The 72089-nt window shown below is 40.1% G+C and overlaps 1 protein-coding gene across 1 annotated transcript; it reads left to right on the plus strand.

The window, feature by feature from the left end:
• The first annotated feature begins 18697 nt into the window (after nucleotides 1-18697).
• bpnt2 (3'(2'), 5'-bisphosphate nucleotidase 2) lies at nucleotides 18698-45268 on the plus strand. Its single transcript, XM_073849706.1, has 5 exons — nucleotides 18698-19383; nucleotides 19725-19884; nucleotides 20091-20186; nucleotides 20542-20703; nucleotides 44032-45268. The coding sequence occupies exons 1-5, from the start codon at nucleotides 19045-19047 to the stop codon at nucleotides 44301-44303; spliced, it is 1029 nt and encodes a 342-aa protein (XP_073705807.1). The 5' UTR covers nucleotides 18698-19044; the 3' UTR covers nucleotides 44304-45268.
• Nucleotides 45269-72089: the final 26821 nt, after the last annotated feature.

Here is a 72089-nt window from a genome sequence, read left to right on the forward strand (position 1 = left end):
GTTTTTCCCATTGTCTTCCCCCGCTAATCTGTCTGCTTTGGTTTAGTCCTTGCTATCTGTATCACCTGTCTTTGTAATTAGTCACCCTTTATAAGTCTGTCTTTGAGTTCAGTTTAATGTCGGTCTTTATGTTATCGCTACGTGTGTGGAAAGTTTTCATGTTCCTGATCAGTCTGCTCCTTGGATTTTATATAAAGACTTTGTTTGTTTGTCAACTTGTGTCTCGTCTTGTCAATCCAGCACTCAACTGTAACACTATTAGATACTAGTACTAATAGATACTCTGGGGTCTGAGGGTGTTTTGGGGCGCTGCAGAACTTTTGACATGCCCTGACATTTGTGTTTTTTTCAGTATCTTAAAAACATTTTAATGGTTAAATTTAGATTACATTGTAATCAGCACAAATTGGGCTACAATAATATGCAAGCAATATTAATGTGCATGTTTGTGTTTTTGAGAAAACTACATTTATGCGTGGTTATTGAAAATCTAAAGTTTTGAAGTCACTGAAATAAGGCAATGAAGCACATACAGAACATTTGTCATCAAGACTGTTGAGAATTGGATGTGGCAGGCTAGATTTTTTTCAACCAAATGATGTGAAAATCATCTCGTTCACTCGTTCAGAGAAAACAATATATTGATGTAAATTTTCTAAAACATGTTTTGTGATCGAAAGGGATTATTCATAGGTGTGGCAATGATCCATGAATATTTAACAATTCACACCCGAGAGACAAAAGAGCCCTCCCTAATGGCCCCATCAATGTGAGAAGACTCAAAGAATGGAGTTTTAGATTACTTGTATCTTATTTACAACACTGTATAATCAAAACATACATAATGAAGGTCAAAGATACATTATTGAGCTCCCTGATCTAACCACACAGATGTGCACAGACTTTGTGGCATTTCTGAAAACTTTTTCTGAATTCTGTTCAACAAATGAAACAAGTAAATCTTACCTGCTATTTTGCGTGCACTTAAAAAAAATACAAAAAATAGTCAAAAACTTTTTTACACTAGAATATCAGTGTAGTTGAACATCTGAAGTTTGTAGTGCTCTCAGAGGAAAACAGTTTCAAGGGACTCAAGGGAAAGAGGGCAGGATTCATCTTTTGAGCAGGTTTGAGATCACTACAAAAACGACAAAAATCATATCAGGAGCATATGTCAGTATACAGTCATAGACTCTAGCATTTGTACTAATGTAAAAAGGACATGTAATATCTGAGAAACTAATAATTATCGTTTAGCACTATATTACTAATAAACATGATGTAAACATACATTCAGTGTAAGCACTCATATTACTTTTACACCATACTCTTATACAATAAAATAAATAAATAAATAAATATGATACAGTCATAAACATATCGTCATAGATGCATCTTACCGTCATAAACGCATCGTTTCTAGAACATTAAAAATATCCTGGCATCGTGACAGATGCAATGCTATCAAACGTACTTCATAATGTTTCATTTGATATAGTCAGGAATTATAGTTCAGAATAAGTCTAACAAGTAAAATGTGTACATGTTTTGTCACAGTAAATAACAGCGAAAGCTAGTAGACAAATATGTAAATGTCTCCTGCTGGGTTTGCGTTGCATCGCGTCCTTCTTCTGATCGAGGTAAATATAAGTCTTATTCCTCACAGCACGTCGTCATTCAGAAACAAACTGTAACCAAGATGAACTTGAAGTCATGTTGCTTTTTTGCGGTGATGTGGGAGTTTCCGCGTGTACAGATACTCGGTCCTTGCCACTCTTGTACCACATGGCTAATTTGAATACCAAAGAAATTTCGCTAGTGGGCGTGGTCACATTAAAATAATTAGTTACAACTGGAAAGACTAGACATCTCCTTGGTTTCATATAGATTACTTTATCACAGAATATTTGTTTTCGTTTAAAAGCATAAATCTCAAGCTTTCTGTAGATACCACTTTTCTGTTTGTGTGCTGAGTATTCACCGAGTTTTAATGATTTAAGTGACGCATTTCTAAAAGCAGTTCGCGGAGACAGAGAAAACAGAAATCACCCTGTTCGTTTTCTTTATTCTAAAAAAAGCACAACGTTCTGTTGTTCTTGTGAGGGTGCACAAATAAAAATACACACTTTACAGTTTCCAATGATGTATATCTCTAATTTGTATGACTGAAACCGACAGAGCATTTTTAGTGTCTTTTGCGCTGATCTTAAAAAAAATGAGCTGGTATCGCTGGCGATACAGCCGACCTCAGGGAGTTAAAAGACAATGTTAATCGACATAGCCTTTATCACTGTATAATATAAGGTGACATGCTTTCATAATGCTTTTTTATTTTATTTTTATTTTATAAGGCTTCATTCTGTTTAATTAATCCATATCAGATCACAAAAGGAAGTTACTTCAAACGCTCGACTGAATTTGGACTAAAAACAATTTACCTTTGTTGGGCAACAGGTTTGGTATCTTTCCTTGTGTTTTCATGGTAACCAGTTAGCAAAGTAGGCTACCCTGATAGCACATGGACATCTCGGAGACATCTATTTGACGTCTGCATTTACATCTGAAAGACATCTGCAAGACGTAGTTTGCTCATCTGCAATACATCTATTGGACGTTTCCTATCAGATGTCAAATAGACATCTATTAGATGTCTTTAAGATGTTAATGAATTAGAATGAATGTAAAACTGACATACGTCTGCCAGATGTTTGTACACCACAGACGTTTTCCAGATCAAGAGATATTTAACAGACATCTTGCAGACGTATGTGTGCAAAGCCATGTAGCCCTACTTAACAATCAAATTAATTCAGCATATTCATGTATTGTATTACCATGTGGAGTCTGATTGGACGGTGGAGAGGAACTCATGTTTATGTAATGATCTGTTTAAATGATATCTCCAAATACATTCTCACTAGCTCTTTATGAGGTTAAAGATATCTCCAAATGAACAGGGAAGGGTAGTTATTCTTTTTTTGATATCATCTTTTAATTTCGGACTAGTAGTTATTGCAATAGTGACTAGTATCTATTTAGATATTACTAGTAAGCAGACATTAGATACTAGTATTTATTATACTGGTACTAATTCATTAGATACTAACTATTAAATAGATACTAGTAGTTATTCATTAGATACTAGTACTTATTTATTAGACACTAGTATATTTTATAATTATTACTAGTAACAATTCTTATTTCACTAGTCAGATCTGTTTTTTTACTCGTCTTATGCTATGACTAATCCAAATGGAACCAATCCAGTGGACTAATCCAGTAGAGTTCAATTAAACATTTTACTAGTAAAATAAAAAATCTTACTAGTAACATTTCAAATAAGTACTAGTATCTAATAAATGTGTACTAGTATCTTTTAAATGTATTTAATAAGTACTAGTATCTATTAAATAGATACTAGTATCTAATGAATAAGTACTAGTATATAATAAATAAGTACTAGTGTCTATTTAATAGATACTAGTATCTATTAATTAAGTACTAGTATCTAATAAATAGGTACTAGTATCTATTAATTAAGTACCGGTATCTAATTAATAAGTACTAGTACCTAATGATTAACTACTAGTGCATAAAAATTATGTACTAGTCACAACTGAAATACATACTAGTCAAAACTGAATAGTTGATATCTCAATGACAGATCCCTATAGAAATCAATGGAAAAATAATTTGTTACTAGTAACAACAGAATAGTTACTAGGCACTATTAAAATAAGTACTAGTACCTAATAAATAAGAACTAGTATCTAGTGAATAAGTACTAGTATCTGTCAGGGTTTGACGTGCAGGACTTACGAGACGGGACACGAGATAACAGAAAACGATATTTAATATAAATCTTCAGGTTGAAAATGGAACGCAGCTGGAAGAAAACAAAACTAGAGGTTTTCCGTACAGCCTGGCGTGAATGTAACATATCCTATAGAAAAGCACTAAAATCTGCTAGATCAGACTATTTTTCATCTTTCTTAGAAGAAAACAAACATAACCCTAGGTATTTATTCAATACAGTGGCTAAATTAACGAAGAATAAAGCACCAACAGACGTTGAATTTTCCCAACAGCACAGCAGTAACGACTTTATGAACTACTTTACTACCAAGATAGATAGTATTAGAGATAAAATTGTAACTATGCAGCCATCCGCTACAGTATCACATCAGATATGCTATAGATCTCCTGAGGAAAAATTCCATGCATTTTCAACTATAGGAGAGGAAGAGCTGTGTAAACTTATTAAATCATCTAAACCGACAACATGTATGTTAGACCCTATTCCATCTAAGTTACTAAAAGAGGTGCTTCCAGAAGTCATGGATCCTCTTCTGAATATTATTAATTCGTCATTATCATTAGGATATGTCCCCAAAACCTTCAAACTGGCTGTTATTAAGCCTTTAATTAAAAAACCTCAACTTGATCCCAATGAATTAAACAATTACAGACCAATTTCCAATCTCCCTTTTCTGTCAAAGATACTAGAAAAGGTAGTGTCCTCACAATTGTGTTCTTTCTTAGAGAAAAATGGTATCTGTGAGGATTTCCAGTCAGGTTTTAGACCGTATCATAGCACTGAGACTGCTTTTATTAGAGTTACTAATGACCTTCTCCTGTCTTCTGATCGTGGATGCATCTCTCTATTAGTGCTACTAGATCTAAGTGCTGCATTTGATACTATTGACCACAATATTCTTTTAAATAGACTTGAAAATTATGTTGGCGTTAGTGGTAGTGCACTGGCTTGGTTCAAATCGTACTTATCTGGCCGGCATCAATTCGTAGCAGTAAATGACGAGGTATCATATCAGTCACAAGTGCAGTATGGAGTACCTCAAGGCTCAGTATTAGGGCCATTACTTTTTACACTTTATATGTTACCCTTGGGAGATATCATCAGGAAACATGGTGTTAGCTTTCATTGTTACGCTGATGATACGCAGCTCTATATTTCTTCGCGGCCCGGTGAAACATACCAATTTGGAAAACTAACAGAATGCATAGTTGAAATAAAAAATTGGATGGCGAGAAATTTCTTACTGCTAAATTCTGAAAAAACAGAGGTGTTAATGTCACGAATGAGAGAAGGAGGAGATCTGGGTCCAAATGCAGGTGAGTATTTTTAATGAAATGAAAACAAACTAAACAAACAAAAAGGCCAACACGGCACAACTAGACATAAACTGAAATATAAAATAAACAATATCAGGAACAAAATCAAAGGTCAAGAAACTCGGAACACAGAATACAAACAGGACTAGAGACAGGATACAGGATACAATGCAACCAGACAGAGTGTAGGGAGAGTGGAGACTATAAAGACTGTGCTAATGGGGAACAGCTGTGGTGCTAATGAGTGTGACAGGTGTGTGTGACAAGACAGGTGTACCCAATTAGCGGAATGGGGTGCGGGAGGATGGGAGACAGTGACCTCTGGTGGGGAAGGGAGACACCACAGCTCAGACACGTGACAGGACCCCTCCTCTACGAAACGGCTCCCAGACGTTCCACAAGGCCGAACAAAAGTCTGGAGGGAGGAGGAACGGGGGACTGGTGAACCAGGGGGAGGGATGGTGGGCCAGGCCCGTGCAGCGGAGGAACGCGAGTTGGCTTCGCCGCCAGAGGAACGCAAGCCGGCCTCGCCGCCAGAGGAACGCCAGCGGCCAGAGGAACGTGAGCTGGCATAGCTGCCAGAGGAACGTCAGTCGCCAGAGGAACGTGAGCTGGCATAGCTGCCAGAGGAACGTCAGTCGCCAGAGGAACGTGAGCTGGCATGGCTGCCAGAGGAACGTCAGCGGGCACCGCTGCTAGAGGAACGCGAGCCGGCATAGCCGCCAGAGGAACGCGAGCCGGCATAGCCGCCAGAGGAACGTGAGCCGGCATAGCCGCCAGAGGAACGTGAGCTGGCATAGCCGCCAGAGGAACGCCAGCAGAGAGAGCGGTCACCGCCGCGTCCGGAACAGAGAGCGCGGTCACCGCCGCGTCCGGAACAGAGAGAGCGGTCACCGCCGCGTCCGGAACAGAGAGAGCGGTCACCGCCGCGTCCGGAACAGAGAGCGCGGTCACCGCCGCGTCCAGAACAGAGAGAGCGGTCACCGCCGCGTCCGGAACAGAGAGCGCGGTCACCGCCGCGTCCGGAACAGAGAGAGCGGTCACCGCCGCGTCCGGAACAGAGAGCGCGGTCACCGCCACGTCCGGAACAGAGAGAGCGGTCACCGCCGCGTCCGGAACAGAGAGAGCGGTCACCGCCGCGTCCGGAACAGAGAGCGCGGTCACCGCCGCGTCCGGAACAGAGAGAGCGGTCACCGCCGCGTCCGGAACAGAGAGAGCGGACGCCCTCCCTCGAAAAAACGCCTCTGCCCTCGCCATAAAGTAGGGGCGCGTCCGCGCCGCCTCAGCACTAAGGGCGTCCATCGCCGCCAAACAGGCGTAGATGGTCTCGAAGCGAGCGGCTGACGCCGCCTCGAAAGACCTCTCACCCGCTGGACCCACTGTTGCTGGTTGCATTCTGTCACGAATGAGAGAAGGAGGAGATCTGGGTCCAAATGCAGGTGAGTATTTTTAATGAAATGAAAACAAACTAAACAAACAAAAAGGCCAACACGGCACAACTAGACATAAACTGAAATATAAAATAAACAATATCAGGAACAAAATCAAAGGTCAAGAAACTCGGAACACAGAATACAAACAGGACTAGAGACAGGATACAATGCAACCAGACAGAGTGTAGGGAGAGTGGAGACTATAAAGACTGTGCTAATGGGGAACAGCTGTGGTGCTAATGAGTGTGACAGGTGTGTGTGACAAGACAGGTGTACCCAATTAGCGGAATGGGGTGCGGGAGGATGGGAGACAGTGACCTCTGGTGGGGAAGGGAGACACCACAGCTCAGACACGTGACAGTTAATTATTGGACCTAAAACCTCTACAAGTAATAACCTAAAACACAGTCTAATACTAGATGGCTGCTCTGTAAATTCTTCATCATCAGTCAGGAACTTAGGTGTCCTATTCGATAGCAATCTCTCCTTCGAAAGCCACATTTCTAGCATTTGCAAAACCACATTTTTTCATCTAAAAAATATATCTAAATTACGACCTATGCTCTCGATGTCAAATGCAGAAACGTTAATCCATGCGTTCATGACCTCAAGATTAGATTATTGTAATGCTTTATTGGGTGGTTGTTCTGCACGCTTAATAAACAAACTCCAGCTGGTCCAAAATGCAGCAGCTAGAGTTCTTACTAGAACCAGAAAGTATGACCATATTAGCCCGGTTCTGTCAACACTGCACTGGCTCCCTATTAAACATCGTATAGACTTTAAAATCTTGCTAATTACTTATAAAGCCCTGAATGGTTTAGCTCCTAAGTACTTGAGCGAGCTCTTATCATATTATAGTCCTTCACGTCCGCTGCGTTCTCAAAACTCCGGCAATTTGATAGTACCTAGAATATCAAAATCAACTGCGGGCGGCAGGTCCTTTTCACATTTAGCGCCCAAACTCTGGAACAATTTACCTAACACTGTTCGGGAGGCAGACACAATCTGTCAGTTTAAATCTAGATTAAAGACCCATCTCTTTAACCTGGGCTACACTTAATAAATTTTTCAATCCAAATCCGTTAAAGGATTGTTAGGCTGCATTATTTAGGTCAACCGGAACCAGGGACACTTCCCAAACCACCGACGCAAGACTGCGAAAACCAGATGAGTCCTCTCCAATCTGATTTTGTGGGAACTTGGAACTCTTGCATCTACATTAATATTAGTCTGTTTGTTTCTTATTCCCAGGTCACCATAGCCACCAGATCCAGTCCGTATCCAGATCAGATGGTCACTGCAGTCCCCCGGATCCAGTCCGTACCAAGAGGTGGATCAACACCTACAGCCGAATGTCAGCGGATACCGTGTCAACTAGAGGAGCCCCAGAGACAGATCATCAGAAAGAACTCCTACCCTAAACAGCCACCGGCATAAGGCCACGGGAACCAGATGAGTCCTCTCCAATTTGACTTTGCTGCAATATGGAACTTTTGCACTTTTATTGACATTTTATCTTATTATTTTAATACTGTAAGGTTGCTTTGACACAACTTGTATTGTAAAAAGCGCTGTATAAATAAACTTGACTTGACTTGACTTGACTTGACAAGCAGGAACATCCACACACGAAGAAACATCAAAACAATATAAAGACCGACAGGGAACTCAAGACAAAGACAGACTTATAAAGGCAGATAATTAATTAAACACAGGTGATGGGGATGACAGGCTGATGAGGGCAAAACCAACGAAGACAAAATGACAGGGGAAGACAATGGGAGAAACCAAGTGAAATGAACAGACAGGACTGTGACATTACGCCCCCCTCCGAAAAGGCGCGTCCTCGCACCGTAGGAAAAAAAAAAAAAAAAAGGGGGCGAAAAAACAGAGTCCATGTGGGAGGAGGCTTTGGTGGAGGATGGCACCCCTGGAGGGGGACAACAAACAAAGTCCAAGGGGGCGACGAAGGTGGGAGGAGCCAGGGAGGAACAGACCCAGGCCACAGCCATGAAGACCCACGGTGGAGCCGACGGAGGGAGGAGCCATGGTGGAGGACGGGCTGATGACTCCAGGGGTCCGACCGACAGAGGCAGAGCAGGTGGAGGAGGAGCCCGAGGCGGAAACGGAGAGCCGAAGATCCTGGGCGACACCGAGGATCCGGAGGGCCAAGGCGGAGCCAGAGGCTCTGGCGACCAAGGCGGAGGCGGAGATCCGGAGGGCCGCGGTGGAGCCGGAGCGACAGAGGACTGAGGTGGAGCCGGGGGGAGGGAGGAGCCCAACGGAGCCGATGGGATGGAGCGACGAGGCGTAGCCAGAGGAGTAGAGTCCGTAGGCGATGACGGGACGACAACCGACCAAGGCGGAGCCGGAGGGACGAGGAAGCCCGGTGGAGCTGGTGGGCCGACGGGCGACGCTGAAGATGAGGGAGCTGAGAGCCGTGGTGGAGCCGCAGGGTCGGAGGGCCGAGGCGGAGTTCTGGACTCTGAGGCTGGAGGTGGAGATGAGTGATCCTCCAGCCGAGATGCCGATGGAAGCTGGCAGACCTGCTGCGAGCCCACTGCACAGATGGAGGACTGAGGGTGAGCAAGGGGACTGACAGAAGACAGCGGGGTTTCTGGAAGGCTGGATGGAACCAGCGGAGATTCAGGACGGCTGGACGGAACCAGCGGAGATTCAGGACGGCTGGACGGAACCAGCGGAGATTCAGGACGGCTGGACGGAACCAGCGGAGATTCAGGACGGCTGGACGGAACCAGCGGAGATTCAGGATGGCTGGACGAAACCAGCAGAGATCCAGGCATAGGCAGAAGAGGGCGGGTGGGTGGGAAGTTCAGGCAGGCCAGTGTTTCTGTGAAAAAGTCTATTAAGTCCCCAGAGTGTTGCTCATGCTCACCCCCAGTGGTAGTGCAGTGGGCAGGGCTCTCTACCGCCCTCTCTTGCTCCACGAAGCACTCCACCATTGTCGATGTAGAGGCCGGCTCTCGCACTTGGTCGGAGGTTATGATCCCATTGGCACTCCATACTATGGTCGCTCCGAGCTCAGGCTCTCCGTCTGCCTCAAGACAAAGACAGACTTATAAAGGCAGATAATTAATTAAACACAGGTGATGGGGATGACAGGCTGATGAGGGCAAAACCAACGAAGACAAAATGACAGGGGAAGACAATGGGAGAAACCAAGTGAAATGAACAGACAGGACTGTGACAGTATCTAATAAACAAGTACTAGTATCTATTTAATAGGTACTAGTATCTAATGAATGAGTATCTAATAAAAAGAACTAGTGTCTAATGATTAAGCACTAGTATCTTTTAAAAAAGTACTAGTATCTAAAGAATGGGCAGTAGTATCTAATGAATAAGCACTAGTATCGAATGAATAAGTACTAGTACTTAATGGAAAATATACTAGTATCTAATGAATAAGTAGCTACTAGTACTTAATGGAAAAGATACTAGTATCTAAAAAATATGTACTAGTAACAAATAGATACTAGTACGGCTTATTGATTAAATGTCGAAACGGCTTGCCATACTATATGACTCAACGTTTAAATATAATATTTTTTTCCTCTAGATTTGTGGAAATGTACGTTTCTGGTAGAATGTCCCATAAGGTATAAGCATGGGCGATGGAACCATTGTACGTGGGTGGGACAGGACCAACCCACTTTTGAAGACCAATGATATTGGACCCACCCACTTTTACCGTCTCAGCGAGTATGTCTTTGCACTTTTCAGAGCGCTGTCAGACTGAGTCAAATGAGGTAGGCTATGCCTTAATAAATTAAACTCCATTTAGCTACAGCCTTAAAATTACATGCTGTGGTTTCCTCAAATTCATTCCACTTGGCTTATTCTGTCACGATGAAAGATGAGGTCAGGTTCCAAATGCAAGAAAGGTGTATTTTAATGACACGGCACAACACGACATGACAAGACTCCAGAGCACAAACTGAAAACAATGCAACCAGACAGAGGCTGCGTTCGAAACCGCATACTTCCATACTATATAGTAGGCAAAAAGCAGTAGGCGAGCAAAAAAGTATGTTTGAATGTTCAGTATTCATAAAAGAGTAGGCGAGAATTAGTAGGCGAGTGCACTAATTCTCGCGAGATTCGGACGAACGTCTACTTAAAGTGCGTTCGAATATGCCTACTTACCTATTATATAGTAGGAAAAAAGAGTACGTGAAGAAAGAAGTACGTTCGAAACCTCAGTATTCATAAAAGAGTAGGCGAGAAATCCCCGGATGTCCTACTGCTTCAGCCCAGATTCTGAAGTGTTCATCTGATGCACACTTTTCAATCCCAGGAGGCCACAGGAGGCCAAAACGTCATCATCGAACGTTATTGGGAACCGCAACGAGAGTGTTTACAAATGTATTACAAACCAAAACACGGTTCCCTGTCTTAAAAATCGTATTTGTTGAGCTACTGTATCGTAAACTGCTGATTTGCATTAGGTGTCAATACGTGTAGTGTTAAAGTATATTTGAGATTGCGCTGTAAAACACGTTTTATTACGTATAGCGACCATAGCATCTTAAAGATGATTACTAAATGTTTAACAACTGACAGGAACATGTTCTGAGAGAATTAAATGAGCACATCACAACACCAAACAGACATCTAATGAGTGATGGACGTTATGTGAGTTTATGTAGAATTCTCTGTTGTCAACACTGCTTTAGATGAATGTAATGTAAATAAACACATGTACATATAGTATCTAAACATGAGTTATCTATTTCATTTGTCTAATAGTACTGTTTATAAATTCAGGAGCATTTGTATTGGATAAAAAGCCAATTAACACAACAGCTACCTCATAAATGTAGTATTGAGCACACGAATCAGAGGGAACTGAATCTTGTGTGGATGTTACAGGGACAGATGAGACAAGTATGCTTGTCTGGTGAAGAGTGACTGATGAAGCAGTGCTGCCATCAAAGGCTTTGAGTGAGTACACTACAGACAAAACCTTAAGTTGCAGTTTATTAATAATAAAAAAAAACTTTAAGCACTTTTCTGATTCTAGATTTCTGTGCCTTTGTTGCAGATATTTTGCGGTGGAGCAGGACCTGAAAGGAAAGGTGACAGCAGCATTTGTGGGGAAAAAAGTAAAATCTGTAACTTAATATAAAGTTAGGTAATTTTGTTACTTCTAATACAGAGATCTAATGAAATTGTGCTGTTAAAATGACAACTTTTGTATTGTATTTGTGCATCTTTGTATGATCTGAAATGTCTACGGCAGACTGGTGTGTGCAGTGTGAAAAGAGAAATCCACAGCAGCATCCTGGAAATGGTCAAGTGCTATCGATGAGACCCTCCATCACTCCACCTGCTCTTTGTCTCATCTGGACCAGATGTTGCTGTGGTCTCTTCATCCTCAGAGACCAAAGAGCCAGCGAGAGCATCTAGAGAAAGACTAAAATACCAATATGTCTGAATAAAGCTTTGTTCCATGTGTCTTTATTTATGTTCATGGTTACTTTATTATTTTACTCATATATCCATGTTGTTATCAGTAAATAAAATATAAGTTTCATTAACATATGCATTAATTAATTACTTGATTAAAAAAAAAACATGCTTGTTTTACTAAAAAATATAATTAATTATAGGTCAGCATTTATCATTATTATTGATCAGTGCATTCTGAGGTAATCTTAATTTCTAAGTAGTAATACTTACATTTTTTGAGTGTAAAATCCTCAAAAAACACCTCTAAACACAAGATCTTCAAGCAGCTGATCCACGTCTCCTTTGTGCAGATATTGCAAACATGGAGGAAGATGTGCTAGGTAGGGTTGTTGTGTTACTGATGCTATGAGGTGTTTGAGCACCTGTTGTGCTTATTTTCTTTTTATTACTAATACTACCTAACTTACAATTACAGGCTCAGGGAAAGATGGTATTTATCTTTAACAATGAACAATCATAATGAGAAAAACTAAAAACATAACTATTAGGCTTGCTTACATCATAGTATGCAATTATATACACGGGGAAATATGATTAAATATCTCTGAATAATCAAAATGTTCACATAATCGTTTATCAAAAATTGGATTTGTTTTTGTTATTGATAAGCCTCAGGGATGAAAAGAGAAATTCAACAAGAATGTAAGCTAGCTTTGCGTGTGGATAAACAATTTTGAATATTTAAAGAAAAATAAAGAATTTGGGTTTTCCTGACAAAAATTATTTCTTTAAGAATTAAAAAATACAAAAACCTAAATGAACCCAAAACGTATCTGTTATACTACAATCACAATAAAAGAACAGCTGTTTCTTCAACATGACCACAAAATGAACAAATTTCATCAATATCAAAATATTTATAGAAAGATGAATTAAACCTGTCGCTATATGTTAAGTTGTTGCACTTGTTATAACGTCGTTGGTCACATGATAACGTCAACATGGCGGAAGACGTGCAGATCACATCCATACTCAACGAGATTTGGCTGTAGAGTACGTACTCTTTTAGCGCTCGTTAAGTAAGTACTTATTGAAATTAAGTACCTACTCATTGAGTATGCGGTTTCGAACGCAGCCAGAGTGTTTGGAGAGGGGAGACTATATAGTCCGTGGTAATGGGGAACAGCTGTGGGTGTAAAGTGTGTGACGAGTGTGTGCAACAAGAAAGGCGTGATCAATTTAGTGGAGTGGGGTGCGGGAGGAAGGGAGACAGTGACCTCTGGTGGGGAAGGGAAAACACCGCAGCCCAGACTCGTGACATATTCAGAGAGAGTCCATATCAATTAAACTCATTCCGGGTTTTCACTAGTCGGTCGTGCCTGCAGCACTCCAGAGACACAGCAAAGTAAACAAAGCAGCGTAACTTCTGCTCAGATACACCTCACCCTGATACTTTATTTGGTAACACTTTAGAATAATGGGCCGTTGTTAACAAGTAACTATGCAGGAAGTAATAGGTAGTTCTACATTAACACTTAATTTAATACTATTAACTAATATAGAAGCAAGATTAACTAAGCAGTAGGTAAGTGATAATTTTGGACTAAGGTAGTCCCTTATTAGGTATTTGATAATTACTAAAGAAAAAATTGTCATTGAGAACTACTTGTGAACTGTGACCAATTCATAAAGAATAACTAATTAACTATCACAACAGTAAGATTTATAAAATCAACAATTAGGTTATTTGTGCAAACTAATTTATGAACACCACCACCATCACCGGTTGAAATTGTGACTCTTACCAAAATATGACTGGATGTGTTCTCTGTTCATTTCAAACAAACATATAATATAATTTCTTTAATTAGGATGTAATGCCAGCAATGATTTGATGCTCATGATTGGATTATTTCACTATTATGAGCTGCATTTAGTTCAATGTTCAATGTTTTTTTTAGTATTAGTATTAATAGTATTCTGGGGCAGGCTTCTCTTTAGTGTGATAGTAAATAATTATGTTCTTTTACTTCCGTAATGAAGACATTAACTGCATTTATTTTGTAAAGTACAAAAACATTTTTCACAGTACAATGTCTGAATATCACTAGTGCTTCAGTGCAAGTTTACTGTAAATTACTTGTAAAATCCATCTTAACCCCTCAAGAATAACTCAAGTGTTACCTTGTCAGTCTGTATGAACTACTAGTGTGATCTGGCCCATTATTTTAAAGTGAAAAACATCTTAACCCTTCACTAATAACTCAAGTGTTACCTTGCTTGTGGCTAGGTATATTTACTGTGCCAAATTTATTTTAAGAGTTTAATTTTACTTTAATTTTAAAATGTCCCCCAAACATAAACCTACCAATTTTATAGCAAATATGCAAATTTATCATTTCATTAATAAGCGATTTAGATAGCCCCCTTAACCTACCCCCAAACCTAAACCATTTTACAGCAAATATGCATTTTTTCATTATATTAATAAGTGATTTAAAATGTAATATATAAAACGTAACGTTAACTGACCAAAATATGTAGGAAAATTCTCATTTTGATAACAATATAGCATAAAAAAAATCATAGTCACTAATCACACTCCTACCTCTAAACCTAACGTTAACCATAACTCTATCTGTACAGTAATAAAGAAAAACATGAAAGATGGAAACGAGCAATCGCAATCATTTATTCATTGCAAAAATGTCAACAGCCGTACCAAAAAGTAATCCAAATGACTATGCTTTTGCAGCCGCAGTCGTCTCTGGCGGAATACAGACAGTAGGTTTCTTTGAGGTACAGAGTAGGATTTAGGTTGCTGATGGCTGAAGATATTATCCTGATCCTCTCCGTGATGGCGCCTGCGCATCGTTCAAACAAATCTCACCAGAAACATGGCATGTTGTAATCTGTAGCGAATGCTGGCAAGAGCCAATGAACGTTCGATTTTCCTGCCGTAAAGCCTGTAGTTTTCTGGTGCGTTTGTATTTGAATTGTTAAATGCACTCACTGCAGCGCGGGGGTTTATTGCTGTTGCTGCTGGAGTCGCTGCTCGGGATGGAGATGTAACGATCGTCATATAAAGGCTTGAATTTGGGTCTGTTCCTCGCAATCGTATGAATTCTGAAGATCTGGATTACAGCGTACAAATAAAATTGTTTGATTTTATGATTATGATGCGTGTTCGGTGCATTTTATGGTTGTATTGTTAGTCACAGCATGTCGGAGAAAACGCCTTTTGTGTCCCACCACGGCAAACGATTGCAGAAATGTCATTTATTTTAATGGTTTAAAGTGTAGTCTTGTTTAACATTGTAAGATTCTATAACATCCTGTGTCCTTTGTAATATGTCTCTTAACATTGTAACCTGTATTCTCTATTGTATTTGGAATATAGACAATGATGTAATGGAAGATCATGAGACTGTCTGTTGTCCTTTGGGGACAATCTGTACCCTTTTCCATCTTTCTGCTGACAGTCAGATTTCACTTCCCTATATTCCACTTTATAACCTGGTGTAGCATCCTCAATAAACCAGTCTTGAATGAAATGCACTATTGCTGTGTCTGTCATTCTTGGCTCCGGGATCCCGTACCTGTGCTGTGTGGCTCAACTCAGATCGAATCTTAATTCTCGGCGATTATAGAATATACATTTATTCTAACAGTTGGGGGCTCGTCCGGGATTGTAAATGCATGAAAAAATGGTTTAGACCCAGGAGCTTTTACCTCCAAGGAGGAGTTATGGGACATTCAATGTCAGTTCCTGGAATACCCATAGAGTTAATTATTTGAGGTTAACCATGCACTATCAATGTAAAGTAGATTTTCATCATTTGGTCCATCATTATCCAAATAGGTAAGTGTTATCCATTTTGAATTGACATCACTCTGTAGGTCTCCCTATTGTCAGGTAATTGGATAATCTGTGCTTCTCTGCTGTGGGTAAAACTTCCTCTTATTTTGCTCTCTCTGCATCTGACCTTTCAATAACCAGCAGTTTCACTTAACATGACTGAGACCCGCAGTGATAGCATACTATTCTTGGCTTTTTTGGCTGAGCCAAGTGTGGTTTCACTTCTGCTTTCTGGTCATGTTGGTTATTCTGAGGCTTCTGCCCAGTGAACATAGCCGTCTCTGTTTTAACTACAAATCCCCCAGATGAATCTAGTTCCCTAATTCGCTTCCCCAATTCATCTGTGCTCATATTAAGCAAATTTGTGGTTCTTATTCTGATTAACTGAGCCTGCTTTGGCTGCATATTGTTAAATAAAGTGTTGGTAAACAATGACCCCATTGCTGCATGGTTTATTGGGAGTTTAGACTCTTCAGTCCATGCTTTCTTGAACCTCAGATAAAAATCTGAGGCAGATTCTTTCGGTTTCTGCTTAGTATTCGCAGCAAATGATAAATCTTGTCTACTGCCTACATGCTTATCCAGAAAAGCTCTCACTTCTTTAAAGAAAGTATCATGGTTTTCAGGCTTTTCCCAGAAAATTTCGTGAGGGCTTGCAGCAGTAGCTGAGCCCGATATCACATCATTATCACGATCCAATGTTGGACAGGCTGAAATCAAATCTGCTTCAGAAATATCTGCCTCCAAAGTTCTTGCTAAAACTGCTCTATAATCTGCCCCTGTGAAATGTGCGTATCTTGTGTGTGTTCTCAAAATAGTGACAAATTGGCTGGGATTCTGAGGGGAAGGCAAGCTTTTGCATATTGCTTCCATATCTGACATTTTTATTTTTTCTAATAGAAATACCGTTACATAATCTCAACCAAATCATCGCTTTCTGATTGGCTTTAGGTGGATTTAAGTCGGACGGTTGGTCTTGTACTGTTTTAAGTTTATCCACAGACGGAAAAGAGGGTTTAGACATGCAATAGGGAGGGGCTTTTGCTGTCACTCTAGCCACATAAGCCGTGACCTGTTTTTTCTCTGAGACAAAAAACATTTTGTAGACCTTAAAATGTTAAAAATACTAAGTATTTGTACGTTTAGATGCTGTAAATACGTCAGTATTGTATGTTTTAGAGTCTGGAAAAACGTAAGTAAATGTACGTTTTGGAGAACCACATTTTATGTAAATACATACGAATTATCATGAGATCACGTTGCATATAGACATGTTGATGAGGGGTTAACATGTTTTTCACTTTAAAATAATGGGCCAGATCACACTAGTAGTTCATGCGGACTGACAAGGTAACACTTGAGTTATTAGTGAAGGGTTAAGATGTTTTTCACTTTAAAATAATGGGCCAGATCACACTAGTAGTTCATGCAGACTGACAAGGTAACACTTGAGTTATTATTGAGGGGTTAACATGTTTTTCACTTTAAAATAATGGGCCAGATCACACTAGTAGTTCATGCGGACTTACAAGGTAACACTTGAGTTATTAGTGAAGGGTTAAGATGTTTTTCACTTTAAAATAATGGGCCAGATCACAGTAGTAGTTAATGTGGACTGACAAGGTAACACTTGAGTTATTATTGAGGGGTTAAGATGGATTTTGCAAGTAATTTACAATAAACAGTTTTTATCATTTTATATGACATACTGTACAGCCAAGCATTTCTTTGAAGCACTATACTGATATTCTAACAGACATTGTAATGTGGAAAATGTTGTGTTTGTGCTTAACAAAATAAATGCAGTTAATGTCTTCATTACGGAAGCAAAATAACATATTTACTTTCACACTAAAGAGAAGCCTGCCCCAGAATACTTAAAAAAAAAACAACAACATTGAACTAAATGCAGCTCACAATAGTGAAATAATCCAATCATGAGAATCCAATCATTGACGGCATTACATCCTAATTAAATAAATTATATGTTTGTTTGAAATGAACAGAGAACACATCCAGTCATATTTTGGTCAGAGTCACAATTTCAACCAGTACTTCAACCGGTGATGGTGGTGGTTTTCATAAATTAGTTTGCACAAAGAACCTAATTGTTGATTTTATAAATGTTACTGTTGTGATAATTAATTAGTTATTCTTTATGAATTGGTCACAGTTCACAAGTAGTTCTCAATGACAATTTTTTCTTTAGTAATTATCAAATACCTAATAAGGGATTACCTTTGTCCAAAATTAGCAATTACCTACTGCTTAGTTAATCTTACTTCTATATTAGTTAATAGTATTAAGTTAAGTGTTAATGTAGAACTACCTATTACTTCCTGCATAGTTACTTGTTAACACCGGCCCATTATTCTAAAGTGTTACCCTTTATTTTAACTTTTCGATTATTTCATTAATTTTTATTGAAAACAAATGCCTTTCCGATGTGATATAAGTGAAAAGGGAGACGATTTCGAAAATGATCCACCAAAAGGCGGACGCGAACTCGGGTCTCCCGTGTCAAAATCGATATGTTACTCGTATTATCACTTATGCCACTGAAAATGTTCTTTGATATCCATCTTTTGTAATATTTGTAAATATAGCCTATTTGCATTGTATAAAAACATTAAATAAAAGGCACCAGACTACAGAAAATGACATAGTAATTTTTTTCTGGGGGAGGACCCACCCACATTTATTTTGCTTCCGACGCCCATGGGTATAAGGCACATTGGGACGCGGTACATATCTCAGCAGAGGTTTTTGATGCTGAAGCAGTGGAGGGCGCTCTCTCCTGCTCAAAACTGTTTTCTGTTCCTTCATGACCTGGAAGAAAAACGGAGTGTTAGTTCGGCCTTGTTTGACACATCGGTGGACGTGGAAAGCATTCGGTATTACTCGTTGTCACAGCCATGGACCTGTCACTGTGAGAAAGGAGATATTTGTACCAAGACTGGGAAATATACTACAAACCAATGAAAGAAGCTTTCGCTTGACCTACTCTGGACTTCGCCAGTTAAGTAAATAAGTAACTTTTGATCGGTTCGAACGCTTTTCTAATCGTTTGCGTTATACCTGCCTTCAAATTACGTGCAAATGCTGGCCAAGGTGAACCACGTCTAGTTTAGCTGTTGCCCTGTTCTTATATTCATCGGCTTTGCTCGCACGTTCGCCTTTGCGATGGCTCCGATGGGCATCCGGTTGTCCCCACTCGGCATAGCCGTGTTTTGCTTACTGGGAGTCGGTGTGATCTATCACCTATACGCGGGAGTATTATCCAGTAGGATAGCCTCGTTCAGACAGAAGAGGACTGTGGATCTGAGAGACCTGCTTGCGCTGTCTATGGAGGCTGCGGTGCAGGGCGGACGGGAGGTAAAGAGGATCAGGGAGGACAACACACTAGAGGAGAAGACAAAAGGCAAAACAAAAGAAGGGGCCAGTGAAAAGCTCACGCTGGGTGATCTGAACTCCCACCGCAAGATGTTCTACCTGATCAAGAACACCTACCCTTATATACAGGTGATCTGATCTAGAGGATGGGATATGCTTTACCATGGTAACAATATTCTGTCCAAATTAACGTTACTAGAGTTAAGGTAAACTTATTATGTGGGACCATCGCCTTCAGTGTGTAGAAGATGACTTTAATGAATATAATCATGGATAGGTAAAGTGCATTGTTAAGTACGATTAAATTATTATATAACATATTAAGGGTGCACATAAAACGTTAATTTGCCAAACAAATAAATACATCCGTGACGTTTGATATTTTGGCTTTTGTAACTATTTATGATTGTCTTTCTAAAAACAAACAAACAAAAAATATATATGTGTGTGTGTTTGGGCTTTGTTTTCAGGTGAACTCAGAAGAACATGCTAATGCCGAGGGTGAGGCCACTGTGTGGACACGCATCATCCCTGAAGAAATTCTGGCAAAGATTTCAGGGGGGAAGGAGGTTCCTGCAGAAAGGATCACAGTGTGGATTGATCCTCTCGACGCCACTCAGGAATACACAGGTCTGGTGCAACTATTTATTTCTAATTTAAATCAAGAAGAAACATAATATCTTGAATCACATTACATATGTTGGTTATTTGTGTTTGATTATTTATTTTTTGGATTAGTAGTTGTATTGTGTAAGTTCTGCTGTTGTAATAAGAGCACAGGTGCTGTACCAGGATGTAAATCCTGTTTGATCTGATCTACTTTCTGCTTTCAACAGAAAATCTCCAGAAGTATGTCACCACTATGGTGTGTGTGGCTGTGGACGGTGATCCTGTTATAGGTGTGATTCACAAACCCTTCATTGGGTACACAGGTGTGTTAATTTTAGGTTTAGAGACATATTTAAAACCAGATTAGCAGGAGGCTTTTGATCCAGGATCCAGTAGGCATTTTGGGAGTGCTATGATGTTAAGAGAAATAAATGATTTGTCAATTATTGCTAACCAGAAATATGTGACAAGAACTACACAGTATTTAATGAGTAACATTAAAAATGTGTAATGAATTAAGTCCATTAACAATATATCAGTGTGATACTTAAAAAAAAAAAAAAGAATATTATGCTTTTTTTTATTAAGGCAGTAATGGTTATTACCTACACTGTTCTGTTCTGACCTTGTGTTTTAACAAATTCACACTGATGCTCAAATGTGTGTTCTCATTCTCAGCCTGGGGTTTTGTTGGAGAGGGATCCAATGTGGCACCTCGTGCTTCCTACAACACAAAGTTTCCAAAGGTGATCGTTTCACGCTCACACTCAGGCAAGGTGAAGAGTTTCGTTCAGGTGGCTTTTGGCAACAATACAGAAATTATTCCAGCAGGGGGTGCAGGTACTGCATTCTGTAAATCATCTCTTTTTGAAAGGAAAAATGTTTCAAGCTAAAATGTACACTACCATTCAAATAGTTTAATTGAACTAAAGTGACAGTAAAGTAGTCATGTGGCGGTATCAAATTTTCATGTTGTGATAATTTTTAACACGATATATGGTATTATCACAATATTGAAATAAGTTGAAAAAAAGTGTTGTCATAATACAGTATAACAAGTTAATAACTGTTTTCTTACAATACAAAGAACTGAACATTTAAATACAATAAAAGCAATACACAAAAATGTATGAAGAAAAGAAATGTTTCAAATGGATTAAATATTATAAAGAACTATAGAGAATTAAGAATTATAAAGAACAGTAGTTAGCATTTTACAATTGGGTCTCGTTAGATAAGCTTAGTTAATGCATTAACATTAACAATGAGCAATAGCTACTTTGTTATTTGTTACAGAAGTTATTATTCTTTGTTAAAAATTACAACTCTTAGTTCATGTTTGCTCAGGTCCATTAAATATTAGTTACTATTTTTGAGTTTAATAGCGTGTTATTAAATGTTGAAATGGGCTAAGATTAATAAATGCTTTAGAAGATTATTTCACTGGCATTATGTTAACTAATAGGGCCTTAATGTAAAGTGTGACCGAACAATAAACAATAAAAACATTTTCAAACAATATCTAGGGCATGTTGTAATCCAGATGAAAGAAAGAAGAAAACTAGAAAGAAGCTTGTGTTGTTGCGATCTGCAAGTCAAGCGGAAAAAAGACAATATACTGCTAAAATACGCATGGCAAGCCGCTTTGACTTTTGTTTGTTCACAGAATATTAATTCATGATATCAATAATTCAGTTGTTGCTAGCTAAAATGATATTTACTAATAACTATTTTTTTTATATCAGGAATTAATGTTAATTCTTGATATCAACAATGACATCATCAGTCAGAAAAACAAATTCTTGATATCAAGAATTTAATTTCAACTAGTAAAACTTATAATTTTTGATATATGTAATTGTATTTTCATTAGTTAAATGTCACCATATTCTGCCATTCATATTCAATTGTTGAAATCAAGAACTGATTTCTTTCTAGTTTAAATTCCAATTTCAGAAATACATTTTCAGATATCAGAAATAACAAATGTAACACATACAAAGTAGGGATGCACTGATACCACTTTTTCCAGAAGTGGCCGGTAGCCATACTTTTATTTTGATACTTGCCGATACTGAGTACTGATACCTAGGCTTGGGCGGTATCCAAATTTTGATACCGTCAAACCTCCTCCCTATTTTACCCCGGTATACGGTATTACCGTGAATAAAAAATAAAAAAAATGACGTAAGGCTCAGACAGCGTCACCAAACTGTTGGCTTGTGCCTATACCGTTAAGAAACTGAATACCAAACACTACAACAATGTTGACAACTTTTATTAACAACAAATAGCAGTAAAAAAAAAAAAGGGGGGGCAAATACAACAGTCAAACAGAATAAAATTAACATAAACATCCTGGGGTACGTTTCCCGTAGAACGACATAACTCGCTGGTTAACCTCCATAGTACGATGCATTGTTGTGGAAACGAACTAGCTCACGAGTGTTTCCCGAACACAGTCGCATCTCCATCGTTTGAACCACATTAGTTCAACAATGTAGGGCAGTTGTCAATGACGTAACCGAGTGATAACGTCGGCTATTTAACTGATTAGGGATCTCAAAAATTGATTTAGATAACTGCACCTGATCGTCATATTAGCCTATTGTAATCCTGATGAAACGGATGGTTAATTTTTAACAGCAGATTGATTCAGGTGATCTGCACATCGCTGCACATTTATATTTATCACTCATGATTTTAAGCCAAATCCAAGCAGAAAAGAATAACTGACATCTGTATGCGACTCTCCGCAATCTCTGACAAAATCGGTCGGGTTTTCTCTGTATTAGAGCCGTTCTGAACTTAGCCTACTATTCAAACGCATGCTTGGACTGAAGTTTACAGGGGTTCACCAGTTTAAGAAATGTCTGATGGTAAAAATCTGCTGCTTTTCATTTTTAAGGTATTGTTTTCGTTATAATCTACTGATTCAAATAATCAGTAATTATTATTATTATTATACCACTGCGTGCCTAAGCCTGACATGCTCTCGCGTATGAATGAACAGGCAGCATCTGTGGACACAGCGGGCGCATTAGGCACATCGTCAAATATATTTCAAAAGAAGCCGCCGCGGCGCCACGGTCCTGACCACATCACTGTCTTTACTGGGTGTTTTTAGAGAATATTTCAATTTATTAATGCGATTGAATTAGCTATTCATGTGGTGGACTGTCATGATTTTGGAAAGATGCGCATCAGAGAAGTGGGTAAACGCGAAGCCGAGCACTGCATTGCCGTGCTCAATAGCATTAGCACAGGCATAACTCCCTTCAAACTTTATAGGGAATGTCACCGTTTCTACAAAATCTACACAAATGAAATCGTCTGCCTGATGAAAAAAGTACATAAAACACGTTCATGTTTTAGAAAATGTAGTTAATATTAGCATCATTATTGATTTATCTCATCCACTCGCAAATAATCAGACTGCATTTTTTTTATTACCCGACCCACCCGACCCGCGGATATAACCACCATCCGCGCATCACTACGCATTTTTAGGCATTAAATAAATTATATTTAATATTTAATCCTTGTCTCCTATATAAGTGCATTCTTTTATGACGGTATAACGGTATTGAAACTGAAACCGTTGCTATTTTTAGATCCCGCGGTATACCATATTACCGTAATACCGCCCAAGCCTACTGATACCAATATTTTCATTGCATATGAAATTTAAAAAAATACTAGGTATGGAAACCAAAAGAATAGGTATAATGTTAATTGGCTTAGCTAATAGATATGTTCTTCAGTTATTTTTGCACATGATGTACATTAAAAATTTATTTTTAATAATAGCTTTTAATTATAGCTTTTGTTACTTACAATGTTTTTGTTTTTTTTTGCTGTATGGTATTTAATCTTTAATTTAATAACTGTTTCATTGTAGCAGCTCAGTACTGTAATCACGCAACATTTTCCTGTAATAATATAAGGATCTATTCGTTATCCTACAGCCTACCTAAATCTTGTAACAGTATCAGTATATCCCTAGTTGAAAGACATTTACAGAGACCAAGAATTAACATTTCAACTAGTAACAATTGAAGTCTTGATATCAGGAATTCACATTTTTACTAGTAACCAAGTAATTATTAATATCAAAAATTTAAATTCTACGAGTAAGAAATAAAAGCTGATATGTATGTTTTGAATTTAACTAGTAAGAAATTCATTTTTGATATCTGTAATAGTTTTGTCACCCTTTTAATTTTTTAGGATAGGAATTATGATCAACAATACAATTGTTAATCAACCATTAAATCAGCAATTAAATTGTTAATATCAGGAATTACATTTCCACTATTAAGCAACACAAATTCTTGATATGAAAAATGACATCGTCACTAGCAGAAATACGTTTATGTTATCAAAAATGAAATTAACACTAGTAATAAACATGCTTCTTGATATCTGTAACTTAATTCTTAAATTTTAAAATGAAATTCATCCAGGTTCTATGAGTCAAGATAATTTGATGTGCCCGCTTATTCTCAAGCAGCCCTAATGTTGATAATGGATCAAATTGATCAACCACGGCAAACAGTGAATATTTGTGCTGTTTAATGCATTCGAGACATCGTGTTTTCCCAGTGCATAACTGACATTAGGGGTGGGACGATACAGGTAACTCACGATTCAATTCTGTGGCGATATGTGGCCCACGATATCGATAATATCGCGATTCACGATATCTACGATATTCAATATATTGGAAGAAATTTCATCAACGATATATCACGATATATGTGACTGAAAAAGAAAAAAATACCCATAATAAGGAAATCTTATGCATTTATTAATGCCAACATTTCCAACACTGTGCAAAGAAATATGCATTTGCATAATAACTCACTGCCTCCTGGTCTTAAATGTAAACACTGTACAGCTAGACAGATAAAAGTGCCTGAACATTAAAAAACAACATGAACATTAACTAACATGTGTAAACCATGATACTGAAACGTCAGTAGTAAGTTACTGTAAAGTGCTTTATGTTAACCTGGACAGTGGTCTCATCAAGGCATATTCTTCTTGAGGAACACTAACGCCTGTTTCACACACACTCCGTCTGCAGTGCGTATGCAGTCCGTGTGCGTTACGTATGCGATGCAGAAGCAGCACGGACTCGTTTTGCTTTCACACAGGACACGTTTGCAGTCCGTTCCTGATCCGCGGCTGTTTACCACAAACACACCATTTATCCGTTATTTTGATTCAAAATACAAACGTGCTTTTTCAGCATTGTGATACTCTTTTATCACGGTACACTAATACAATTTTAGATATATTCACGTTTAAACTCAACGTATAATAAACAACGTATTATTCAATGCACTTGCACAGCAACCGCGTGCAGTGTGAACGCTCTAATCCGTTAACATGGGTGCGGAAAAAAATACTCAACGCATACGCACTGCAGACGGAGTATGTGTGAAACAGGCGTAACTGATCAGCATGCTCAACTAGCGGGTGCGTCTTTGATTTGTTTTTCGTTATCTTCCGCCATTCTTCTCACTTCTCTTTTTTTCTGCGCTTCTTCTCTGATGTTGTAAGATACAGATCTGGCCATTAAAAATGCGTCTATTTTCACGCGGCAGCCTGCAATTCGGCACGCGTGGGCACGCGTCCTACCGCAGCGGCTTTTTTTGATTTTTTTACAATGTTGTTGCACTTCATATAATATCCACCAGGTGGCGCAAGGAACAACATTCTGTAGCCAAACACCATGGCCAGCTCTAGGGGGCGTTGGTCACAAATACCAGTACAATAGTTCAATGATTCCTCTTTCCTGAAATTATGGTTCAAACCAATAGCAAAAAGATAGCCTATTCATAAGCAGGTGCAGTTGTATTGTTATTTTGTTTTCTTTCTTTGTTTTCCTGACGAACATTTATTAGACTGCATCGGAAATAGAAATGTTAATTTCAGTTATTTTATTTTTCCAACCGACAACTGATGTAAACCGCTAAATTCGTTTTCAGGGATTAATTATACACAAGCAAGAAGCAGCATAAACATCAGAACCTCACGCGCAGAGCTTATGCACAGAGAAAAACACAATAAACCTATATATAATAATAAATAAAATAGGCCCATATAAGAAATATATGTTTTTCTTTTCTGAATGAATAATAATTTAACAAATTAATAAGTAGCAAGCCTGTATGCAGAATTTTAGGCAATTTCTGTGATGCGCCCTTAAACCAGCATCTTGTTTCCATTTTTTTTTTTTTTTTTTTTTTTACAAATAGCCTACACATCTGTTTTTTTTTTTTTTTATTGTGATTGTAAACAAATAACAGAAATATGTAAAATAGCATAGTTTTGCAGGGTGGCCGCGGATCCTTAAAAAGTCTTAAATTCCGTTGTCCTAAAATAAGGCCTTTAAATGTCTTAATTTGTCTTAAATCTAAATCCAAGGGTCTTAAATTTTTGAAAAGGAAAAGTTTATCGTTTTGAGGAGAATCTCCTGCGCAGGTTCTAAATCTGTTCTGTTGCTAGACACGCGCTTGCTTGACAACGCCTCAGTGTTGCCAGATTTAGCGGGTTTCCGCCCAACTACACGCATTTGATTCGCAGATTAACTGTTAAGTTTAACCATCATAGAGTAAACGTTTATAATTAGCACATGTTTTTACGTTGCCGCACACACCTGACGCGAGCACGCGCAGAGAGAGGAGAGAGAGGCGTGCGGCGCGATTCACACAGATTGATTCCTCTTTCACTGCTATTTGAACGGAAACGTACATACCAAGTGATGTCTTAATACCCGTTTTGGTATTCTGTTTAACAGTCGTTTATGTCTTCAGTGAACCGAAACAGCTGAGAAAGAGATGCGTGCCAGTATTCGCCTTAAAGAGACAGCGTCCTATAAATACCTGCAGTGAGAAACACTAGTTATTTTACAAATAATTATTAAATTTCCCCTCCTGAATACTAGTGTTATTGATTTTATTACTAACTTTATGTTGTATTCATTTACACTTGTCATTTGTGTAATTGTTCTTGTTTTGTTACTGAACTTTAGTTCAGATAGTAGTTTTTGCTGTGGATGAGAAGTAGCCTACCTAAAGTAAGCATTCAGTAAATAGGAAAAAACAAACTTTTTTTTTTTTTTTTTTTGCTGATCCGAAAAATGATCCGATCCATGACTCAAAATCCGTGTTTGTTACATTGGCTTCAAAGTGTGTGAGAGCCTTGACTTTGTCATGGAATAGAAAATAATTTATTCTTCTGGAATAGTGTTTTCTGTTGAATATTCCCAAGAATAATCAGTTAAATAAAATAACAATTTAAAATATCTTCATAGTTTTGTGCTAGACTTTTGCGGGACTTTCAATTTGGTCTTAAATTTTGTTTGAAAATGGTATTAAAAAGTCTTAAAATGTCTTAAATTTAACTTGGTCAAACCTGTAGACACCCTGTTTTGAGCAATGCCGTAGCCTACTCTTGAACGAGTATTGTAAGCTGTATCCACTTTATTAAGGGGAAAAAAATCAAGTGATCCTGACGGCGCCACGGGCAGTTAAATAACTCGACAACTTTCACCTTCACAATATTTCAGCGTTTTAAAGCAACATCAAATTAAGATATGCATGTTTAAGAGGTAGTTCGTCTTTTTCTTTTTCTAAGATACACAATTTTAGATACACTGACAATTAATTTGAGTAGAGACAAATAGAAATGGGAAGGATAAATATAAACTACAGTATTTTTGCGATTTTGGTGCTTAGAAATGTATTCTAAGCGGGCAGCGGGCAAATAATATAGTTAATATAGCGGGAGCGGGTGGATGCGGAATAAAACCTCGTCGAATCGGGACTGGAAAAGCACTTTGTTATATCCTATAGACTATACTTCATCATCAAGCATGGGCGTCGGAAGCAAAATAAATGTAAAAATGTAAAAACAGAAAAAAATACTTTAGTATATGCCATTTTCTGTAGTCTGGTGCCTTTTATTTAATGTTTTTACACAATGCAAATAGGCCATATTTACAAATATTACAAAAGACGGCTATTGTGCAACATTTTCAGTGGCGCAAGTGATAATACGAGTAACATATCGTTTTTGACGCGGGAGACCAGAGTTCGCGTCCGCCTTTTGGGGAAATCATTTTCGAAATCGTCTCCCTTTTCACTTATATCACATCGGAAAGGCATTTGTTTATTTGTAAATTAATGAAATAATTGAAAAGTTGAAATAAAGTATCAACTAGGGTTAGGTCACCTAACTTAAGTGTATCTGAGCACTATACTGTACTTTTAGGAGTGTTAATAATTAATTTTATTATTATTATTATTATTATTATTGTCTTTAGATTTGTTCTTACATTTTTGATGCTGTACATTAAGATGGCGCACTGCCCATGCAGTTTTTTTTTTTTCTTAAAAACTAATTGAAGTGAAAGGGAAGAAACCCATGTAGATTTGGCCTAATGTCCATGGAAATACTATAGCCTAGTATTATATCCTAATATAGAAAATAATTTAGACAAATAAACAGAAGGCTCACTTTTCAAAACAATAAAGCTTATATGACTGACAACGAATACAGTTGTTAAGTATCAAAAGTGCTCCAGTGAGTTATGCAATTTTTTCCCACCTTTTTTCTTTTTCTTTTTTTTTAAAGTGGAAAAGTAGTTCTTCTATTTCGGAGAAGTTCGTTAAGCCTGGAACTAGGCTTAAGTCTGTTCTGGGAAACCAAAGGGAAGTGTTTTTTTTTTTTTTTTCAGTTTTCTGAAAAGTAGCCGTTAATGAGGCATCAGCGTTAGGCGGCATGCAGTATAAAGAGCGAAATGTTTATGAATGGCAGAGTGGGGGTGGGGTGGGGTGTTGAATGCTGTCTGTTGCCTTGTTGTAATCAACATTTGGAGACTATTTTGGGGGTGCTGGGGGCGGATTCCGACTGCATTCAGTTGCATTTCGAATTCAGCATTCAAATGCATGCCAGGGAGAAGGGGAAAGCTTTCCTCACTCGCTCCACTTTTTTCAAAACATTAGTGTCCACGGCCCTGACACCAGTGATGCGCGGGTCAGTGGATAAACAACCCGAACCCGACCGACGTTTTCAACTAACCCGCCCGCAACTAGACCCCCGAATAAAAAAATAAAATATTGTACCCGACCCGCCTCCTGACCCGTATGTTTAATATTAGAGTGATTATGCTGTGGAGATGCGGTCTGAAATATCCTGACATCTGAAATCCATTGGTGTACAAGCTACTTTAAAATAAAATAATGTGTCCTGTTGTAAAGTCGTTGCCGTATTGTTGTGTACGAAGTTCAGATGTTATTATTTTAAGAAATGTATATTTATATGTTTTAGGATTCTCCTTATTTTTGTTTTAGACATCCATCAATTACGGTGAATAAAAAAATGCCGCGCTGGTGGAAACAAGACTTTCGCTTCTACTTTTGAGACCGGTGTTCGGACGTTTTTCTAAAAAAAAACAAAAAAAAACAAAAAAAACTGTCATTTATGGTCATAAAAACAGAAGCTGAACATAATTCAAAACTGTAAAGTATTTGCTGAATAAAGAAAACATGAAGGATGCCGCTTAATATTTGGCTTTTACGTGAACTTTAAAGCTTATCCCTCATTCCATTTGTTTTCTTTGTTTTGTAATCTTTATATTATTTTCGTGAAATGTATTTTTGCTCAACATGCATTTCTCGTGGCCACGAGTTTAATGAATAAACAAACCTGCGTGACATTAGTAACCCAGAATTATTTGAGATATTTTATTTTGATTTAAGAAATTATTATATTAATTGTTATAGAAATTAATACAATATTAAATAATTATATAGGCGATGCTGTATATGCTAATGCTGTCTGTGCGCAATGTAGACAGCTTTCACAAGTGTTTACATGTATTACATGTAGGCCTACTTCAAATTAAATAGCCCTGCAAGAAACATTTCATGCATCCCACAATCTTGTCCATTGACTGACCTTCTTTTTTTCCGTAATATTTGTATTATTCGTTTATATTCGTTATTTTTTCCTTCATTTTGATCTCGTTACATAACATTCTGAATGTAAATGATACTGTAAAGGTTCTATGACTGGGGTTTTTACTGGAATGCAGTTTAAAGGTTAAATTTAACATATATTGTATTTTATTTAGTCTAATTAATAGACAAATAATTGAAGAGTGAATCATTCACGTAGTTTCATTTGGAAATAATTTATCGTCACACAGTAAAATAGGCCTACATTCCTTCTATTAACTAATAGTCTTTTTTTTCGTATTTGTCTTAATATTATTATCATTATCATTAGTATTACTATTACTAATATTATTTTTATTAGCCTGTTATTTTTGTATATATTTTTATTTCCGTGCGTTTCCACCCCTTAATTTGGCTCTCTTTAACGTTCATGTAAATGATTCTGTAAATGCTTGACATATGCTATATGACTGATTTTTACTGGAATGTAGTTTAAAGGTTGAATTGAACATATTTTATTTTGTTTCGTCTAATTAATAGACTAGACTATATAAATACTAAACTGTTTTACTGAGAAATGAATCATTCACGTAGTTTCATTTGTAAATGAAAACATGCTCATTTATCGTCACACACGGGGATAAATACAATCAAAAAGTCAAAACGTTATTGGCATAATTGTCAGGCGTTAAAAATAAATAGCCCTAACCAGGTATTGAAATAATAATAACCTATAATAATAATAAATAATAAGTGATTTAGAGCTATCTACTTTTTTCTTTATTGTGAATCGCTTAACCTAAATAACTTTCTGTATATGCTATTTGGCATATATTTAGCAAATATTGTGAACGACAATTATGCCAATAAAGTTTTGACTTTATGATTGTATTAATGCCCGTGTGTGACCATACGATTTACAAATGGAACGGGAATGATTCACTCGACAATGAAACACTATAAAGGTTATAATTAGACTAAAAATGAATATATATATATATATATATATATATATATATATATATTTAAAATCCCAGCCATATAGCATAATCAAAGCTTTAATGGCAGGTCAGCATTTATCATTTAGATTCGGAATGTTAAGAGATCGAAATTAAGGGGGACATAATGAATATAAACGAATAATAAATTTATTACAGAAAAAAAGAGGATCAATTAATGGATAAGACTTTAGGATGCATAAAATGTTTCTTGCAGGGCTATTTAATTTGAAGTACTTATATGTAATATTTATTCTTGATAAACTTTTGAATGCTGTCTACATCGCGCACAGACATTCGCATATACAGCATTGCCTATTGTTAATATATAACTTAATATTGCATTAATTTCTATAACAATTAATATAATCATTTCTTAACTCAAAATAAAAAATATTAACAAACCTATCTCTGATAATCCTGGGTTATGGTCACGCAGGTTTGTTTATGCATTAAACATAAGGATGTCGTTACCTCGACAAAATGATCTTTTGGCCACGACATAATATGACGTTCCCAGGAATTAATATCTCGTGGCAATGACAAAAAGTAATATGACGTTCCTACGAATTCATTTGTGTGGCCACGACAAACATAAGTGAACCGAAGGTGTCCCCTCCAGGTTACCGTACCTTTTAGTTTGCAGCAATGTTTTCAGCCTGCTCCAGTCCAGTGCTTTACATGACTGCCCCCTACTGATCATGTCTTTCCTATGTCATTGTAGTTTCCGTGTTCCCTTGGAATACACCGGCGTCACGCGAGACCACTTTACTTCCCGCGCGCATTTTAAATGGCCAGATCTGTAACTTGTGTTCTTCACTGGCCGCTGCTTCCGCCACTTTACGCCTGTTTACTCAAACAGCGCCCCCCGCAAACAGAATGGTAGATATTGAATAGTGACAGTGACACTGACGACGGGTAAATTAATCATTTGTGTTGTAATAAAATATCGATATTGGCCATTAGTGTATCGATTATTTATTGCGACAGAGAGCACAACAATATATTGCAATATCGATTTTTTTTCCCACCCCTAACTGACATGTCACAGGAATATTCTTATCTGTATATGTTAGAAAGTCAAGCAAATATAATCCATTTTTGCTGTCAGGAATGGGCGAGACTTGCATGAGAAAACGATCGCTACTGCGCGATACATTGTATATAGACGGAGCGCAATAGAATAGATAAGGAATAGTTGACGACGGGCTGTTGAATTCCTAGAAAATAATGCACACACGAGGTGGCGCTTATACTACAGTTACCACACCTCAAGACATAGATCAGATGATATATTTCAAGACATTCTTCCCTACTATATAGTATGTGAAAAACAGTATGCGAGGCGAGTATTATGTCCGAATTCATAGTGTTCGAAATACAGTAGGCGAGAAGTACCCGGATGACCTACTGCTTCCGCTTGAATTCTGCAGTATGCATACCACGGACACTTTCCTATCCCATGAAGCTCCAGGAGAGGAGTTGTCATATTCGAAAAATGGCGGCAAGTGGAGACGCGGCAGATGTAGTACGTCCGAATTCCATTCATACTATCCTTATTCATACTATATAGAACATAATTTTTTAACGGTCGGGAAGTGCGTTCAAATTTAAATGTAGTACCTACTGAAGCAGTATGCGATTTCAGACACAGCATATGTGTGTGTGCATCTGCAAGTTAGAGAGTGAGAGAAACAGAGTTTGTGCTTTCTGTGTTTTTTTTTTTTTTTTTGCTGTTTTGGCCTGTAAGGACCTTTGAAATAACTGAAGTCGTGTGGCGAAGTGATATAGACATGCAATGCAGTCAATGCACGTTCACCCATAGATCCTTTGTTGCCTTGGCCGTGTGTTTTGGGTTATTGTCATACCTATCCACGACCCATTTTTAATGCCCTGGCTAGCTTCAATGCCCTGGCCCTGACGGTACATGGGCCTGTTCACCGTCCCTTTGATGCGGTGCAGTTGTCTTGTCCCCTTAGCAGAAAAACAACCCCAAAGCATAATGTTTTCACCTCCATGTTTAATGGTCTTTTTGGGGTCATAGGTAGCATTCCTCCTCCTCCTCCAAACACTTTCACCCAGTTCTTCTCTATTTTGGTACGGCTGTGGGAGCGCGGGTAGATGCTGTAGATACTTTTTTTTTTTTTGGTATGGCAGAATATGTCCAGTCATGACTCACCAATCGTTAAGTGTGTTGTGTAGTGGAGTGATTTCAGACGGGCATGTGCTTTTTTGAGCAGGGGGGCCTTGCGGGCGCTGCAGGATTTCAGTGCTTCACGGCGTAGTGTTACACTAACTGTTTCTTGGTGACTATGGTCCCTGCTGCCTTGAGATTATTGACAAGATCGTCCCATATAGTTCTGAGCTGATTCCTCGCCGTTCTCATGATCATTGAAACTCCACGATGTGATAACTTGCATGGGGCCCCAGAACGAAGTAGATTGACAGTTATTTTGTCTTTCTTACATTTGTGAATAATCTTACTTTATTTCTCATTTGTTCCTGAATTTCTGTGGATCTCCACATGATGTGTTGCTTTTGAAGATCTTTTGGTGTACTTCACCAAAGGTGTGGCAGTAATCAGGCCTGGGTGTGGCTAGAGAAACTGGACAGTTATGTGATACCACAGTTATGTTTTAACAGGTTTTTTTTTTTTTTTTTTTTGCACCCTGTGTTTTTTCACACAGGGCCATGTGGGTTTGGTTTGTGTACTTGTGTTATCTTTGATTAATATTTAAATTAGTTTGATGATCTGGAACCTTAAAGTGCGACAAACATGCAAAAAAAAAAAAAAAAAAAAAAAAATATATATATATATATATGTGTGTGTGTGTGTGTATACACACACATATATATATATATATATATATATATGTATATTAGGGTTGGGTCGATAGACGATGCCATCGTTCATCGCCGATGGCCAATAGACATCACGATGCTGAGCCGGCATCGCGATCCTCCCCCCCGCCGCAGCAGCAACCCGCTCACTAAAAACACACACTTAATCACTATATAGCCAAATGAAATGCATGCTTTCAATTTCTGCATCTTTACTTATTTTATTATTATTATTATGAGGAAATAATAACAAGGAAGTTGTTAGTGATCACAATACAAATTACAGTGAACTCCTAACGAATTACATGAAAGTTCGTTTACATTAATAAATGAGGCTTACAAAAAAAGCAGAAAAAAATCAAAATAATTTTAATTAAATTAGATTAAATAAACTACACCAAATATGCCCTTTTCATGGTTTTACCATAACGAACAGAGCTTGGAACAAAAACAAGAGAATATATTTTTTTTCCATCGAAATACGAATGTACAATACAAAGCCTAGTATACATTATAAATAACACTTTATCATTCAAATACATTGGGAATATGGAAACACTTGGATTTGTGCCGAAAAACAGAGGTGCGTGAGCCCAACGCCTGCTATTTTTAGTTTCGCTTTGTTTTAGTTTCTTAACTTTATAAATTTGTTTCATTTCTGTTCTGTTCTGAATACCTCTACATTTAAATCATTCGTTTTGGAGTCAGGGTAACTAACTTATAGTTATGTTTATAGTGTTTATAATGTTAATACATAATATTTCGCTTGATTTGGTATTATTTCTGATATTACACTTTCTCTCTAAACATTCTGCTGCTCAGTAAATGTGTTTGGAGAGAGTGGGTTAAGCAGTAAGCAAACAATGAGAGCGTTATTGAACTTAAAAAAGCTGACTGGTCGAAAATATGTTAAGGACCAACACACATCCTCCAAATGCATCTGTATAAACCCGCGCTTGCTCTTGTCTCATCTGCACGCACGCACTGTCACGATCTAATGCACTTGTTAATGCCGGATCTTTAAAAACAAATACCGGAACGCAAAAATCCAAAATCGGACATTTTCCAGAACAGGATCAGGCTCAAATTAAGCACTGGTGGACACGGTAGGCTACAATTAATTAATTCGTTATGAATAAATTATTTAACAACAACCATCCCTCACCCCCGCCCCCCGCAGACGATACCATCGTCCATCGCGATGTTTCACATTAGACATCGTACGATGCCAAATTGGTCGACATCGCCCAACCCTAATGTATATATGTATATGTGAGCAGTATCATACAAGTAGATGTGGGTGTATATTGGCACAGCTGTATGAGTAACATAGTTAATCACAGCTTGCTGATATGCAGCCATATCTCAAGTCTATCCGTGTGATATTGCTTGTCACCATCTAATGGCGGAACAACATAACTAAAATCACCATCACAAATACTAAACATTATTATTGCGTATATATAATTTATATAAAATTTAATTTATTGAATAATAATATTTAATAAACAAGAACAACCATCAAAAAGCTCAGTCGCTGTTTGCAGTAGTTACAAAAAATTGCATAGTGTGTGGTGTCTAAAGATTATAATCTTAGAATTGAAGAACCGGTCATTGCCATTCGTTTTCACAAAGATTTTTTAAACATGTTTAATAGTTTCGAGCGACACCAGCAATTATATGCGGTGGAGGCGGCTATGCGTTCACTGTCAAACATCATTCGGCATTAATTAGGTAATTTTGTCAAAAGAGATGTTCTTTATTACAAGAAAAATACAGATTGTTCTTGTTGTGATTTATTTTGTCTTTTAATTCATAACTTAAAGCTATATAGATTTAGATCACACTTTGTATTTGGTGGCCTTAACTATTATCTACTTACATCAAATGTGGTCATATTGCATTGCAAAACACTTGCTTCTATTAAGGTGGATTATGGGTAAGGTTAGAGACCGGTTTGGTGGTATAGGTAGGTTTAAGGGTGGGTTAGGGTGTAAGAAATTAATTACATATAGGTAAAAAAACTAAGAACAATGTAAAAACATGTATGTACACAATAAGTACATTGTACCAAATTATTAATTTAAATCTAAGTACATAGTAAAGCAAAAGGAACTCCAAGGCACTCTCATTTGGAAAAAGTTAAAAAGCCTTTATTGCAGCGGCTTGGTCACATTAAACCTTTCTAAAAAACTCCAACGCGTTTCAGCACATGGCCTTCATCAGGGAGTCAAACAGTTCTCACAGGTAAGAGGAGGTACTTAACATCTAAACACCAATCAGAAAGCTCCACCTTGCAGATCAATTAGTCAGGTGACAAGTATCTGTATATCACAACCAACAGGTGTCATCCTTACCAAACAGTGAGACATAAACATTATACCTGAAACACACTGAGTATCACATATACATACTAAAACACACACACAGTCACCAGGTAGAAGTAAACAAAATCTAGTGTAAAAATAAAAGGATGGCAACAACCAGACATAAAATCAGAGAAAGACACTAAAGTCCAGGTCTTCATTTAGGCCTGGATATTTAGTGGCTTGGAGTTTAAATATCCAAAAAGTCTCCTTCTGGTTTAACTGCCTCTGTCTATCACCTTTTCTCAAGGTCAGTGGGATGTGATCAATCCCACAGGCCTGTAAAGTAGACGGATTACTATTATGGTGTTCCATGTAGTGTCTTGCCATTGGGTAATTAATGTTGCCTGTGCGAATAGCATATTTGTGTTCGGCCAGTCTGTCTTGTAAGCGTCGTTTCGTTCTTCCAACATAAAACACTTTGCACACAGGACACTCTAATCTATAGACAACAAAAGTAGTTTTACAATTTATAAAGTGATGTAGTTTTACAATTTATAAAGTGATTCTTCACAAGAGCCTGTGAAGAAAAAGCAGCGGGGCAGAGCGACTCAGCGCACGGTGATTGATGAGCTCACGCCGGCTGATCCCCCGCGTGCCTCACATTCACCACAAGAAGAGCAATCTCCTGTTCTCTTCATTCATCCGGACCAAAATCCCTCGACTGCTGCGAGCGATATGGTTTCTTTTGGAGTGAGTGAGGAGGAAGCCATGGATGACAGCATGTCTCTGGCTGCATCTGAAGGAGAGGAGCTGTCGGGCTCGCCGCATGACCCCGCCCCCTTTCCATCTACTCAACCCAGCACTGCCAGCGCTGGTATGGACGCCGAACTGTTCCGCGTTCTATCAAAGGCTGTTGAAGAGCTGGAACTAAATTGGTCTCCTCCTGAGGAGCCTGTACGGAGTCGTTTGGACGAGTGGTTCCCCTAGCACAGAGCGAATCAGGCTTTTACAGCCGTTACTTCCTCGTCCCCAAGAAGGATGGCGGCCTGAGACCCATCCTCGACCTCAGACGTTTGAATCGCGCCCTCATGAGACGGCCATTCAGAATGCTCACGCTGAAACAGATCCTCTCGCAAATACGCACAGGGGACTGGTTTTGCTCGATGGATCTGAAAGATGCATATTTTCATATCCAAATTGCCCCCCGACACAGGCAATTCTTGAGATTCGCCTTCGAGGGAGTGGCTTATCAGTATACAGTCCTTCCGTTCGGACTGTCTCTAGCTCCCCGCACGTTTACGAAGTGCATGGACGCGGCTCTTTCCCCTCTGAGGCAGATGGGAATCCGCGTTCTGAACTACCTCGACGACTGGCTCATTCTGGCCCAGTCAGAGAACGAGCTAATACATCACAGATCCGTGATCCTCAGCCACTTGGAGTGCCTAGGACTCAGGGTCAATTTTGCCAAGAGCGTTCTGTCCCCCAGTCAACGTATTTCGTTCCTGGGAGCAGTTTTCGACTCCATTCAAATGAAGGCAATGGTTGGCCGCAGCGAGCTCAGGCCATCCGGAAGCTCGCGGCCTCCTTCAAAATTGGAGCCCTTCGCCCTCTCAAAGCCTTTCAGAAGATGCTGGGTCTTATGGCTTCAGCATCTCCGGTACTCCAGCTGGGCCTTCTTCGAATGCGCCCTCTGCAGTACTGGTTGAAACCGAAAGTTCCTCCTCAGGCCTGGCGTCTAGGGCGCCTGCGCATCAAGGTAGATCGGACCTGTATCACAGCTCTGACTCCTTGGAAGAGCCTTCCTTGGATGGAACAGGGCGTTCCCCTGGACATGGCATGCAGAAGGAAGATGGTCTCGACAGATGCGTCCAACTCAGGTTGGGGAGCTCTGTGCGACGGCCAGCCGGCATTCGGCCAATGGTCGAAAGCCGAAAAACGCCTCCACATCAACTGCCTAGAGATGCTAGCAGTGTGTTTAGGCCTCCATACGCTTCTGCCAGTCTTAAAGGGACACCACGTCTTAGTCCGCTCGGACAATATGACGGTGGTCTCATACATAAATCACCAGGGAGGTCTTTCGTCGAGACGCCTTTTCACATTAGTGGAACGTCTCTTATGATGGGCTCAGCTCAACTTTCGCTCGCTCAGAGCGACTCATGTGCCTGGCAGGTTGAATCAAGGAGCAGACATGCTGTCTCGGAGCAACGTCTCCTCAGACGAATGGATGCTTCATCCCCAGATGATTCAGCAAATATGGGCGGTCTTTGGCAAGGCTCAGGTAGACCTTTTCGCCTCAAAAGACAATTGTCACTATTGCAGCGCCCACAGTTCCGGTTGGGGGTGCCAAAGCGTTTTGTTCGCCTGCGTTAAGAGATCTCGTCTCAACGGAATGGGCAAATTTATTTCAAAGGAGCAGGATGCATTGGCCCACGACTGGCCCAATCTCCCGTTATATGCTTTTCCCCCGACTGCCCTGATACCACACGTAATCAGGCGGGTCAAGGAACGGAAACTCAAAATCCTGCTAGTGGCCCCCTTCTGGCAGAACCAGCATTGGTTCCCAGATCTCCACCGGCTGCTGTCATCGGCACCGTGGCCCGTTCCGTTGAGACGAGATCTCTTAACGCAGGCGAACAAAACGCTTTGGCACCCCCAACCGGAACTGTGGGCGCTGCATGTATGGTCTCTCGACGGGAGCCTTCAAATCTCCCTGAGACCGTTTTAAATACTATTTCTGAGGCCAGAGCACCCTCTACGAGGCGACTCTATGGACTCAAGTGGTCTGTCTTTTCCGCCTGGTGTTCCACCCGCGGTGCAGACCCGAGTTTGTGTGACATATCAGTGATTTTGTCATTGCTTCAGGAGCTGTTGGACAAGGGACGTTCTCCCTCCACGCTCAGAGTCTATGTGGCGGCCATAGCGGCATTTCATGACTCTATGGACGGTCAGTCTGTGGGAAAGAACGATCTGATCGTTCGCTTTCTGAAGGGGACGAGACGGCTTAACCCTCCTCGTCCCATCACGGTTCCCACTTGGGACTTACCCACAGTGCTGAGAGCTCTGAAGAGCCCTCCATTTGAGCCGCTACAGTCTGTTGACCTTCGACCTTTGACGCTAAAAACTGCCCTGCTGCTGGCATTGGCATCAGTCAAGCGTATGGGTGACCTACAGGCTCTGTCTGTGAATCCTGTATGCCTGGAATTCGGGCCGAATGACTCTAAAGTCATCCTGAAACCAAGATACGGCTATGTACCTAAGAGTCTCTCAACACCGTTTAGAGACCAGGTTATTTCCCTCTTGGCACTTCCCCCCTCGGAGCAAGACCAAGACTTTAATCCCCTCTGTCCTGTTAGGGCATTGAGGTGTTATTTGGAGCGTTCGCCTTCTTTTAGGAAGTCAGAACAGCCCTTTGTCTGTTTTGGCGGCCGCACCAAAGGGCTTTCGGTCACAAAACATAGACTATCCAAATGGATAGTGGACGCCATCATGCTGGCTTACTCTTCCTTGGGTCTGCCATGTTCCATGGGGGTAAGAGCCCATTCGACTAGAGGCGTCGCCTCGTCATGGGCCTGGTCCAGCGGAGTATCCATTGCAGAAATATGTGCGGCGGCCGGCTGGGCCTCGCCGTCCACATTTACTAGGTTTTATAATCTAGACGTCCCTGTCTTGCAGACTAGGGTCCTTTCTGCATGAGGAATTTGTTACCAGAATTGTTATGTATGCACTTGGCCTCTGGGAGTTTCCAAGTGTATCATTTCCTTGGAACGGAATGTTCATTAGGTTTTCCTGATTGAGCAAGTTGGCTTCTACTAGCCCATTCTGCGCTAGGACCATACAGTCGTTCCTCTACCTTAGCAACGGCGGGATTGTACTGGTTCCCCATAAGCGTCTTACGACGCAGTACGAGTGAAGTATCGACAGGGAACGTACTCGGTTACTTTCGTAACCTCGGTTCCCTGAGATACGGGAACGAGTACTGCGTTGCTGGCCGTTTGAATTAAGTAATGTTTAATTTCGTTTAGTTTCATTCTCTGGAAATGTAAAGAAAATATACAGTTTTTACTTGGAACCAGTTTGTTTTTTATCCCTGATTTTAGACAAGCATACATGGGATAATTTATAAATTATTGCTTGAATAAACGTTTATAAATATTGCTAGACATGTTATAATTAAAGAAATTAAACAGACCTAGGCATTTGAAAAGTCATAATGAAATGCATCTAATAATTCCGAAAAGAAAAAGAAGCATTGGACATAATCAAAACATATTCAAGACTGTGACATTTATTAGGAACAATGTAGCATATTTTATTAAGTACAAATTAAGACAATTAAAACAAACCTTTCAAGTCAAGTCATCTTTATTTATATAGCGCTTTTAACAATACAGATTGTGTCAAAGCAACTGCACAGTATTTAAACAGCACAATAGTGTGTAAGTAACGCATTATTGTAAATAATCAATTTTCAGTTAAAGGCAGTTCATCAATGAATTCAGTGATATCAACATCCAGTTCAGTTCAAATAGTATACAATATTGCTGGAAAGTGTCCCCAACTAAGCAAGCCAGAGGCGACAGCGGCAAGGAACCAAAACTCCACAGGTGACAGAAATGGAGAAAAAAACCTTTGGAGAAACCAGGCTCAGTCGGGGGACCGGTTCTCCTCTGGCCAGACGAAACCAGCAGTTTGTACCAATGTCTGATTGTAGAGAACTCGTCAGGATCCCGTGGTGTGGCACCGATGGCCGTCTAGGTTGGCGAGGTCTTCATTGATGATCCGTCTCTGGAGCTCATCTGGTTGACATCCACGGCTATTGAAGTCATCTCCAGGTGGTGATCCATGATCTAAGCTGGGTACGGACTGGATCCGGGGGACTGCAGTGACCATCTGATCTGGATACAGGCTGGGTCTGGTGGCTACGGTGACCTCGGAATAAGAATGAAACAGACTAATATTAGTGTAGATGCCATTCTTTTTACGATGCAATGAGTGCATCAGATGTTATGGGAGGTGTTTTCGGTTCCGGTTGACCTAATTAATGCATCCTAACAATCCTTTAACGGATTTGAGTAATAGGAATGTGTTAATGTTTTATGTGTAAGCCTGGTTAAAGAGATGTGTCTTTAATGTAGATTTAAACTGACAGATTGTGTCTGCCTCCCGAACAGTGTTAGGTAGATTGTTCCAGAGTTTAGGCGGATAGTATCATCAGCGTAACAATAAAAGCTAACACCATGTTTCCTGATGATATCTCAAAAGGGTAACATGTAAAGCGTAAAAAGTAATGGCCCTAGTACTGAGCCTTGAGGTACTCCATACTGCACTTGCGATTTAAATGATACCTCTTCATTTATTGCCACAAACTGATGACGGTCTAATAAGTAAGATTTGAACCATGCCAGTGCACTACCATTAATGCCTGCATAATATTCAAGTCTATTTAAAAGAATGTTGTGGTCAATAGTATCAAACGCAGCACTAAGATCCAGTAGCACTAATAGGGAGATGCAACCACGATCGGTTGACAAGAGCAGGTCATTTGTAACTCTAATAAGAGCAGTCTCAGAACTATGATATGGTCTAAAACTTGACTGGAAATCCTCACAGATACCATTTTTCTCTAAGAAGGAGCATAATTGTGAGGATACTACATTTTCTATTAATTCATATATTTTGCTATATCTCGATATACGATATATATCTCGATATCTTTACAGGATAAATAACCCCCCAAAAACTACTGCAAAAACAAATATGCCAAATTCCAAAGTCTTTTTTTATTGAAACTCAGAGGTAGGCAGTTCAGAACAAAGTGCTTCTGCGAATTTTCTTTTAATATATAAACACTTAATTTTTGGCAAACAGAGGTTTACTGTTAAAATCAATACATGGAAGAAAAATTATAATCAGTTTAAAACGTTTAAATAATAATTGTAGTATTTTTTTCTACAATTAAGTGGTTAATCTTGTTGTGATATTTATTTTTTATCATATATATTGTTTTATGTAAATTATTTAAATAGGAATATTTAAACACCTACATTATACTGTACAAAAGTAATACAAGACTAAAATTGCTCTGTTTCATGTTAAACCGTACTTTTATTTTGACAGGTTGCCGTGAAGTTTCTGTGTGTGCAGTATGATATGATGGTAGTTTTCTCAAATGAAACTGTAAAAGTGACACTCATAGCAGCTATGGAGATTGAGTTTATCTGTTCATGTGAGATGCAAATGCCAAAAATGCTTCAGGCGTGCTTCAGTAAAAATACAGAAAAATACAAACGGAACATGCAGGATTCATATTGAAACGGCCTTTTTGCATTTCAGTTTTCACAGACACTAGTCCATATCGCGATTTGAATTAAGTGACAGACCAACTTTTGATTTATTACTCCAAAAATCTACAAATTACGTGGTATTCCGCGCTATAGTAAATTCAGTTTTTATGAATGGAGTCCGCGATCCCGTCCGTGTTTTCGCGGAGGAGAAAACATATATTCACGGCAGTAGACATCGGTCTGTTGTTCGTCCGACGCCTTAAAACCAAAGTATCTCCATATAATGGAGCCAGTTGTCCTTTTTTTGCGACGAGTTCTGAAGCCTCCGGGCTGGTTGCGGGCGCCGCCATGTTGAATGAGACGACAGGCGGAACAAAAGCAAGGAGGCGTGAGCGAGCACAGCACAGAGAAGGCAAACAAGCAAAGTGGCGAAAATGAAATATAAGCATTATATCGATATATACGATATGTCAAAATTTATATCGAGTTTAAAACATATCTCGATATATTTTAAATATCGAGATATCGCCCACCCCTACTGTAGTTAATTAATTCATTGGGGTCAAGTTGTGGTTTTTTTAATGAGTGGCTTAATAACAGCCAGTTTGAAGGTTTTGGGGACATATCCTAATGATAATGACAAATTAATAATATTTATAAGAGGATCTATGACTTCTGGAAGTACTTCCTTTAATAGACTAGATGGAATAGGGTCTAAGCATGCTGTAGGTTTAGATGATTTAACAAGTTTATACAATTCTTCCTCTCCTATAATAGAGAATGAGTGGAATTGTTCCTCAGGAGATCTACAGCGCATTATTTGATGCAATACTGTAGCGGGCGGCTGTATGGTTACAATTTTATCTCTAATAGTGTCTATTTTGGAGGTAAAGTACGTCATAAAGTCATTACTGCTGTGCTGTTGGGAAATGTCTGCACCTGTTGCTGCTATATTTTTAGTTAATTTAACCACAGTATTGAACAAATACCTAGGGTTATGTTTGTTTGTTTCAATAGGTAAAATGTTTTTTTTTTTTTTTTTTTTTTTAAAGCACCGGTGTTGTCCGCAGTGTTGTATTTTGGTACGGCTGTGGGAGCGCGGGTAGATGCAGTAGATACTTTTTTTTTTTTTTTTTTGGTATGGCAGAATTTGTCCAGTCATGACTCACAAATCGTTAAGTGTGTTGTGTAGTGGAGTGACTCAGTCATTAGGTTTGTGCTCCTTTCCGATTGTCAAAGACTAAAATCGGTTCCAGTCGATGGAAACAGTCGTTAAGTGTGTTCAGTTCAGTCTTAGAATGTTTCTACTAGTCATGTAGTGTGTCCCCAGCTTTAGTGAGGGAGAATATTTTGCAAAAAGAGTGCATGAGATCTGCAAACAGTGTCTAAACTGCCTGAACTTGTTTAAGGTTTTGCAGAAAGAGTGATTTATTTGACAAATTGGTTTAGGCTATTGAGAATTTGGTTCAGAGAATGGGGTTTAGTGTTTTAGCAAATGTGATAGAACTGTAATAGTTCATCAATTATAATCTAATATAAATGTTTATTTTTGATCTCACATAGTATTCCTCTTAAATTCAACCCTGTCTTCCCACCCAATTTTCACAATCCACTCAATTCCAAATAGATAAACTTTCAAATCCCACCATACTATTGAATATAGTTATTTACAGAGATACAGAAATAAATATTTTGAGATTGCATTTTTGTATGTGGACTGCAGCAGCAGAAATACAACTGTAACCTTTGTGTTTCCCCCCCAAAGGATATAAGGTACTAGCTCTTCTAGACCCTACTGATGAGGAACAAGAGACGGCTGATATTTACATCCATGTGACGTACATCAAAAAATGGGATATCTGTGCGGGTGATGCCATCTTGAGGTCTCTTGGTGGTGAAATGACAACTCTCAGAGGAGAGCAGATTGATTACTCTGGGACAGAGGGAAACAAGGGTGGCCTGCTGGCAAGCATTAAAACTGACCACAAGGCATTGGTGAAAAGACTTCCACCATGGGATGAGAACAAACAAGAATAAATCGCCACCTGGCCCTGTCCCTTACACTCTTGTCTTCTTGGGTACCACACAGTTGTGTAGGAATATGAGGAAATAAAGATAAGGTTAAAGATAACACAAGGCGACTGATCCTGCATCAGTGAAATGTGTAATAATACCTGAACAAGTCTGAAAACTGTTACAGGTTATAAACAAAGGAAGTGTGCCTTTGGCTTGTATGGTTCATTAGCTGAATATTTTGTGAGACATTTTAAGAATGTTTACGTGTTATGAAGTAAAAGTGCGGTGTCAAATCATGAGCTCACCTTTATTTTAATAATGAATATCTGAGGTGAACCAGTAGCTTTATTTCATTTTGTGTTTTTTTTTTTTTTTTTTAGAGTGTTGTTTCCAAAATAGCTGGTAAAACCAGGTTTAAATGGTTTTTGGTAAAAATTTAACTGTGAATCCAGAGATAACTTGAATATGACATCCTTGTGCGCAGCACTACTTCTCATAATTGACTACACTGTTCCCCTTGGTGGCGCATTTTCAGTTTGGTGTGTCAGATCTCAATTTGTATGGCTTATACACTGATACCTGAATTGCTGTGTGATTAGACTACAAAGATTAAAGCACCACATGTAAATAAAAACATATAATACATTATGTTAAGATTAAAGTCTTATTTTTTAAAAAAGTTAAATTGGGTTTAATGGAGTAGATATATTGCAGACATCACTAGGTGATTCATTCAGAACTGTAATATGGCACTGTGAATGCCAATTTAGAAAAATGTATTTTTGTATGAGTTTTCATACCCATTCCCTGATTTTTATTTTGAGTCTCTACGGATAGTCATGGTACTATTTCTGTTCTGACAAAAACCTTGTGTGCATGAGGGAAAAAATGTGGGGAAGTTTTGAGGCATTTTATTTGGCTTTGCATTGATTGACATCTTCATTCTGTCTTTATTAATGATAATAAAAAAGATATGGTTTTATGAAGATTGAACCTTCATTTTTTTTGTGTGTGTGTGTAATAGCATACACAACTGTGAACAAGGTTGTTAAACCTTATAAAACTTTATTTGAAAAAAAAGAAACAAAAAAAGAGCATAAAAAACTTTAATAATTATAATTTTTTTAACCAAAAAGGATATTTAAAAGCATTTTATTTAAATGTGCTTTTATTGCATTTGATTGATCTATAAGCATATTATAAAATGGTTCTTATCAGTATTTGCACTTCTTAAATATGTTCATAAATGTGAGCCAACAAGAGCATCAGTTTGCCCACCACACGGTGGCAGTATAGTTGTATCTTGTTTTTTTTTTTGTTTTTTTTTTTTTAATGCACTAGAGCACAAGTAATTGTTTTTTTCATAGAAAACGTACAATATTCTTTTGATCATTTTTTGATCATGGAGCCATAATTAACTTCTTGACCAGCATAAACTGTTATGCAGGTAAATCTGAATGCACAGTGAACCCAGCAGGCAGTGAAACTCAGCCACTCAATCCTTGTTTTCTTGTTTCTACACCATCACACTCTTGCAGCTTTAAATAAATTTTCTAGCACTTCACATCTAGCTATGCCACATTGTTTTTCTACAACACGTTTTTATTTCTGCAGATGTATTCAGTTATCACAGCATGCCATTGTAACCTTCTGTGACAGATTCTAAACCTGTGACAATGTGGAATTAGAGAAAAGTCATGCTGATCTCTTGAGATGGCTTTAATGGAAGAATGAACAAAACCGTGTTTACAGGAGATCAACCTGTGGGTCAAATTAATATGTTTTATATAATAGTTACACCTTATTACAAAAAGTAGTGCTATTGTTTAATGATATGATGTGTGTCAGCAACAGAACTGGCTGCTGATTATTGCCATGATCAGCATATTTATGGATTATTGCATTATTCATTGTTACTATCTATTACCATCTCACTGGTCTTATTGATGTGTTGCTGAAAGGCTTGCTGCCATTTCTTTGATGTGCTAAAGGGAATTGCACTTAATGGTGTTTTTATTCACCATGTCTGGCTTGGCTCCTGAATACAGATGTTCTTGGTAAAATGCTGATTTACGTGACAGTTTACACACCCATCTTTCTGTACATTTTACATTAAAATATTAGAAAGGAAAATCTTAAATAAGTACATTTCATAAGTATTCATACCTTTATCTTATCTATCTTTTTGGTATTATGCTACAATGATCTGCCATTCTTCTCCTCACCACTTCAACTTTGTCTGGTTGGATGGGGTCTGACAGACATTTTCAGGTTTCTTAGATTTGGTTCAAGCCCAGGCGCTCTGACTGGGCCACTAAAGGACAATCACAGAGTTGTCGACAGTATTTACAGATACTAAGTGTCCCTAACTAAGCAAGCCAAAAGCGACAGTGGCAGGGAACAAAAACTCAGTATGTGACAGAAATGGATAAACACCTTGGGAGAAACCAGGCTTAGCTGGGGAGCAGGGTTCACAGCAAAACCCGCCCAATTGCTACTCAAAACTAGCCCAATGGCATTTTGAGGGGGGTTCCCCAGTAAAAATCACGTTTGGGGGGGTAAAATACATGTTTTTTTGGAGGGGTTCTCCCGGTACACTTTGCATTCCAGGGTATAAGTATAATGTTATTTGGGGTTGTTTCCACCCGCAGACATGAAAAACCGCCCACGCAGACTTGGCAACACTGCTGGGGAGGCAGTTTTCCTCATGGGTTTAGTTCCAGGCTGCAAAACAAGTCAGACTGAGCAGTGGACTTGTCTAGTCCTCGTAGCCATTCATGAGAAATTGTGTAAATGTCCGTCGAGGTCTTCACAAGGGATACAGCCTTATAGTTGACATGGTCTCTGCTGACATTCAGGACATCCGGCATGCATCGTTTGGCTGCGGAAAAAGTCCTACCCCTGTTGAAAAAAAGCAGCATATGCTGGTTAGGTATGTTTTGGTGCTGGTTTTAGCTGGTTTATGCTGGTCCTTTGCTGGTTTATGCTGGTCTTTAGCTGGTTAATGCTGGTCCTTTGCTGGTTTATGCTGGTCCTTAGCTGGTCATGTTGCTGGTCAAGGACCAGCATAAACCAGCAAAGGATCAGCATAAACCAACAAAGTACCAGCATAAACCAGCTAAAACCAGCATCCCAGCACCAAAACATACCTAACCAGCATATGCTATTTTTTTAACAGGGACATTAATGAAAACTTCTAGATATTACCTTAGAGTTTGCCTGCCAATGGTATGGGAGGAACATTGCTTTCACTCTCAATCAGAATCCGAAGTTTTTGCTCTTATAAATACGAGACAAGCATAATAGTAACCAATTGCAGAGTAACAGCATTGATGAATAGAAAAGAAGCACAGCATGTTGAAAAAGCTGCAAGGTGAGACGCAATAGTAAAAGATGTATCTAGCGCATATTTACAAAAAACTATTTTTTAAAATAAGCAGCGGAGCTTTGTAAACAGTTCACAGTAATCATGTCATCTCCATATGATTGCCAGAATGAATTTACTGGTACTTTTGAAAAGGTCCTGTTCACACAGGTCTAAAGCCGAGAACACACTACACAATTGTCATGCCGATTATGAATGGAATTTGGTCTTGATCACTGATCGTGCCTAGTCGGACGCAGTCTGTTCCAGTCGGGCTCAGTCGCTCTTTGCAGTTCTAACAAGAGTTATTTTGGTTATATTATTTTCACTGAAAATCACCCTTTTTCTATTGAGTATAAATATAATTTAGTTTATTTGATATTGTTATATATTATTTTATTGTTTTGAGTTAAGATGTATATGATTTTAAAGAATTGTTCAGAAAGTGGATTGTCACTTTAAGAGTATGTACTTGTTCGCGTGCACGCATCGCTGGCTCAGTTCACTTCCTTCTGAGCCGAGAGAAGGTTGTCTCGTGGTTAATCGAGGCATTAAACGGTAATATTACTGATATTTGATGATATATTCTGAACTTAATTTGTTTGTTGCTTTGCTAAACATACTTTGTGATGTGGGATTATGAAATTGTATTTTTGAATGATTGCGATTATGACCGTTTGCATTTGTGAGTGAGTTTAGCACGTATTAGCCTGCTGTATTTACTCCTCGTTTGCCAACAGGTGTTGTTTAATGAAGAAAGTCACAGAATAAATAAAGAATAAAGACAGTGCCAAGCAGTGAGAGGTCTGAAGTTCTTTATTGGGTGACATCAACACGACGCAGAGCGTATTCCCCTTGCTTGGGACCTGTTACAGTGGTGCCATGACCTTTTAAGGATCCATCTAAAGATCGACGCCTGTTCGTTTGCCGTGGAAAGCTGCAGTGACTGGTTTTAGGTATTTTTCAAAGACTGAAGGACTAGTTTATATGAAGTGAAGTGGACTATATATATTTTTTTTCTCTCCTAAGACACATCATCAACTTGAATTCAGACTTTCGAACAATTCATTTGCTGAGTAATTACTGATGTCAACTTATGCTGCTCAGAACAATATTTCAGTTTGTTTATTGTTTTAAATTTGAAGTTAACTGACTGTTACAATACAGAAACATGGCAGAGGGTGTTTAGTAGCTTTGCTGAAGAGATGAACGACAATGAGGTGTTTGACCAAAGTTACCAGTTTGGTAGGGGAAGGGGTCTTTTCAGAATACCTTCTGAACCTAGGATGCCAGGGTCTACTAGCAGAGCATTCGATACACCTGTTCTGACTTCCACAAGATATGTTGATCGTGCCATGGCAAGTCCAGTTAACCAAAATCCAAATTTGAGTTTACTCATCAATGAAATAGCTGAAAAATTGGGACAGTCCATTACCGCTCAGCTACGTTCTGATAAAAGTACACACTGTAGTAACTCTGAACAGCCAACTGTGATGACACTGTCTAATGTCAAACTAGTGATGCAGTCAGATGTAAAAGAGCCACCAATATTTAGGGGTGATGGCTCGGATAAACTTACTGTACAAGAGTGGGAAAATCTCATGTCCTTGTATCTAAGGAAACATGCTATTCCAGTTGATGAGCAGCCACAAGAAATATTGGATAGGCTAATGGGGAAAGCAGGTGATGTACTGAGAATTAAATTGCGTAATTACACATCTGTTGACTGCACCAGTAACCCGCACTTGATATTTGACATTTTAAAACAGCATTTCAGCACAATCACCTACTCTAGTTTACCCCTAGCCGATTTTTACAATACTTTACCGATGCCATCCGAAGATGCAATGGAGTATTGGATCAGGCTGAACAAGACAATGGATGTCGCAAAAGGAATGCTTGGAGAGACAAGGTTGGTGCATTTGTGATCCGAGTCATGAGATCAGTATGATGTTTATCAAGCATTGTCTAGATCAGTGTCTTTCTAATGTCTTAAAATTCAAATCAGCAGAAATGGTCCGCTTGTGAGATACAGGAGAGACTTGATGAACATATGCAAGAGAGGAAAGCTCGGACCTTCGCTGATTCACACAGTTTGAATATAACTGCACTCAAAGTCCAAATGTTGTTGAGGCAGCTGCACCTAACCCCGCTTTGTCTGTTTCTCCTTCTCCCATGACACAGTCTGGCAGTGACACTGATTGCATGAAAAGTCTAGTGAGTCTATTGGACTGTCTCGTCATTCAACAGACCCAATTCCAAGCTAGCCCTCAACATCAAGCTACAACGTTTCAGACTTACCGCAAACCATGCAGGGTTTGTAGATCTTTAGATCATTTAACAGTGTCACATTGTAGACGGGATAACAGATGTCTGAAGTGTTCAGCTCCTGGGCATTGGAAAAAAGGACTGCCCTCAGCGAGCTGATCGTCACCAACATCAATTGAGCAGTGAGGCTAGCAGACCGCCTCACCAGTTAAATTAGATAGCCCTCATCATGGAAGGGGTGATGTGGGTATGGATGCTAAATCCCTTCATGAAGAGTGCGATCTTGCCCAGCTCTATGAGGAAAACTGTAACAGTGCTCCTGAGGGGACCAAAAGAGTTGTACAATCTAGTCAAAAAGTTGAAGCCTTCAGTAGCCTTTCTATGTTCCTGTTTGTGTCAATGGCGATGTTCAACTTAACGGAATGATTGATTCCGGTTCTATGGCATGTACAATCAGCAAAAATGCTGTGGAGAAAATTGGATCTGCTGGCATCTTGCCTGAAAAGAAGCGTTTGGAAGAAAGCATTGTCTTGGTTGGCTGTGGAGGTCCGCAAATCCAGCCTGAGGGTTTCTATAATTTGGATCCAGTTCTTTGGCATCCAGTGTGTTGTCCCTTGTTTGGTCGTGCCCGGTCAACGTGATGATCTTATTCTGGGCTCTAATATCATCAAACACTTGATTCATGAATCGAAGAACAACAATGATTATTGGGACATTGCTTCTAGACCTGACAATATGTTTGACGGAGACATTCAGCGGTTCTTGTCAATGTTTACAGGTGTTGAACGTTGGAAAGGAGAAACTGTCCCTGATAAAATAGGCACTGTCAAACTCACTCAGGCAGTGGTACTTTTGCCAGAGCATGAACATTTGGTCTGGGGCCATTTGCCACCTAATGTGCCCTTGTCACCTGGCAGCACAGTAATTGTTGAGCCGACCAATTCTAAAGCTATGCCCCGAGATATTCTGGTTGGTCGTCTTGTTACACCACTCTGGGGTGACAGATAGGTGCCTATAACAATTGTGAATCCGACAAATAAAGTGGTCACATTGAGAAGAAATAGCAAAATGGCTGATGTGTTTCCGTGTATTGCATCCGAAGATTTTGAGATTTTTCAGGGTCTGCACGTTACTCCAGTGGAAAGCAAGCCAGATGATTCACGTAATTCCTGTGCAGTTAGTCACGTTGACAAAAGTCTGTTCGACCTGGGTCTTGGGGATATTGACATCAACTGGAGTCAGATCAGTGGTGATTGTAAATCTAAACTAACCCAGTTACTAGCTGACTATCAAGACATCTTCTCCAAGCATCCATTGGACTGCGGTGAAGCCACGGGATATGTGTACCGCATACGACTAATGGATGATCCACCCTTCCGCTTGCCTTATAGGCGAGTACCTCCTGCCCACTATGAAAAATTAAGGCAAGTTCTCACTGACATGGAAGAAAAAGATATCATCAGGAAGTCTTCAAGTGAGTATGCATCACTATTAGTGATGGTGTGGAAGAAGGATGGTGGATTGCGTATTAATTGCGTGTTAAATGCCAAAACCGTAAAAGATGCACACCCCTTGCCTCACCAGGCTGACTGCCTTGCTGCACTTGGAGGAAATTGCTTCTTCAGCACAATGGACCTCACATCAGGGTTTTATAATATTCCAATGAATGAAGAGGACAAGAAATATACGGCTTTCACTACACCTCTAGGCCTTCATGAATATAATCGAATGCCGCAAGGGCTTTGTAATAGTCCAGCCTCCTTCATGAGGATGATGCTTGGGATTTTCGGAGACTTGAATTTTTCAAAGCTTTTGTGCTACCTTGAAGATCTATTTGTTTTTGCACCATCTGAAAGTGAGGCTCTGTCCAGGCTGCGCACAGTGTTTCAGAGGCTGAGAAAGGAACATTATGAAAATTTCCCCTAAAAAATGTCATCTTCAAGACAAGTAAGATTCCTTGGTCATATCATTGACAGTGGAGGTGTGTCTGTTGATCCAGCAAAAGTGGAGGTCATCACAAGAATAACAGCACAGGATCTAATGGACAATGATGGCTGCACACCCTCTGTCAAAAGGATAAAGTCTTTCTTTGGCATGGTATTCTATTACCAACACTTTATTCCCAACTGCTCATCTATCTCCTAAACCTCTTTTCTGTCTTACAGCTGGACAGAAAAGAAGAGGAAAGTTGTCCAAGGACAGGAAATTTCAAGGCACTTACCGTAAACTTTCCCCTTCGGATTGGACTACAGAGTGTCAGGTCGCTTTTGACAAACTTAAGGCTGCTTTACTGGAGTGTGTCATGCTTGCTCATCCTGACTTCAATGAGCCCTTCATTCTTTCTGTTGATGCCTCATTGGACGGGCTAGGGGCTGTATTGTCGCAAGTGCCAAAAGGGGAACTCCGAGCCAGACCCATTGCTTTCGCAAGCAAGACCCTCAGTACATTTCAGCGTAGATATCCTGCTCACAGACTCAAATTTATGGCTCTAAAGTGGAGTGTATGTGAGAAGTTCAGCCATTGGCTGAAAGGCCACCAATTTAACATCTGGACAGATAATAATCCTCTCACGTACCTCCTAACTAAGCCAAAACTTGATGAATATGAGTTGAGATGGGTTTCAAAACTTAAGGCATACACTTTCGACCTGAAACACTTGCCCGGAAAAGCAAATGTTGTTGCGGACACCCTGAGTCGCAACTCCTTTGTTGAGCCAATTGGACAGAGACTGTTGAGTGAGCCGTATTCTTCCTTAATGCGGGAGGCCAATGGGGTGGGTGAGGATACTGTTCATGATGTTTTCAGGGTCAGTAGCCAAGTTCAGCTGAATCAGCCCATGAAGTGTCTTTCACAAAGTGCTGACTACAACATGGATGAAATCAGAGCTCTTTGTCAGTCTCACTGCAGTTGGACAGATGGAGCAGAGTCCAGAGCCCTTCATTTAGTCCACCATGTTCAGAAGATATCAGGTTGCCAGGAAAATTTACCAGTGTTGTCTGCCCAGGAGCTTAAGGAAAGGAAGATCTGACAATATCCAAAGTGTTATCATTCTTGATTAAACGGAGACGTCCATTGAGAAGAGAAAGACATGGTGCCAGTGCTCGAGTGCTGAGACTGTTAAAACAGTGGAATATGTTGGACGTTAGAGATGATGTAATTTACAGAGTGATGAAAGATCCTTTGTCTAAGAAGAAAAGATTCCAATACGTGCTGCCTGGTAGTCTGAAGAACAAAGCTCTGGTATCCATGATCTTGCAGGCCATCAAGGGCAGGACCGTACTCTTTCACTTGCAAGACGTTTTTATTGGCCTGATATGGAAAAAAATATCAGGGAATATGTGAAATGCTGTCAAAGGTGTGTCTTTGCAAAGACACCTGAACCTGCTGCTCGTGCCTCTTTGGAGAGCATCAAGAGCTCAGCCCCGATGGAGTTGGTGTGCATAGATTTCTGTTCAGCAAGAAGATAGTAAACAGTGTTCGGTGGATGTCCTCGTTGTTACTGTCCACTTCACCAAACTTGCTCACGCATTCCCTTGCACCAATCAAACAGCAAAGCAAGTTGCAAGAAAGCTTTGGGACAATGTGTTTTGTATCTACGGGTTTCCAGAACGAATACACTCTGACCAGGGCACCAATTTTGAGAGTTACCTCATAGCCGAGCTTCTTCATCTAGCTGGTGTTGCAAAATCTCACACAACAGCTTATCACCCAATGGGCAAGTGTGGCACAGAGCACTTTAATAGAACATTGGGTAATATGCTTCGATCACTTCTATAAGAATTAATGTGTTTTTGTAATGCAATTTCTTTTCCTATTTGGTAGTTGCCTTATGTTTTACAGGATATTTCACTTAAGAGTGTGATGATATGGTTCTGTGTGTCGAATAGTTGTTTTTGTGGTGTCTGCCTTCTCAGGGTCATCTGTCGGGCAGGAAACCAGTTCGGTGCGGCTGCACTCTGTTCCTAGAGATTGTTCACTTCCTTATACCTGCTCTGTATTTTTCCTTCCCATATGTAGAAGTATTTTTTCTTAAATGATATGTGAACCCCCGCCTACTTGAAGGTTTGTAAGGGTGCTGTATAAAAGATGGGACTGCCCCATCTTCTTTAGTAGATAACAATAAACCAACTTGTATTAGAATTTGGTGTGTTGTTGTCTATCCCAAGCGCTTGTTGCTGATCCACTCGACAGACCTGAAAAACTGCAGTGACCCAGAACAGAGGTTCTAACAATCTGGTGACCCCGACGTGATGTCTCTGATCAGGTAAGACAAAGTATAGTTTGACTACCTGATTAGTGACATTACTATTACTGTGTGTCAGTGATTACGTACTTGGGCAAGACAGAGTATAGTCTGACTGTCTAATTAGTAATTACTGTTTAATTGCGTAACTCGGGCAAGACAGAGTATAGTCTGACTGTCTGATTAGCAATTACTGTTTAACTGCGTAGTAAGGTAAGACAGAGTATAGTCTGACTATCTGTACTGACGTAAGGTATACCCTCAGCGAGGCTGGGAAGAGCGCTATAGAGATAGAAATCGAAAACGAAATTAAAAGCAAAAGTGTGAGTCACGAGTTTCGGTCTGTCCCGTGGTGAGGTGAATATCTGTATATATTATCTGTATATCTGTCATGGGAGCCACCTATCCTAAACCGAATCCTGGCGAAACACCAAGTGATTGGATGAATAGATGTAGTTGGGGTTTTTATACAAATTTATGGGTGAATAATTTAGCGGGTTGGACCGAAGCCAATGGGATGTATCCTACATATCCGCGAATGGGTTCTTTTGACCCAAATCATATGGCACAAGCTTTTCGATTGACATATAAAGGCGAAGGTGACCCTGAATTTGACCAAAAATATATGAAAGACGGGTATGATGTTTGGCTAAAAATGCAAACTGTATGGAATGATAAACAGGGTATTTCACTGCCAAAATCTGTCAGGAATGTGGTACCGAAAAAGCAGACAAAAAAAACTAGAAACAATTATTAGCTGAGGCTGAGTCAAAGTTACAGAAAACCAAATTAGAGAAAGCAACTAAACTCTATCCAGAAGTACCGTCTACTTCCACCCTATCCGGCGCCCGCGCCTAATGTGCCCGCGCCTAGCTCAACAGCACACAGCGCGCCCCCACCAGCGCCCGTCGAGAAAATAAATGAAGCTCATTTATGGATAACAAAACGACAGGGCCACATAGAGATAACTCCGCCGTCCGTCTCAACTTTGAAAGACATTTTGAGCATGTTACCAGAAGTGGACAAACCAGTACACTTCGTGGAAATGTTGATAAAATTGTCGTGTCACAGCCATTTCACTGGCGCAGATTATAAGTTCATAATAATGTCAAAAATGGGTAATAAGTCTGATGAGATGCGTCTACTCGAGGCTGTTCCCTGCCTAAAACCAGAAAATGATCGACCTAAGTGTGTGTGTCCAACACACTGATAAAGAGTCTTGCCTGGCAAAGTCAACCTTGAAGATAGATAAAGCCTCTATGTGTGTGTGTGTGTGTGTGTGTGTGTGTGTGTGTGTGTCAGTCCCTGTCTGCACTCAGTCTCTGTCTGCACTCCATCAAGAGTGTTGAAGCTGACTTCTGCTGATGAAACTGCAAAACTATTTTCTTCAATAAACAACAGCATCTTGTTGAAACACTTATTGAGGCCTCTTGTCTACCTCGCTCGTTAGCTATAGTAAAAACAAAGGGTCACTCGAATTTATACACAGATGAGGCTAAGGGTAACTCACTGGCTGACCTAAATGTAAAAAGGGCTGCTCAAGAGGGGACTCGGAGCCCCCATGTTAATATAGCTCTAGTGTCAACCTCAAAAATGACGTCGTCAATGATTCCAGATGTTGACCTTGTCGCTGTCCAGAAAGAAGCCAGTGAAACTGACCGTCAATTTTGGTCAGTTTTCTCTGCGTCTCAGGGACCTGATGACCTCTGGCGTGACAAAGATAGTCGACTGTGTTTACCTGTGTCTGTTTTACCATTTCTCGTCCGCGAATTTCATGGTACCACTCATCGCGGCCGAAGAGGGTTCATAGATACAATGCGAGGTTTATTTTGCGTTGACCAATTACTGCAAACGGTTAATGACATTCTTGACAGATGTTTAATTTGCGCTAAAAATAATATAAGCAAACCTCCAGCAAAACATCAACACCTGCCGAGGCCTAACCAACCGTTTACTGAATGGCAGGTTGATTTCACACACATGCCCAAGAGGGGACCTTTTAAATACCTCTTGGTGCTTGTGGACAAATTTTCTAAGTGGGTAGAAGCTTTTCCATGTGCCAAAGAAAACGCCAATGTGGTCGTGCAGTTTTTAACCAAAGAAATCATACCCAGATATGGTATCCAGGTATCAATAGACTCCGATAAGGGCACACCTTTCACATCAAAAGTATCTTAACAAAAGATAAGAAAAGCAATGATCAGTATGAATACATCCGATTGGACAAGGGTACTTCCAATTGTCTTTGCAGACCTAAGAATGATGCCTCAGCCAAATTTTGATAACTTATCACACTATGAGGTGGTGATGGGCCGACCTTTCCCCTTCCCTTGGCGCCACGGAATGGTAGGGATAGGTGTAATGTCTGAGTACTCTGTAGGCCTAATAGAAAAATTAACTGAGTTCTGGGAAAGGGTCAACATGAAACACCCTGAGATCCCTAAAGCTAACTCACACCCCTTCGAAGTGGGCAATCAAGTATTGATAAAGAAACTAAAAACCGGGGGCCTTAATGACTCTCTGTATGATGGGCCTACTAGCTGTGACCAGAACTGCTGTTTTAACTGATCTTTTTCCACAGTGGATTCATGCAACCAGAGTGAAACCCCTGAAATAAGACAATGTATTACATGTACTAACTGTTTTTGTTTTCCAGAGCAATAATGTGTATTGTCCTAGCTGGACTCATGGTACCCAACGCTTCAACGGAGGAGGCCAAAAGAAACCTCTTCTGGCAGTATGCCAACTGGACAGCGCGTCAACTGACCAATGAATCCTGTGTGGTGTGTCAAGAATTATTCCGCACCACAATAACTGTATCCTTGAAACCATTTGTCTATAACTGTGAACCCCCAAATTTCACTGTGTTCTGTACAGATTATGCAGGGAAAATGTATGTATGGTCTCCTAGGTGTGTAAAGAGGGTAACAACACCCTATACTGATGAAACTAAACCGTACCATAATTACTGTTGTATGAATGAAACGTGCAAGAAAGAAGGTAGTGCATCAAGTAAAAGTGCATCAAGTAAAAATGAAACTGAAACTGTTGATGTAAAAGTTAGCCTGGTGTTACCAGAAGGTTTTATGTTTCCTTATTGTTTTAATGGGACATCAGGTGAAAGCGTGACAGGTATAAGTGCTACAAATTGTAAACAAATAATAAACCAAGGGCAGGGTATAGAAAGGTGGCTGCAAAGTTACTGTCCAAGGTTCGAGAGGGGCTCATGTGAGAAGAACACCGCAGCATGTGCTAAGGGAAATAATAGAACTGTTTGTTACACCTCTAGGAACACTGCCTGCATTGAATTGCTCACGCTCTGTGAAGATCCCTGGCCAGCGAAAGGTGCAGTGCTGGCTGATGACTGGTACTGGTACTGTGGTGGGGACACTGTAAACAACACTTACAGGATGAACTGGTCAGGTCTCTGTGCACCAGTGCAGCTGCAACATTGTGTGACTGTTATGCATATACAACGTGATTTGTCTTTCAGGAGCAAACGATCAGTGGACAACGAGGATGTCCCTGATGAACATCAGATGAGGTCACACTGGACTCGGTTATGGAAGTCTATGATACCTCAGTTCGGCGTCTCTGACCTACTGAGACAACAGAACATCATGCATTATCGACTGGCATCATTTGTTAACAGCACCACAGCTGCACTGGCAGGGGTACAAAGCGAACTGAGAGCACTGAGACAGGTGGTCATGCAGAACAGGTTGGCGCTGGACATGCTTCTTGCCCGGGAGGGCGGGGTCTGTTCTATTGTAGGTGATAAATGCTGCACATACATACCTGCAAATGATGAGCCCGAGGGATCAATTGGCACTGCTGTAGCTACTATGAAGCAGATCTCATCCCAGATATATGAGGATGAGCTAAAGTCTAGAACTAACTATTGGAATTGGGGTATTCTCTCTAGCCTATTTGGCACGCTTGCACCTTATGTCTCAATGATAATACCGGTATTACTTATTTTGTTTTTATTGTGTATTTTTGGTCCATGCATTGTGAAATGTTTCTCACAACGTATGTATACTATGGTGTCTGCTATCTCTGCAGGATATCGCCCACTGCCACAGAAGGATACAAGAGAATCCAGACTCTAGAGAAGAGTCTGGAAGAGGGGATTATAAGAATTAATGTGTTTTTGTAATGCAATTTCTTTTCCTATTTGGTAGTTGCCTTATGTTTTACAGGATATTTCACTTAAGAGTGTGATGATATGGTTCTGTGTGTCGAATAGTTGTTTTTGTGGTGTCTGCCTTCTCAGGGTCATCTGTCGGGCAGGAAACCAGTTCGGTGCGGCTGCACTCTGTTCCTAGAGATTGTTCACTTCCTTATACCTGCTCTGTATTTTTCCTTCCCATATGTAGAAGTATTTTTTCTTAAATGATATGTGAACCCCCGCCTATTTGAAGGTTTGTAAGGGTGCTGTATAAAAGATGGGACTGCCCCATCTTCTTTAGTAGATAACAATAAACCAACTTGTATTAGAATTTGGTGTGTTGTTGTCTATCCCAAGCGCTTGTTGCTGATCCACTCGACAGACCTGAAAAACTGCAGTGACCCAGAACAGAGGTTCTAACATTGAAAGCAAAACACCAATGGCCACAGCTAGGGGTGTGATGAGATCTCGTGGCACGAGATCTCGCGAGACTCCGATGTGTCCCGCGAGATCTGACTGGTCTCGCGAGAACGTGATGATATCATGGCAAAACATTTTGCAATGTTTTCATTAGGGCTGCATGACTAATAGTTATAAAAATATCACGATCTCTATTCAAACACCCATGCGATCTTATTCATGAATGACTGTGATTCAGCATTGTCTGTTACAACTGTTTCACGCGCTCCACTGACGCTTACCATGTGAACTTTATTGAAGACATTCGAATCTGCATTCTTACTGCTGTGGTTTCAGAAAGCAACACAAACCACATAATCATCATCATGTCTTTGTTACAGACATTTAAATAACATAAGTACTGGGATAAAAGCTTATAGTTTGGATATACACACTTATTGTCTACAGTAGCGATCAAAAACGAAAGTATAACACGTATGTAGAGTAACGTTTATTCTCTTCACCAGGAGAGGGCGACAACTGCACGTTTAAAAAAATATTTGTCATTGAATTAAACATTCAAGAGATTCCAATAGTGAAAGTCTTTATTAATTGAGACACGGGCTCCTTCATTTTTTTTTCGTTTTTTTTTTCCAGACTTAAGCAATGAACATTATTTCAGAACCAATAGTAAATTGTCATTTTGTTTAATTTTCTAATCCTTTTTTTCTTCAGAATCGTGATCTCCAGTTTATAAAAGAAAATAGTTTTTCAGTTTACCCAGAATCATGCAACATTTTTATTACTGCATATAATTCATTAAAATATAAGTTTAATTTCATAAAGTACAAGTTCATATCAAAATGCACCTACATTTATTTTATTTTTTTTGCATTTTGTGTTTTTTGTTTAATAAAATACTATTGTCCCCTATATATTTCATCATTGAGGATTTATTTAAAAAAGTTAAAAAATCTCGTCTCGTCTCGTTCTCGTGAGCCCAAAATCTCGTCTCGTCTCTTCTCGTGAGATAAGTGTCTCGTCACACCCCTAGCCACAGCAGATCCAAACCCTCACATTTGCCTACAATGCGACCATTCACGAAACCATAGGTTATGCACCCTTCTTTCTAATGTTCGGCCGCATACCCAGACTTCCAGTTGACAACATGTTCAACCGAATACTCGATAACCCTGAAGTTTCCGATTATGACTCTTATGTCAAGTCTTTACTGTCCTGTTTGAAAAATGCTATGCATATTGCTCAGAAGCATTCCTCTGTTGAACAACAACATCAAGCTCATCAGTACAACAAGCGTGTTAAAGGCACTCACTTGTCAGTGGGAGATCGAGTATTGGTCACTAATAAATCAGAACGGGGCAAAAGGAAGTTGACCGACAAATGGGAGGACAGAGTGTTCACTGTTGTTGAAGTGAATCCTGACATCCATGTTTATAAGATAAGGGATGCAACAGGCCGCACTAAAGTTGTACATAGGAATCTTCTGCTGGAAGTAAATTTCTTGCCGATACCTGGTATTGATGAAGTTCCAGTGAACCTGATCATCCATTGATCTTTGTGGAGTCTGATCAGAATGGAGTGGATCAGGCAGCAACACCAACTGAGCCTGAAAGACCAGACTTGTACGACTCAAGCGTAGAGATGTCGACTGTTTCGTCCACTGAGAGTTCAATTCAGTCTTCTTTTGATTATTCAGATGAACTTCCTGTCTGTGAACCGGCACTCAGTCCTGTGGCTCACATGACTCTACCTGGTGACTTAGAACCCTCTCTTCATTCAGATGTGGTAGACACAGTGAATGCAGACATCACTCAATTTCCTGGTGCTGCCAATTAATTGTCTACAAATGAAAGACAAGCACAACGTTCAGATGAAATTACACAGAGCTTACCTTCCTCTCCTGACTTATTCTGCAGTGATTAATTGCTGAAGGCTGATGCACATGCTCATGCTGATCTTGTTAAACCTATTAGAACAAGAGTTGGAAGAATTGTTAAATCTGTAAACTGATTGAATTGTAAATTGATTGAATCTATGGTGCAGATACCAGTTTCAAGAGTTCAAGATGTTTAAATTGAGAATTGATTTCAAAGTCATAGTGATCTGATGTACAGACAATGTGTGTGACAGATGTAAAGTTTAATAGAGCCAAGTGCTGTGTGGCGTAATAGGCGTCACATTAACTTAAAGGGAATTTAACTTAAAGGGAATGAGACTTGATCAACCTCTTATTTTCCTAAACCTTGAAATTGAGGTAACTTCTATGTTGGTTGCGTGTATTAGATTTGCGATTCACTTGTGCTAGTAACGTTTGTTAATTAAGAATGTCATTATGGTACATTGAAAGATTTTGGTGAAAATAAGGAGGGGTGAATGTAACTAGAGTTATTTTGCTCAATTCATGTTAGAGCTGCACAATTAATTGTTAAAAGATCGCGATCTCGATTTGACCCCCCTCACGATCTTAATCCAGCATTTATACGATTCAGCCAATTATATTCTATTTATATTTTACAAAACTTTTGCTAGCCTAATTACTGCACAGACTGCTGTGAGCTGATGCAGTGACAGATTCGCCATTCTCTCCAACATTACGTAACCATTTAAACATCTTCAGCGCACATTCTGTCAGATGCAATTCATGGCGCCTCTGTCTCAATATACTGTACAACGATCCATTACCCCTTAACTGTTACTCCCATTTTTGAACAGAGACATGAAAATGAATAATTGAATCATAAATCTTTATAATTCATGGACAAGAACATTTAGTAATATGATTTTGATGTACAGTTTCCATGTTAATTCAATGTCTGATTTTAAAATGGCATTCCAAAGGATGAATTTTGAAATTAAGTTTTCATCTGATATATCATTTCTTATTATTTCTAATGTGTAATATGGAAAAAGGCAACAACAAAGTCTGTTTGTGAGAAAGGTCAGAACTCATGTTATGAAGTAGATTTTTGAGGTGTACTCTTGTCATAAATTAATCTAGGAAACTCTTGTCATAAATTATTTTCCTTCATAGTTTGTAACACAAAAAAATGTCAAATATCTATTTAGGAGCCTTAAACATTTCCAATGATATATAGTTTGTCATAATTAGATTAGGATTTATTTGTAAAATGGTGAAGTAAACTTGGGCATCCCACAGAGTGGACAATGACAACCATAAAATGTTGATAGTTTCTAGCTAAGAATCTTTAAATCGTTTTACTCTGACATTATACCTTTGTATGTTTATTTTTTAATGTTTAATGGTGATTTTATTTATTTTTTTACATTATTTTTCATTACATTTCTTTAAATTTAAAGCAAAGTTTATTTCATCTTATTTTACTGCTATTTTACTGCTGTTTGATAACCTGATGTTCAGGGGTAAATCTTTATGATGTTTGATTAAACAAGGTTCAGGAGGAGCACGATCAGATAATCAACCCATTCGGCACAGGTGCAACCTGTTTAACCAATCATTCAATCAGCGCATCCTCTATATATTACCAGCCGTCTTACCTCCATCCAGCGATAGTTTCTTGGCATTCGGTTTGGCGTTGGTCAAAATATTACAGTCAAAGACTAAACCTGTACCGGGGTTTTTGGATCATCCGTTGCAATCTGTCGGCCTTAGATTGACTTCGCCTCGCTCGACACCACTAGTACCGCACGAGACCCGGCTTTTGAGCGTCGCAGCGACAAGCCTCAGACCAGCCTGGGTCACGCCCTACTTCTCACCGCAGCAAACCCGACTCGCTTCCCGCTTTGGTTCAACTATTCACCGCTGCCTTTTCCGGCCGCAGCGCTTCATGTAGTCAGACCACCAGCTCTCGTAGCAGTCGCTAGCGAGAGACGGGCCGTGTTGTTAATTATTTTTAGGTAAGTTTAGTGGACGGTATACGGCGTATACCCACTATTTAAAACTCCTTTTGATGTGCATTATTCAGTAACGTTAGTGTTCCGCATTAGCCAAAATCATGACAGTCTACCACTTCCAGTCATATGTGAATAAATGTAAATATTCGCTAAAGACAGTGATAATGCAGCCAGGACCGTGGCGCCGGCTTGCTATGAAATGTATTTGATGTTTGCGCCTAATACGCCCGCTCCCTAGTCATTTGAATCACTACAAAAACAACACCTTACAAAGAAAACTAGTAAGATTTTTACGATCAAACGTTTCTTAAACCAGCGAACCCCTGTAAACATTTTAGTCCAAGGATCCAGTAATGCGTTCAAATAGAAAGTTAAAAACGAAATTCATAAATGAAGCGTATGGCCACTTCTCCAGGCATTACTACACCACTTGTTAAGCCGCTAAAGGCAGTCAGTTATTGCTAAAAGCCGATAAACAATGCGATGCATAATTTGTTCATGTCATTTCGTAACCAGAACACAAATGAAATTATTAAACTTTTCTGTGCGTGATGTTTCAGTATTGTAGCTGGGTTTTTAAATTACACATTGTACTCCGAGATAAATAAGATAAAGATTAGAAAATACGTTAAACTGTGTTCTTAAATTAACAATTTTGAAGTGGCAAACTAACAACTAAGGCGCATCATAAGGCAACCATTAATATTTTTGTTGAGTTCAACTATAGCAACCTACCGGTATTTAGACTTTTTTTCACACACACACACACAATCTCAAGGTAAAGTTTGTTCCGCTACAGGTCTGCACCTGTCGTATGCCCTCGTTTAAAATAATGCCTCTTACCTTTTCTGTTTTTCAAAGTGTTGTTATCAACAAAGACACGTTTTACTAGTTTGTAATATATATGTTCATTCAGGCTGCTGACCGCTGACAAAATAATATGCTCAATAGCGCCAGCTGGTTTCTGTTTTCAAACTCTGGTCAATTTGAGCGTGTTTTCTCAATTTACTCCGTTAAATTATTACAGCATTTATATCCAAATGCACATTTTTCCAAAGAATAAATTATACTTCTCCTGTCGATGCATAAATTTCAGAAATAAGCTTAACAAATTGTATTATGATTTTGTCATGTTTATTCCTGGGCGCATTATTCAACATACATTCACACTGTCACGTTAATAATGCGAAGGAGAGCTCGTACTATACACAATATTTTAATAATAATAATAATAATAATAATAATAATAAAAAAATAAAAATAAAAAGTCATAACGCACAGCCAGCACAAATAGACAGAATGGTAAATAATGTACTTGATTATAAGCACCCATGTTCAGAATTAATAGACACAGTATCTATGATGACCCAAAGCCGACAACGTTTTAGAAGAAATGTTTGCTCTTTGAAGAAGTAAAACATCGGTATGTATCATAGCACCACAAACCACTCCCCTTTCCCGTGACCCAAAGCTAAAACAGCGAAAACAAGCATAAGGCTGCCTCCGCAAGCTGTAAAGGCTGCACAGACTCTCCAGCATTTTCTTCCGCACATCTCAAGCTTCAGTGACCTACAGCTACAGCAGCCGAAACAAAAGCGAAGTTGCTTCCGCTTGCAACAAGCCTTAACATCTCAGTGTTTTCCTCCTGTTACTTCTAATCCCTTTTCCTTTTCAGTGGCCTACAGCTCCCATAGCAGACACTAGTGCGAGGCCGCTTTCACTTGCTGTGCAGGCTACACAGGCTCTTCAAGATGTCTCAAACCGTACTCGCTTCCCAATGAAGGAGGCATGAGGCTGTCTGTGTTTGCAACTTAGGCCCACACATCTCAGACTTTTCCTCCTGTTACTAATAACCTCTTTCTTTTCAGTGGCATCCAGCTCCCATAGCAGACACTAGCCCAATTTAAGTATGAGGCTACCTCCCCGACAATTGCGGCCCATGCTCCTCTCCCTCACAGCTTTCTACTTCATTCAAAATAATGTTGTCTTTCTCCAGGTCAAGTTCTGGCTCTTAAGCATCAGGATGAAGCAGGTCATCAGCAAGCCTAGGCCGCGCCCCAGACTCGGCCACTCCTCACACTGCACGCTATCATGGCTTTTTCTCCTATATTTCCCATGCCTTTCCTTCTATCTCCTGCAGCAGACGCTAGAGTGAAGCTGCCTCCGCTGGCCGCTCAAGACCTCTTACTCTTACCCTCCTGCTACTCCTTTTCCCTATCAGTAACCAGGGGCTAATCCATGCGTGAGGCTGCCTCCACAAACTGTTATGGCACCGCCCTATCTTCATTCTGATCCTTCTTTTCAATCTAAACCTTGGTACACTTTATTCACAGCAGTCCCACTACTTACTCCACTGAATGCTGTCGCTCTGGAACCACCCCCTGGGCCTAATATCATCAAGTTCCAGATTCTTGCAAAAATTCAGAGCACTGGATCTGGAGGCGGGCCAATCGCCAACCCCAGTACCTCACTATTCGCAACTCATATTCCCATAACTCATCCCTTGAAACCGCCCCTTGACACGTCACTCGACTTTATCCTCTAAGCAATTTCTTTGGCTTGGAGATTTTCGGAAACCACAATAACGTCTAAATTCAACGGCATCAGATTTACCCATTCTAGATAACGAAATTATCGCTTCTTCGATTAAACAAAGACAAACCAAGAAGAAAAGGCTACTACATTGACATTTAACCTCCTTTCTCTAATTTAACTTTATCACACCCCTTTTATTACTTTCAATTTGGGGACGCGCAAGCTAAATCTGCACTGTATCCTCAATTTGTCGTCGACTCCAACCACCCCGTCGTATGTTAAATTTAATCATTGTCACCACCAGCCGTCAAATTCAATTTCTTATTTAGCATCGGACGGGGCTCCCCCTTCCGGTGCAGCAGGGCCGCGGCTCCCTTCGGTCACGGCGTGAGCCCTCCTTCTGTCATTCGGGTTACGCTGCCTACTCGACGGCGGATGTGCTCTCCCTGCCGGTGCAGCAGAGTCGTGGCTCCCTTCGGTCGCAGTGGGAACCCCTCATCCGACGCTCGTCGCCTCGCAAGGGGGTCTCTCCCTTCCGGTGCAGCAGAGCCGCAGCTCCCTTCGGAAGAAGTGAGAGTCCCTCCATCAATCGCCTATTTTATTGCCTATCCAGCATCGGACGGGGCTCCCCCTTCCGGTGCAGCAGGGCCGCGGCTCCCTTCGGTCACGGCGTGAGCCCTCCGTCTGTCATTCAGGTTACGCTGCCTACTCGACGGCGGATGTGCTCTCCCTGCCGGTGCAGCAGAGTCGCGGCTCCCTTCGGTTGCAGTGGGAGCCCTCCATCCGACGTGCCTCGCAAGGGGGACTCGCTCTTCCGGTGCAGCAGAGCCGCAGCTCCCTTCGGAAGAGGGTCCCTCCATCAATCGCCTTATCTTTATCGCCTATTCAGCATCGGACTGGGCTCCCCCTTCCGGTGCAGCAGAGCCGCGGCTCCCTTCGGTCGCAGCGTGAGCCCTCCATCCGACGCTCCCCTCAAGAGGGACTCTCCCTTCCGGTGCAGCAGAGCCGCAGCTCCCTTCGAAAACAGTGAGAGTCCCTTCATCAATCACCTATTTTATTGCCTATCCAGTGTCGGACGGGGCTCTCTCTCTTCCGGTGCAGCAGGGCCGCGGCTCCCTTCGGTCGCAGCGGGAGCCCTCCATCCGACGCTCCCCTCAAGGGGGACTCTCCCTTCCGGTGCAGCAGAGCCGCAGCTCCATTCGGAAGCAGTGAGAGTCCCTTCATCAATCGCCGATTTTATTGCCTATCCAGCGTCGGACGGGGCTCTTCCTTCCGGTGCAGCAGGGCCGCGGCTCCCTTCGGTCGCAGTGTGAGCCCTCCGTCTGTCACACGTTACGCTGCGTACTCGACGCCGGACGGGCTCTCCCTCCCGGTGCAGCAGAGTCGCGGCCCCCTTCGGTTGCAGTAGGAGCCCTCCATCCGACGCGCCAACCCCCGCCTCGCAAGGGGGACTCTTCCTTCCGGTGCAGCAGAGCCGCAGCTCCCTTCGGAAGCAGAAGGGGTCCCTCCATCAATCGCTTTATTTTTACACATTCAGCATCGGAATGGGCTCCCCCTCCCGGTGCAGCAGGGCCGCGGCTCCCTTCGGTCGCAGTGTGGGGCCTTCCGTCTGTCACACGAGTTACGCTGCGTACTCGGCAGCGGACAGACTCTCCCTCCCGGTGCAGCAGAGTCGCGGCTCCCTTCGGTAGCGTGGGGGCCCTCCATCCGACGCACCTCGCAAGGGGGACTCTCCCTTCCGGTGCAGCAGAGCCGCAGCTCCCTTCGGAAGCAGTGAGGGTCCCTCCACCAATCGTCTTTATTCATATAAAAAAAAAATAAAAAAAAAATAAATAAAACAAAACCCGCCTCGCAAGGGGGACTCTCCCTTCCGGTGCAGCAGAGCCGCAGCTCCCTTCGGAAGCAGCGAGGGTCCCTCCATCAATCGCCTCATCTTATTGCCTATTCAGCATCGGACTGGGCTCCCTCTTCCGGTGCAGCAGGGCCGTGGCTCCCTTCGGTCGCGGCGTGAGCCCTCCGTCTGTCAGCCGAGTTACGCTGTGTACTCTACAGCGGACGGGCTCTCCCCGCCGGTACAGCAGAGTCACGGCTCCCTTCGGTCACAGTGGGAGCCCTCCATCCGAGGCACCTCGCAAGGGAGACCCTCCCTTCCGGTGCAGCAGAGCCGAAGCTCCCTTCGGAAGCAGTGAGGGTCCCTCCACCAATCGCCTCATATTTTGCCCATTTCAGGGTCGGACTAGGCCCCCTCCTTCCGGTGCAGCAGAGTCGTGGCTCCCTTCGGTCGCAGTGTGAGCCCCCTATCCGTCGCTCGAGTTACGCTGCGTACTCGACGACGGGTGGGCTTTCCCTCCCGGTGCAGCAGAGTCGCGGCTCCCTTCGGTCGCAGCTAGGGAGCCACATCCGACCATCGAATCGTTTAAAAAAAAAAAAAAAAATGGCACTCTCCTCCTTTTCCTTACATAAATTTAGTTCTACGCATATTTTGGGGGGGGGGCTACCTAAATTTCTTGCTTCGTGGCAGCTGTCCTATGCATAAAAGCTTCTTTGGGGAGTTCTCTGGTTCCGGCCTGTATTCCGGCCCGGAACCCTTCCCCAGGACAGCACGCCAAAATATGCTTAATACTTGCTCAAGCAGATTAGATGTAAGGGCGAACTCGTGAAATGATGTTTGATTAAACAAGGTTCAGGAGGAGCACGATCAGATAATCAACCCATTCGGCACAGGTGCAACCTGTTTAACCAATCATTCAATCAGTGCATCCTCTATATATTACCAGCCGTCTTACCTCCATCCAGCGATAGTTTCTTGGCATCCCTCCTCCACCCCTACTCCCCACTTCTAATCTGTTTCGATCCTACACTAGCAGGGGGAGTTCTCTGGTTCCGGCCTGTATTCCGGCCCGGAACCCTTCCCCAGGACAGCACGCCAAAATATGCTTAATACTTGCTCAAGCAGATTAGATGTAAGGGCGAACTCGTGAAAAAATAAAAAAGTTCTCCAGAATCGTGAGAGAATCGTGATCTTTATTCTGAGCAAAAAAATCATGATTCTCATTTTATTCAGAATTGTGCAGCTCTAATGCATGTTCATTTATGAAATCGCTCGCTCAGTTCACTTCCTTCTGAGCCGAGAGAAGGTTGTCTCGTGGTTAATAGAGGCATTAAACAGTGTTGTTTAATGAAGAAAGTCACGTAATTTATGATTTCAACGTATTTCCCATTTATGCAGAAAATAAAGACAGTGCCAAGCAGTGAGAGGTCTGAAGTTCTTTATTGGGTGACATCAACACAATGCAGAGCGGATTCCCATTGCTTGGGACCTGTTACACAGTAGTCACAAAAAATCGCATAGTGTGTAGAATTCAAGAACCAGTCATTGCCAGTCATATTCACAAAGATTTTTTTAAACATTTAATATTTGCAGCATTTAATATGTGGCTATGCAGTGGAGATGTGTTCAGTCAAACATTATTCGGCATTAATTTGGTAATTTTGTCAAAAGAAATGTTCTTGATTACAAGATAAATACAGATTGTTCTTGTTGTGATTTCGTCTTTCTTTTAATTCATAACTGCTATACAGATTTAAATAGTTTCGTTTTCAAAGTACCCTAAATTATGTCAGTGTTTCTCACATTTTAAAGATGATCAAGAATTATTTTAAAACATATTTGAAACATTTAGGAACACCAACATAGCAGGAAAGCTAATGTTTCCTGTTTTATTAAGCACAAATTAAGAAAATTAAAACAAACCTTAATTTCAATAGGTAAAACAGGTTTTAAAATAAAAGTACTGGTGTTGTCCGCAGTGTTTTATTTAGGTGTGGCTGGGGAGCATGGGTAGATGCTGCGGGTTTTTTTTTTTTTTTTTTGCTTTGGCAGAATTTGTCCAGTCTCACCAATCGTTAAGTGTGTTGTGTGGAGTGACTCAGTCATTAGGTTTGTGCTCCTTTCCGATTGTCAAAGACTAAAATCGGTTCCAGTCAATGGAAACAGTCGTTAAGTGTGTTCAGGTCAGTCTTAGAATGTTTCTGCTAGTCGTGTAGTGTGTTCCCAGCTTAAATGGTGATTTAACAGTAAAGACTGTATGTGTGAAAGGGTCTAAACTCTTCCTCTGCATATGCCGTTAGTTTGAGTTGCTTAATGTTCATCTGGGCAAACAGTCTGTTATCTCTCTAGATTTGTAATGTAAATAAGTTATAAACCTTTGCCAACACAGGAGAATACATCAACATGTTTCTATGCAATTTATTGTGATTTCGAAATAAAAGTTTCTGAGTTTGCATGTGGCCAAATATTAAAATTAAATGTATTTAAACATTATTGAATCAGGCCGTAAAGTGAAAAATCACTAGGCCATTGGCGCCCTCTTCAGGCACTTGTTATAATACATAATGTACTGAAGATGGTTTGTTTATGTATGTTTATGCATAGTCATATTACTTTATAACAGTGTTGTTAAATAAAACCAGGTGATGTAATGTTACTTGGTTTTGATACTTTATTTGAACCGATTATTATTGCCTCATGTTAGATTATATATAAATATAGTATATATAAATATCAGTTTTTTCACCTAGGTCTATTTGTATTACTAAAAATATCAGATTACTCGGTTGTTAAAATAATCAGTAGATTACTTGATATACCAAAATAATCATTAATGTAGCAAATTAGCTCAAATGGGAAATGTATATAAATAATTAAATTAATTTTGATTAATTACAATTATTTATATCAGCTGCCAGTAGTAACTGTAGCAGAATTATTTTGCCATCAACTAATCTGTTGATACTTGCATTGCCTTGGTCATTGACGAGTGTCTGGATGCAGTCTCGGATGAAATTTCGCTGCGTTCCAAAGTTCAAGCTTGGTAAACTCTGACCCGCAAATTTGCATCACATGACACTGTGTGACCAACGGCAGATCAATACGTCACAGCATGACTTTGTAGTTGAATGAAAAGAACATAAATTTAAAACTTCAGCGCTGCAGGAAAGTGTAGTAGATTGTATGATGTTACATTTTAGATGTATTATTATTTATCATGTGTTGAATTTAACTTTTTAAAAAGATGCTGCAGAGCATGTCTGTCACACACATGTGGGGATGAGGAGACAGAGGAAAAACACGGGGAACCGGGAGTACAAACTAAACACATATTTATTGAAAACAAACATAACGTGACTATTTCAAAATAAGCAGGAACACGGAAACAAACAACCACTATGTAACTTCAAACAAAACAAAACCAAGGAGGAGCAAACGCGACATAACATTAAGATCGGACAAGGGGAGTGTGGAACAAAGGACTATATATACACAGACAAAGGGGAGTGGCAACATAACAAGATAACAAGGGGAAATACAAATATGGGCAAAAGAGGGAACCAAATCAAACTAACCAAAAGGGGGAGAGAAAGGAAGAAACCAACACATTGGAAACACAAGGGGGAAAATCACTAGGAATATACAACAAAACAGATAACAATCCTGACACTAAGTCTTAAAAAAGGCTCGTCTCGTGCCGTTTAACATCTATACCCCTATAGAGGGAGGGAACCCTGGAAGCCGCTAGGTAGGGACACAGGAGACACAGGATACAGAGATGGCAGAGCAGACAGTTCAGGGGCCATGGCGGGTCAGAGAGCTCGGGAGGCCATGGCGGAGCAGACAGTTCAGGGGGCCATGGCAGGTCAGCCTCCACGGCCTTGATCTCATCCCTTGGCCCGGCCCCTACGGCTGCAGGCATATAGCCCCCTCCCAAAATTTTTTTGGGGACAATTAGGGGATTACATCCCAGAATAGTCTCAGAAGGGCACACGTAAGGGAGTGGGCTCTGGACGGCACTTGGGGCGAGCGAGCGAGGCGTGGGATTCTGGCGAGGCGTGGTGGCCATCTTGTGAGTTGACTCTGAAAGGGCGGCCATCTTGTAAGCTGACTGTGTAAGGACGGCCATCTTGTGAGCTGACTCTGGAAGGGCGGCCATCTTGTGAGCAGACTCAGGCGCGGCAACCATCTTGGTCGCAGACTTTGGCGTGGCAGTCATCTTGGGTGCAGACTCTGGCATGGCAGCCATCTTGGCCGGGGATTCAGAGGCTTGCACCAGCATAACTATTAACATAAGTTTGCACGTTGCTTGTGTGATATTCAGTATTGCGATGTAACTCATAATTTAGGATTAACTTAAATTTCACATCTCTGTGAGTTTTCTCTCTTTTCCTCATCTTTATTCACTTTTATTCGCTTTTAAATAGCTTGCAAATGTCTTCACTGTTTTCACTTTCGAACGACTGCAATTCGGCGTCAATTGATTGAATTGACAACAACAAAACCGTGACACCACTGTGTCGTACGGAGCCAAACCATGAATTTTGTGAACCGTTAAAAGAAATAAACATCCGTTACAAAAAAAGTAAAATAAAATAAACCAAATTTATATCTACCTACAAGATGTAAACAGTGCACTATTTTAGTATTTAGAAATTAATAAGATTTTAGCACTATACATGAACATGCTCTATACAGAGCATGTTACAAAAAAAGTAAAATAAAGTAAACCAAATTTATATCTACCCACAAGATGTAAACACTGGACTATTTTAGTATTTAGAAATTAATAAGATTTTAGCACTATACATGAACATGCTCTATACAGGCAGCTGCCAGTTCAATTCCCTCTCATCACAGTTTTTCTGACTGCTGATGTTGTGCCTTCAAGCAAATTGTTTAACCTGTTCTAATCCAAAGCATGGTTGCCACAGTGCTTTGACATTTATTTGTTACTTGTGGCAAATTGATCTAGACATATGCAAAGTAAAGCACTCATACGTACCTGTGCAAGCCGGATACAGCCAGATACAAACAATTGATAAGTTTTGAAAGTAAAGGTCAACTGACATTATAAAAAAAGGGACAAATTGGCTTAGAAC

Source organism: Garra rufa, chromosome 10, assembly GCF_049309525.1.
Source record: "Garra rufa chromosome 10, GarRuf1.0, whole genome shotgun sequence".
Taxonomy (NCBI): Eukaryota; Metazoa; Chordata; class Actinopteri; order Cypriniformes; family Cyprinidae; genus Garra; species Garra rufa.

Excerpts from the sequence above, each read along its gene's own strand:
- bpnt2 (XM_073849706.1), top strand. The coding sequence starts at position 19,045 with ATGGCTCCGATGGGCATCCGGTTGTCCCCACTCGGCATAGCCGTGTTT. Across the intron at positions 20,187-20,541 it reads ACCCTTCATTGGGTACACAG|CCTGGGGTTTTGTTGGAGAG; the intron begins GTGTGTTAATTT and ends TCTCATTCTCAG. Across the intron at positions 20,704-44,031 it reads TATTCCAGCAGGGGGTGCAG|GATATAAGGTACTAGCTCTT; the intron begins GTACTGCATTCT and ends TCCCCCCCAAAG.